The 72,089-nt window shown below is 34.2% G+C and overlaps 2 protein-coding genes and 1 non-coding gene across 4 annotated transcripts; 2 read left to right on the top strand and 1 right to left on the bottom strand.

Annotated features, from left to right (window-relative positions):
- The first annotated feature begins 29,657 nt into the window (after positions 1 to 29,657).
- Positions 29,658 to 53,815, top strand: LOC131154836 (sodium/calcium exchanger NCL). Its single transcript, XM_058107617.1, has 7 exons — positions 29,658 to 30,304; positions 32,066 to 32,251; positions 33,779 to 33,960; positions 48,040 to 48,185; positions 48,266 to 48,539; positions 48,616 to 48,918; positions 53,266 to 53,815. Exons 1-7 carry the CDS (start codon positions 29,893 to 29,895, stop codon positions 53,512 to 53,514), a joined length of 1,752 nt encoding a protein of 583 aa, XP_057963600.1. The 5' UTR covers positions 29,658 to 29,892; the 3' UTR covers positions 53,515 to 53,815.
- A 1,900-nt stretch (positions 53,816 to 55,715) lies between these two features.
- Positions 55,716 to 58,934, bottom strand: LOC131154825 (uncharacterized). 2 transcript variants are annotated; one of them, XM_058107595.1, is made up of 5 exons: positions 57,689 to 58,934; positions 57,454 to 57,570; positions 56,866 to 57,029; positions 56,579 to 56,774; positions 55,716 to 56,488 (listed from the first exon to the last, which is right to left on the bottom strand). In XM_058107595.1, the coding sequence occupies exons 1-5, from the start codon at positions 58,325 to 58,327 to the stop codon at positions 56,303 to 56,305; spliced, it is 1,302 nt and encodes a 433-aa protein (XP_057963578.1). In that variant the 5' UTR covers positions 58,328 to 58,934; the 3' UTR covers positions 55,716 to 56,302. The 2 variants fall into 2 exon arrangements, with proteins under 2 accessions (XP_057963578.1, XP_057963587.1); XM_058107604.1 differs by having other exon boundaries at positions 57,692 to 58,904.
- Positions 58,935 to 70,894: 11,960 nt separating this feature from the next.
- TRNAI-UAU (transfer RNA isoleucine (anticodon UAU)) lies at positions 70,895 to 70,968 on the top strand. The gene has a single exon. It is a non-coding gene; the product is annotated as a tRNA-Ile (tRNA).
- The last annotated feature ends 1,121 nt before the right edge of the window (positions 70,969 to 72,089 follow it).

Here is a 72,089-nt window from a genome sequence, read left to right as displayed (position 1 = left end):
ATATTAAATTAGATAATAAATTATCACATCTTTTGGAGGTTAAATATACTATCTCATTTGAACGATAAACATTTCACCTCTTCAGGGAGTCGATTTGAATATCTCTTCGAGAGGTTAAAAATATACCATCTTCGGGAGGTAAATATTTATCATCTTTTTTAGATATTAAATATATATAGTCTATTCAGGAGGTTTATCTCTTCGGGAGATTAAATATATAGACAAAAAATTTATAAATATTGTCTCTTCAGAAGGTCTATCTCTTCGATGTATATATATAAGCGGTATAAAAATAAAACCGTCCATTAAGGCAGTATAAATATATAGAAATATGTCAGTTGGTTAGAACCTCATAAATTAAATAAGAATTAAAGAAATATATTAGTTGGTTAGAGTCTCGTACTGCTAACGTGTTATAAAATATGCCAAAAAAAATTAAAATTAAATAAGATGAGATAGAGATTTTACGTGGTTTAGATATACCTACTCCACAAGTATATTGGATTAAAATTTCACTATTTCAAGAGAAATTACAATATGATATGGATATGTCATTTTACAAAAATATCTCTCCTTATTTTTTTTTTATATCCCTCACCTTTCTTTCTACTTACATATTTCTCTCTTCTTATTTTCTTACTCTTTCCTTAATTTTTTCATACTTTATTGGCTATATAGGAGGAGGTATTTATAATCTTCACAAGTTAGCTAATGCTAACTTTATTAGTGAAAACATATGTGGTAGATTCACATGAGAATATAATTAATGCAGACATATGAGACAGATTTATAAGGACATGAAAAAATACAGATATATGGGACATGTTCATAGGGACATGAATTAGTGCGGATATGTATATGGGACAGGTTCATAGTTGACATAATAGACATCCACCTATATTTCATAACAAGATGTATATTTATTAAAATATACATTAAACATACTTCTTATATATTGGGGTTCCAAAATTAACTTGACATTTTACAATTAACTGATATTAAATCTTCCAAGCAAAAATCATTCTTAAGTTACAGAATTAACAAATAACGTCCTAAATTTCATATCTCCTTCATTAAGAATTTAAAAAAATGTCCCGTAAATAATGTGATACCATCTAAATTCACGAGGCCTAATTTTAGTGGAGCTAAGGACACGTGGAAATGCTGACTTGGAAATATATGGTAGACGGTGGCACGTACTTCGCCTGTGCCATAAAAACGTAACAACAGTTGGTTGAAGCCCGTTGGTTCGTTGACTTCCACTATGACGGTTAGCCGACAACAAATTAGGATAAGCTGATAGATCTGACCCTACGCGTCTGGGGCATCGGGCCACATGCTGCCACCATTAAAAAATATTTTAAAATTTTTAAAATGAAGAGAGAGAATAGGTGGTAAAAGACTAAAAAAATAACCTTTTTAGTATTAAAATATTGAATTAGTTCAATTGTCTGCCAATTATAACCTAATTGTTGGATCTGCCTATGATTTAAAAATTGAATTTAAAATTTAAAATATAAAATATGTTCGTTATTTTATTTGTATAATGTTGAACTTGAAATGTTTAAATATAATGAGATCTACCATGACGATCAAATGTACAAGTCACGCATGCGCACGATGGTGAGAACAATAATTTGAGTAAGTTGCTATATTATTGAAACTTATGTTAAAGCATAACTTATGTGATTTCAAATCTATTGTGGAGGGATTACTATTCTTCCAAAATTACTATTATTTTACGCTATCAAAAGACAATTAAGGAATGGATTTCGACTCTTAAATCTGTATTTTAGCACAAATTGGATGGGGATATACAACAAAAAGGGGTGTGAATTATTTGACAATTAGTAAAGTTAATATGCTATAGGTGTGTTGGGTATGATATAATGATTAAAGTTATGTTTGGTTAAGGAAAATTACCTCCTTAGGATCTTATTTGATACCCCCCCCCCCCCGGGTTTTTTATTTTGGGGTCTTGGTTTACTTGTAATTCTATTTGGTTACTAATCAAGGAAGTGTATAAAAATGGAAGTAGTTAGAACTTTCATTTTTGCACTATTAGGAATTAGTGACTTCTTTGATCAAAGTTGTATGACATGCTAAACGATATTCTTTCTTCTTTGATCCATTTCTTTTATTGTCAATTATGCTCACCGATAGAAGGGATTGCAGATGATTGTTTCCTTATTATTAAATAGTGGAAGAGACTAGAGAGGGGGTGATGGGGATTAACATGCCCTGCCCATTCCCTTTGTAGATATGGTGACATGTGGACGAACTCCCTATGTCCACTTAAGTTCGTAACTATTCTGTTGGTACACACGGATTACATAAAGACTTTCGGTGCATGAAGACAGCAATTGATATGCCGAAGCAAGTTCGAATTGGAGACCCATGCGGGCTCCACACGGTCATATGGGCCCTACACGAATTGGGCCTCCCTTGACATATGTTTTATATTTAATTTGTAAAATGCAAGACAATTAAGCTTGCTTGCTGAGTTTAGTTAGTATTTATTATGTTAGGAGTTATTCAATGTATTTAATATGTTCGTCCCCCACCTTAATTTTTGGCCACTTTGTCTCCCACCTTAAAATTAGTCACTTTGTATCCCACCCTAAAATTAGTCACTTTGTATCCTACCTTATAATTAGCCACTTTGTATCCCACCCTTGAATTAGGCCACTAGCATGTTTTAAATATTTTATTTTAATATTTTTTTAATTAAAGGAGTCATATTCATGTAGGGCTATAAATAAGTCATCACTTGTGTTGTATTGAAGATCATTGCATTATCAATTGAAGGAAGTATTTATAATGACTCCAAAAATACATATACAATTAAAGTATAATAATAATAAAATAATAAAATGGTCATTAATTTAATATTAATACAGAAGCGCTTTTTTGTAGGATCCTTGATTCCATGTTGATACGAAAAAAAGACTCTATCTTAGCGAGTGTTCAGACACCATTGCGGCTCAGTCACTCCTTAGAGGTCGGCCTAGTCAAAATGGAATTTCATAGGATAAACAGAGTAGACACTGTTTGTACACATAGATAAGTATATATATATATAAAATAATGTTTTGACTGACATAATTTGTAGAAATATAATAATAATAATAATAATAATAATGATATAGGTATCCTATGCGGGACCCATAAGACCGTGTGGGGCTCATATAAGTCTTGACGTTGTGTGGGGGTCCACATGAGTCCTGAAACTATGTAAGACCCATAAAATCATGTGAGAACTATTGAAATTATATAGGACCCACTTAGGTCTATAAGTTGTGGGGCCCACAAGACCGTGTGGGGCCCACATGAGTTTCGAAATTCAAACTTAATTCTTTTTCATAAAAAAAAAAAACTAAAATATAGCTTAAAAATAATAACAATGATAATAATAATAATGATTTCAAAAATAATTAATTAATTAAGTAAATTAATTAAAATTAATTAAATGGGAGTGTTGGCAAACACTCCCATTTTTCCCAAATGTACCCCCATCCTCATCCCAAGCCCATCACATGCTCATCCCATGCCCATTCTTTGCACATTCCTTTATTTTAAAAAAATTATAATTTTACACCTCTCCTCACACTTTTACAAATTGAATTTTCTTCCTCAAAATTTTCTTTTAGAATAGGAAACTCTCAACCTTCATTTTTCACAAAAAATTTTCAAAGGAAAAGAAGAATTAGTGAGTGAAAGAATTAATGATGGAGGGAAAATTTTTGTTATAATTAAAATTCTCACTCACCACTCTTTCCAATCTCATTTTAAGAGATATTCATCGTAACCGTATCACAATGTTAAGTAAGAGGTAAGTAAATTTGATAATGTTATATTTTTATTTAAAATTTATACCCGAGTTAATTTGTAAGTAAATTTGATTATGCTATATTTTTATTTAAAATTTACACCCGAGTTTATTTGTAAGTAAATTTTGATTATGTTAGTTATTTTCATAACATTTTTTTGAATTTATTTTTACGCATATTTAATTATACAAGTTTTATCTTTAATATACTTGCATTTATTTTTTAGTTAAGAAATGTTCTAAACTCCTCAGGTATTTTACAACATTAATTTCTATTCAAAAAAATATTTTTAACAAGAAAATTGTGTGGCATGAGTTTATTTCTACGTTGCATATTTCATGAAAATATGAGTAAAGATGACATGAATTAATTTTTACGTTGTGTATTTCACGAAAGTATGATTAAAAATGAGATTTTCATGATATTATTTTAATTTTATAAATTATATAATAAGATGTTTTCAAAACCCCTTATGGCTTAAACGATATAAAAAATTACGAATGTTCGGTACCGCAGCTTAAAGTTTAAACAGATCATAATAGATCATAATGCACCCACACTATTTATAAAGTGATTTTATATGGTAGCGGATTTTTCCTGAATGCACACCTAAGTCGGACCAGAGTTTAATAGGGAAAATTTCACTTAATGATTATGTATGTTGATTTAGTTTAGTCGGCCAACCAATTAAGTCCAATCTTCAGACTGCACAACCCAATTATGAGGGTAAACATGACTTATGACTAACAGAAACATGACTAATGGCTAACAGAAACATGATTTATGGCTAATAGGCCTAAGGGTGGTTTTTACAGTATATATATATACATATTTAGTTGCGTGTATAAAGTTATTTATGATTTGAAGGAAAAGTATATGTTTATGTGAACATGACCATTTTTGTGCTTAAATGATTATCTAAAGGAAATGTATAAGGAAAAGTATATATATATATATATATATATATATATATATATATATATATATATAAAAATAAATATTATAGTTACAGTTTTAAAGTTAAAAGTATAGTTTAATAATTACAATATATGATTATAAACTTTTACTACTGTAGTTGATGGTCAAAGTTTTATGTCGAAAATTTTAAATTTACATTTATTTTAAAAGTAGTTATGAAATTATAGTATTAAATATTATTTTATGAAATTATAATATTATGAAAGTTTATTTTGGTCACACACTAATAATAATCTTATTTACTTATTGAGCATCATCTCACCCCAATCATTATTTTATATTTTAAATAATTTTGAAGAGTGTACTAGAAATCTGGCATAACAAGTGCATAGGTGGGAGTAGAAAGAGTATAATAGAATAAAAATTTAGCATATAACAATTTAAAATATGTTGGTATATTTTAGAATTTTTGAAATTTTAATTTTAATATTTGAGACGTATATTTGTAATAAAGCTATTTAGTGCTCTAGTAATAAAGATAATTGAAATTTATTGCATCCACTAAAAAATTTATATGTAGGAACCCACTCGAGTTCGGGTCCTTACAGTATTTGCTTGAGCTTGTGAATCTTGTTCCTCTTTTTATGAGTGAGTAGCGTGAGGCTATGTTCCGCCTCCCCGGAGATTGAGTGGTGAGAGACCACGACAACATTAGTAGCGTGAGACTATGACGTTCTCTCTAGAGATCAAGTGGTGAAAGACCACTAATCTATCCAACGACTCCATCTAACACTTTCACGGCCTCCATCAACACCACACGACCACCACCAACATACACTCGCATGGTCACTTCCCGATAGTACTCCATAGCTACGTTCGTCTTGGTATTTCAAAGCTTGTATGAAGGATTTAAAGTATGATCTAAATATGTGTGGAACAACGTCAAGTTATCCAAACAAATCTCTTGGTAAATTCAGTACTTGTTTGAATCCTTGTTTTATTTTGTGAACCATTGCTAGTAGTTTAAAATTTCATATTTGAATAACCCATTTGAATCCATAGATTACAATTTTGACACTTGCTAGCTAAAATAAATTGTGATAATATTAGCGCTTGTTAAACTTGGAACTTATAATCTTGATTTTGAAATTAATATCTTCCGCATAAAACTAGATTCCTTGATCAGTAAACACTTTGGACTTATTTTTTGGACAAACACACACCTTTTCAAAATTCTGACAACTTGTGAAAGATAGTATGATTTATGGTGTTTATGTTGGTTAATTAAATTCTTAAATCTAAGTGTTTTGAATGTATGTACTTGTGTGAGGGTTGAATCGTAGGACATAGGTCAACCAATCCCATCCAACATCATCTTGGTATCAGGGCCTAGATTGAATTAGGCAAACCTTATAAGCCCCAACATCTTCATTTTTTTTTTCTTTTTCCGAATTGATGTGCAATTTTCTCTATCAAACCCTTCCCATCTTCAAGATGTTTGAACAAAGAAGTTGTGGAAAATTTTCATAGCTTTATTTTAATACCAATATTTCCCTATTTGGAGTTTTCTAGAAAAAGTTATGTCGGAGTTTTCTAGAAAAAGTTATGTCCTAAATACCGAAGGATGTTTGCGGTAGCAGCTCGCAGGATTTCAGTACTGTCTGAAATAGTCGACGGTTTCGGGAAAACAATTGACGGTTTTACCCAAAACAGCCCACCTAATTCTGAATTTTGTATATTTGGATAGCTTAGTTAGGTTAGGTTTGCACTTAACCCTACTTTTTGTAGCCGAACACCATTCCAAGGGCTACCTTAGTGTGTCCAAATCCTTCCCCAACCCCTAGGATGTTTACTCAAGTCAAGAATCCTTATCTAGGTTGTAGGATTGATGTTGAAAGAAATACCTCAATAGATGAGTTGTCTAGTTAAATGAGAGTGCCAAGTTGAGTGTGATGAGACACATTATGACCATTCCCAAGGATCAGGAGGACTGGTGTCGCACTTCTATTTTCCATACTTACATCAAGTGTGAGAGTAAAATTTGCAAGATGATCATAGATAGTGGTAGTTGTGTGAATGTTATGTCTAAATTCGCAGCTGAAAAGTTAGGATTGAAACTTGAGCCACACCCACAACCATATAAGGTAGTTTGGGTTGAAGCCACTACCATGCCCGTGAGCTATAAATGTCTAGTCCCCATTAAGATTGGTGATTATGAAGATGAAATTTGGTGTGATGTCCTTCCTATGGACATTGCCCATACTCTTTAGGGAAGACCTTGGTTGTATGATTTGGATGTCTCACATAATGGGCATGCCAACACTTATTCCTTTAGGTGTAATGAAAAAAGAATTATTTTGAGTTCACTAGAGCTGAAAGGTGAGAAAAAGAAAAAGGAAAATACAAAAACTAGTGGAGAATCGTCAAATCTCATTGGCAAAGATCAATTTGAGCAAAAGAGCAAAGAGAAACAAGTTCTCGGTGTTGTGGTGACCCAAGAGAATGACTCCTCTATTCCTAAACATAAGATATAACCTGAGGTATCACTGATACTTTTTGAGTTTGACAATGTCATCTCTAAGCCACTTAGTGAGTTATCTCCCATGAGTGAGATTCAAAATGCCATTAACCTTGTTCTTAAATCATCTCTTCCTAAATTACCACGTCATAGAGTGAACTCGAGAGAACATGAAAAGTTAATGAAACAAGTAAATGAAATAAGGGGACACGACTTTATTCAGGATAGCGGAAGTCTATGTGTCTGCCCTACTTTCCTTACTCCTAAGAAAGATGACAATTAGGGCATATGCATCGATGGTGGAGTGGTAGGCTCGCCAAGGCTTGGGTCCTCAACTACTAAAAATAAAATTTATAAACCTAACTTCTCCCAAGTTCAGTAGAACAGCGAGTAAGTTGGGTATCGGTCCACAGGTACTAAAGTGCAGTTATTCACCACTTCCAATCTAATTTACTACAAATTTGTGTAGAAAGGAAAAAGATGGGATTTTAGGGGGGTTTTTTTTTCTAACAACCTACTGAAAGCATGTAAATTCTAAATTATCACTACTCCTACAAAGCAAATCTAAGATCATGAATCATGCCTAGACTGTCGTTTGACACAAGTTATGTTCGATCAACTATCCATCTTAGGCTAACAACTAAGTAAACCATTCAAGGGCATAAAGTAGCAAAGGTGCACTAATCGTCCGGAGCATGATCAAAAACCAGGGTATACTTTATCTCAACGATCACAAATCCACCCCATACCTGAACTGTAGCCTAATCTGTATAGATGACTGAATCCCTAACTAGGTTATCCTATCCCCTAGGGTATCATCATTCTCAAAGATGTAAATTTATATGGTATTTAAATGAAAGTGTAGCAACACTAACCCATAAAATAAAATAAATGGGAAATAAATAAAGGGAAGGAAAAATAAGAAAAATGAAGGAAAAGGGTTTGGCTAGGAACAAACCGTCGACGGTTTCATGTGACTCAGAAAAACTGTCGATGGTTCTTCTGTAGGGAAAACTACTGAGAGCGTTTAAATTCCAAACCGTCGATGGTTTCGTCAAGCACAGAAAAACTGTCAACGGTTTCCTGCGAGGCAACTCACTATAAACGGAAGTTCACTCATTTTTTTGGGGAAATCATTTTCTCTCTCTCAACTTCGAATTTCTCTTTCTCTCTCTCTCTCTCTCTCTCTCTCTCTCTCTCTCTCTCTCTCTCTCTCTCTCTCATCCCTCACGTGATTTTCTCTCACTTCTACACTCACCCGAAGCCACTCTCGTGCTCCGATCATCTTCTTCTCATCTCTCGAGTTGTCGGATCATTTTCGGTGACAGTTCCATAAAGTTAGGGTTTTCATCTCCCGTTCATTTTAGGAAGAACTTCGAGGAATAGGCAAGGGGAATAAATTATACCATCTTTTTATTAATTTTGAACTGGTTAAATTTGAGTATAAGAACCTATATATATATATGTGTGTGTGTGTGTGTGTGTGTGTGATTTTCTAAACGGGTTAAGCATTTGAAAATGATGGTTTTTTATTATAATTCATGTAACAACTTGCCTATTTTTCCATATTTTTTTCCTTTTTCCCACATAATAACATACATAATATCCAGTTAAACTGTCACAATCATGATCAACCTGAACCCATGGGTATTAGGGATATATTTATCATAAAACTCTGATACCTAAGTAAGCGGAAAACATAAAATCATATACATGCCATAAATACCAGAAACCATACCAAAGTTCAACTAAATCTGTCATATACATATACATACAATCATCCACCAAAAAGACTGAAAAGTACTTGTAGGGTCTCCACCCAAAAATCCATCTGACCCTATCTCATCCACTTACCCTATAGACAAGGTAGCTCAAACCACTTCTAATGCTGCGGGACTCTATCCGCCCTCCTACCTGAATTTCTTAAAATGTTTGTAATGCTGGGGTGAGACACTTCTCAGTAAGGTAGACAAATTAATATCAGTGTGTGGCAATATGAGTATTTTTCATGATATACATATAAACAGAACATAATTCATAACTGGTATAACAGTTGTATCATAAAAAAATAAAACATGATTTATCATAACATAGCGTATCATACTAAATTTCTGTACTAAGAAATCATCTTATATAATCATATCATACTTGAATTATTACCCAGGATACATAGTTAGTTAGTTGACGTCATGTCTTACTCCTCACATGACAGGGTTGTGCGGCCCGAAAGCGGGACCTAGCAATAGCTGACTGACCATGCTAAGTCAAACATAGGTTTATAAGTATGATGGGCCTGTTCCACTTATGTCGGACTATTAGGGGAACTACGACACTCCCATAAATCCACATCGACCGTCATCTCCCACACTCTACATAAGATGTATGGTAGCACTAACATATTCATAATCGTAAACATATAGCTACGGTACTGTACTTCATAAAACTGAACTAAGCTGTCTGGGTTCTGATAACATATAATACATTCCATATTAAAACATAAGTATTTTTTAATTTAGAGTAATATCTGACATAAACATGTTTCAAGATTTCTTACATATCATACGTAATCACGACATCAATGTTGGCATAATTCATAACGTAAAATCACAGCATCTATGCTAGCATAATTCATAACATTAAACTCACGGCATTTACGCCGGCATAATTCATAACGTAAAAATCACAACATTTACGCTGGCATAATTCATAACGTAAGGATTATGGCATCTATGCTGACAAAATTCATAACATAATAAACATATATTCTTGCATTATTTAATATAATCTTTAAAACATATTTCTTGTAGTGTTTTTAGGATTTTCCTCAAAACTGCCATATCTTGCTAATCTTGGAAAACTTATAATATTTCAATATAACATAAGTTTCATGGAAATATTATACTCATGCCACACAAATGTACATAACCTTATAAACTCATAATTTATTCTAAAGTCATATTTCTATATAACCTGTGTTAAAATCATTTCCCTGTTTAACAGCAGTATTCCCAAACATAATGTTATATCATACATATTTTCCTATAAATAAATACTATGTAATTCGTAATAAATTCATGAAAATACGACTTAATTTATCCCCTAACCTGACTTACTGAGAAGCCCACAAAATATTCCAAACTTACACCTGTGTATTCCCCAGCTCAACACCCTGAAATTGTATTTTTCACAACAATAATTCAGTATTATTCTACCTAAAGCATTCTCCTCAGTCCAGAAACACCAAATAAGTTATGAAGCCTAAAATAACCAACTTACCTGTAACGCCCCGAACCCTTAAACCCGGGTCTGGCGCGTTATACCTGATAAAATCTCTGATAATCCATAATCCATAATATACGCAGCGGAAAATATAACCATAGTCTCCACATAACATAATACCAGAGTTTACTAATTCTAACTACCAACCATAATAAATTAATCATTCACCAGTATTCAAATATATACATGTCTCCAAAACATTATCCATTAATACCAGTAAGTTTCACAACTATCCTTTCATAACTAAGTTAAAATATAAAGATATAAAACATAAAATATACATATCAGAATTAACATAAAAATATACCCTTTTTCTTATATCTTCCAAAAATGTTATAAAATCTCGAGCTCTAAAAACTCGATCCTGAGAAATCCTAAAAAAAATGAATTCATATTTGGGTGAGACACATCTCAGTAAGGGAAGAAACAATATATTAAACTCAGCGTGTGGCCATCATGAGATTATACATATCATTTTATAATATTTGCAAATCATTAACATAATTTCCTGAAACCATTTTCTGATCCTAATCAAACACATACAAATGTTTAACCCATGAGATTACCTAAGGATAGGGGTGATTACCCGCCCATACAAGTAGCACCCCTCTGCTCTGATACTTGGGTAACCCTAAGGTCACAATTAAAACATACCAGAGCACTCACCTTACTCAGTAAGCCCTCAAGTGTTAAATTGATCTCGTACTCACGCATTCAACAATAATTTAACGGCAAAGGCTCTAAGGATAGGGAATTCTACCCGCCCATACAAGTAGGTTCCCTCTGCCCTAAAGCGTTATGTAGCTACTGCCACATCTAAAGCTACTAGTGCTGTAACACCCCAACCCCGAGAGGTCTGGGATATTAACTTTTTACTGTTGATTTATAGCGGAAGCAAATAAACTCAATTTTTATTAAACTAGAGCACTAATTATCCATATTACAATCATTTATTTCAAAGAAGAAAAATTACACAAGTATAAATATCTGACATCATACTAATATTTCTAAATAAATCTTTATTTTTCTATCCCCACCCGCATGCTTGCTAAGCCTGATTTCCAACATGCTCTTCAGAGTTATCTGAAATAAAAATATGATTGGAGAGAGACGACGCTCAGTAAGTAAATAAGATTATTATTAGTGTGTGGTCAAAATGAGTTTTTTAAAAAATTTCGTAAAACAATATTTAATATTATAACTTCAAAACTGTCTCTAGAATAAATATAAATTTAAAAATTTTTGCATAAAACTTTTACCATCAACTATAACAGTAAAATTTTATAATCATATACTATAATTGTTAAATTAAACTTTTAACTTTAAAACTGTATAAATATTTAATGATAAATATACATATACTTTTCCTTATACGTTTTCTTTAGATCGTCATTTAAGCAATAGAATGATCATTTTCATATAAACTTACATTTTTCCTTCAAATCATCAGTAACTTTGTACACGTAATTAATTATGTATAAACATATATTATAAAAACCACCCTTAGACCTATTTGTCGTAAGTCATGTTTACCCCCATGACTGGGTTATGTGGTCCAAAGATTGGACTTAGCTGGCTGGCCAACCAAACTAAACCAACGTACGTAAACTTTAAGTGAGATTTTCCTTATTAAGTCCTGGTCCGGAACCAGGTGTGCACTCAAGAGAAATCCACTAACATAAATAACCACTCTGTAAACAGTGTGGGTGCACTCTAATCCGTATAAATTTTAAACTGCGGTACCGAGCATCTGTAACTTTGAACTTTCCTTGCCATAAGGGGTTTTAAAATCATCTTATTATAATTTATGCAATTTAAAATAATATCGTGAAAATCTCATCTTTACTCATATTTTCATAAAAAAAATGCAACGTAGAAATAAACTCAAGCCACACAATTTTTTTGTTAAGAATATATATAATTTTATTTTTGAATATAAAGAAATGCTGAAAATTTACCCGAAAGGATTAGAACATTTCTTAACCCAAAAATAGATGCAAGAATATTAAAGATAAAACTGGTATAATTAAATATGCGTAAAAATAAACTCATGGAAATTTTGTGGAACTAATTAGCATAATTGAAATTTACTTATAAAATAAACTCGGGTATGAATTTTAAATAAAAAAAAAAACTAACATAATCAAAATTTACTTACCTTCTTCTTTTACCATGTGCTACGAACACAATAACTATCTTTAAGAAATGAGATCAGAAAGAGTGGGTGATTGAGAACTTACTCAAAAATTCTCTCTCCACCACAATTTCTTTCACTCACTAATTCTTCTCTTCCTTGAAAAATTGTTGTAAGAAATGAAGGTTGAGAGCTCCCTATAAATAGGAAAATTTTAGGGAAGAAATAAAATTTATAAAAGTGTGGGGAGATGGGTGAAATTATAATTTTTTTAAAATTAAAGAATGGGCAAAGGATGGGCAAGGTATGGGTTGAATATGGGATGGGGATGGAGGTCATGTGGGAGTGCTTGCCACCATTCCTATTAAATAAATTTTTAATTAACTACTTACCTAATTAATTAATCAATTAGTTAATTAATTATTTTATTATTTAATTATTTTTCTTAATCATTATTATCATTATTATTATCATTGTTATTACTTTTAAACTATTTTTAGTATTTTTTTATTTTATTATTTATTTTTGAACAAGAATTAAATTTAAATTTTGAAAACTCATGTGCCCCACATGGTCTTGTGGGCCTCACACAACTTCGAGACCCGAATGGATCCTACGTAACTAGAATAACTCCTATACGATTTTATGCATCCTACATAGTTTTGAGACTCGTGTAATCCTCCATATGGCTTTAGGACTCATGTGGGCCCCACACAGTCTTGTGGGCCTCGCATAGGATACCTATATTATTATTATTTTATCATATATTTTCACAAATTATATCAGTCAAAACATTATTTTATGTACTTATTTACGTATATAAACAGTGTCTTGTGACTCCGGGACTCATGTGAACCCCACATAGTCTTGTGGGCCCCACATATGATACCTATATTATTATCATTTTATTATGTATTTCTACAAATTATGTTTGTTAAAAAGCTATTTTATGTATATATTATACTTATTTACGTGTACAAATAGTGTCTATCCTGTTTATCCTATGAAATTCCATTTTGACTAGGCCGACCTCCAAGGAGTGACTGAGCCGCAATGGTCTCTGAGCACTCGCTTAGACAAGGTCTTTCTTAGGCATCAAACATGAAATCAAGGATCTTACAGAAAAACACTTTTGTATTGATATTAACTCAATGACCATTTTTATTATTTTATTATTATTGTGCTTTAATCATGTATATATTTTTGGGTCATCACAAGTGCACTCGCCTTACTCAGTAAGCCCTCAGGCGAAGAGTGTGCCCTGCCCAAACGTAATATGTTCTACATACATAAATACTTCTAATATCATAATACACCATTCTTTCTGTCATTATACATTCATACACATTCATTCATGTTCATAACTTAACTTTGCATTTTGTTTCACTTTAAGTAGCTCTTTCCCATTTACATCATTTACCTTTGTCATTTCATTCATTGCCATTTCATCGTCATTTCATTTCATTACTTCGTACTACAGTTGGTCTTTAGCCATCATCAATTAGTCTACGTAGAAAAGTGCTAGATCTGCTAACACAGCTCCTTTTAGCTGTCATCAGTTTGTCTACACAGAAGTGTGCTAGATCTGCTAACATGGCTATCTTTCAGCCGTCTTACATTTACATGGTTGCATTTAACATACACAAACATCATTGTCCATATCACATTTTATTCGTAAGCTTTACTTACTTAACCTGCATCTCATATATTTAACATATATTTGTACAGATTCTCATGCCACACAATTTAACAGTAAAATTCATACATTGCCTATAAAATAAGCCAACCAACAATTAACGTTTATGTACTGGAAATACCTTTCATTTTTTACATGATTATCCTGAAAATATTTTTCTCACTTTCATCAGTTCATTTTCGCATATACATATCTAATAAACAACCCTAAACTCGAAAAAAAAATATAATTTAAGCAGTTGACATTTTACCCATATTGAAACATGCACACGTACATATAACACAATTTATTTTCCATTTAATTCCTAAAAATTCTAATTTAATATATATTTTTCCTCTTACCTGGTTTCTTGAATTACGCCAACAGGGACTCAGAAAAATACCTGTGACCCTCACCCGGACCCTAAATAAAAAATTCCTAACTCCAATAAATTATTCCTGAATAAAATATTATTTAAATATTTCCTAAGGCCATAATTCCTAAATAAATAAATATACCCTTAAATTTAGCCAAATTGCCAAACTTTTCAAATCCCACTCTCGCTTTGGAGTAGGGCTGAGAAAACCCCAATTGAAAAATTACTTACGTCAAAATGACAACAATGACGATTAGGACCCCGTGGTGGTACCTGATCGTCAATTCAACAACAGATTTAACCAGAAATTAAGAAACTGGGAAAAAATTACATTTCCCCAGTAGCAGTGCCTAAGTCGTTCCTATGAAAAATATGCTCCTATAGAAATATCAGTGGCGAAGCTAGGAACCCAACGGTACCTTTCGTTTCCCGATCGGTTGAGTATTCGTCAAGAAATGAGGGGAGAGAGAGAAGTGGAGATGGAGAGTGACGGAGACTGCTGAAGAAATATGCAAAGAGAGAAGGAGATGGCGGAGACTGGACTTCAGGTAAGCTTCTTTAATTTCTTTTATCCTTCTTTTTTTCATTTTTTTTTCTTTCTTTAACTTAACTTTTATATATATATATATACATTAAACTAACATATTATATATATATATATATATTATACTTTAACTTTTATATATATATATATATATATCTTTATTCCAATTTTTTTTATTCTTTTATTTATTTATTTAATTTAATAATATTTAATTAATTCATTAATTAATTAATAATTACTCATTTTTTTCATACTATTTATTTTAATTTATTTATTTAATACATTAATTTAATAATGCTTAACTAAGTAGTTGATTAATAATTTTAATTAATTAATTAATTAATTTTTTTCGGGTTATTACATTACCCATATTTTGGGATGGTTCTCAAGTTAGCCGGAAACTTAGAGAGAAAGAGGGGGAGACGTTTTAGAGAGAGAGAGAGAGAAAGAAAGGTTTCTTGAAAATTCTCACGCTGAAATCCCAAGTTTGGCATATTTATTCAGGTGGCTTCGTCGATGAGACACATCACCTCGTCGATGAGCCCATGAAGGGAGTTCATCGACAAACACTTATTCCTCGTCGGCTAGTTTCAAACCTTGAAATCAGCCCTCTCGGTAATGTCTCCTCGACGAGACACGCATCCCCATTGACGAGTACAAGAGGCCTGCTCGTCGATGAGTACTTTGCACTCGTCGACGAGACCCTGCTGAAACCACTTTTAAAATTCCTTTTCTCTCATTTCTTTTATTATTTAATTACTATAATTCTTCGGGTCTCTACATTCTCCCCTCCTTATAAAATTTCATCCTCAAAAATTACTATATGTATTGAACACCATCTTTTGTGGAAAATGAGCTATTTATTTTATTACTTACCCTCACTTGTGACAGAAGAATACCGTGGTTACATTCGAGGTTCTAGGAGATTACAAATACATAAAAGAAAAATTCCTTCAAAAGCAAAACACTACTTACTAATAGAAAATTATTACATGTACATAACTAACCTGCACAAAATAAACTTAACATATTTACCTACATCTTCCCTGATTACCGTTAGTCCTCACTAAATAAGTGTTGGTATTTCTGTCGTATTTCTTGCTTAAGATCCCATAATTCTTTTTCCACCATATGATTCCTCCACAGGACTTTCACTAATGGAATCCTCTTATTATGCAATTAATGTTCTTTCCTGTCTAAGATTTGCACTGGTATCTCCTCACAGATCAGTGATTCTCTGAATTCTATCCCTGCATAACTGACCATGTGGGAGGGATCTAGGATGTATTTCTTTAGAATAGAAACATGAAATATGTCATGTATTCTAGATAAAACTGGTGGTAAGGCTAGCCGGTAGGCAACTGATCTCACTCTCTCAAGTATCTTGAAAGGGTCAATAAACCTAGGGCTCAATTTACCCTTCCTCCCAAACCTCATAGTACCTTTCAGTGGCGCTATTTTCAAAAATACATGGTCTCCTACTTTGAATTCTAATTTTCAACAGCGATTATCTGTATAGCTTTTCTGCCAACTCTGAGCTGCACTGATTCTTTCTCTAATAAGTCGGACTTTATCATATGTTTGTTGTACAACTTCCAGTTCCAAAACTTGCCTTTCATGTACCTCATCCCAGTATAAAGGAGAACGACATCTCCTACCATATAGCGCCTCGTAAGGTGCCATGTCGATGTTGGTCTGATAGCTGTTATTGTATGCAAATTCTACAAGCGGTAAATACTGAGTCCAACTATCCCCAAAATCCAGCACACATGCTTGTAGTATATCCTCTAATATCTGAATCATCCTCTTTGACTGCCCATCCATCTGAGGATGAAATGTCGTGCTGAATGACAACTAAGACCCTAGAGCCTCCTGCAAGCTCCTCCAAAATCGTGACGTGAAATGTGGGTCTCGATCTGATACTATAGACATTAGCACACCATGTAATCATATTATCTCTTGAATGTATATTTCTGTCAGTCTGTCCATGGAGTAGTTGATTTTAATAGGAATAAAATGAGCGATCCTCGTCAGTCGATCTACGACCACCCAAATAGCATTCTGCCCCTGTCGTACCGGCGGTAAACCCGTTACAAAGTCTATAGAAATGTGATCCCATTTCCATTCCGGGATGTAAAGTGGTTGTAGCTGGTCCACCGGCCTCTGGTGCTCATCCTTTACCTACTGGCACGTCAAACACTGCTGCACAAATTCAGAAATCTCTTTCTTCATACCGCTCCACCAAAAATACTCTCGTAGATCCCAATACATTTTAGTGCTACCTAGATGTACCATGTATAGGGACCTGTGAGCCTTCTCAAGGATCATCCTTCTAATATCCTCATCTAAAAGCACGCATAATCTAGTACGGAACCTCAGAGCTCTGTCATCCGAAATACTAAACTCCTCTCCTTGTCTGTTCTGCACCTTCTTTATCAACGCCATCAACTCAACGTCATTCTTCTGAACTGTTTTAATATTTTCCTGTAAAGTAGGTTGCACTACTAGGTTGGCAATAAATATCTGGTGATCACTTTCTATTAACTCCACGCCAAGCCTCTCCAAGTGCATCTGGATTGGGCGCTGAATTTGTAACGTCTCGAACCCTTAATCCCGGGTCTAGCACGTTATACCAGATAAAATCCCTCCATAACAAATATATACGTAGTGAAAACATAAACATAATCTCCATATAACATAATATCAGAGTTTACTAATTCTAACTACCAACCATAATAAATTAATCATCCACTAATACTAGTATGTTACACAACTATCCTTTCATAATTGACTTAAAACATAAAGACATAAAACATAAAATATACATATCAGAATTAACATAAAAATATACCCTTTTTCTTATATCTTCCAAAAAATGTTATAAAATCTCAAGCTCTCAAAGCTCGATCCTAAGAAATCCTAAAAAAAAAATGAATTCATATTCGGGTGAGACATATCTCAGTAAGGGAAGAAACAATATATTAAACTCAGCGTGTGGCCATCATGAGATTATACATATCATTTTATAATATTTGCAAATCATTAACATAATTTCCTAAAACCATTTTTTGATCATAATTAAACACATACAAATGTTTAACCCACGAGATTACCTAAGGATAGAGGTGATTACCCGCCCATACAAGTAGCACCCCTCTGCTCTGATATTTAGGTAATCCTAAGGTCACAATTAAAACATACTAGAGCACTCACCTTACTCAGTAAACCCTCAAGTCTAAGATTAATCTTGTACTCACACAGTTCAACAATAGTTTACCTACAAAGGCCCTAAGGATAGGGAATTCTACCCACCCATACAAGTAGGTTCCCTCTACCCTAGCGCGTTATGTAGCTACTACCACATCTGAAGCTATTAGTGCACTCGCCTTACTCAACAAGCCCTTAAGTGAAGAGTATGTTTCGCCCAATCGTAACATGTTCTTCGTACATAGATACTTCTAACATCATAATACATCATACTTTCCATCTTTATTCAATCATTCACATTCTTTCATGTTCATAACTTAACATTTCCTTGTGTTTCACTTTAAGTGACTCTTTCCCATTTGTATCATTCACATTTCATATTTCATTTCATTACATTGTCATTCCTTGTCATTTCATTTCATAACATTTTCATTTCATTCATTTGTACTACAGCCGCTCTTTAGCCGTCATTTGTTATTCCACATAAAAATGCGTTAGAATTTAACACAACTCCTTTTAGTTGTCATCAGTTAGTCCACATAGAAATGAGCTAGATCTGCTAACCCGATTTTCAGCTATCGTACCTTTACATGGTTGCATTTAACATACACAAACAACATTGTTCATATCATATTTTATTCTCATTGTTTTACTTATTTAGCCTGCATCTCATACATTTAACATATAATTTGTAACGATTCTCATGCCACACAATTTAATAGTAAAATTCATACATATTTCTCATAAAATAAGCCAACTCACCTTTAACATTTATATGCTCAAAATACATTTCATTTCTTATTTAATTCATCAGAAAATTCTTTCCACTTTCATTTGTTCATTTTCACATATACATATCTAATAAACAACCCTAAACTCGAAAAAATATAATTTAAACAGTTGACATTTTACTCATACCAAAATATATACACGTATATATAACATAATTTATTTTTTCATTAATTCATAAAAATTCTAGTTTAATGTATTTTTTCTCCTCACCTGGTTTCTTGAACTACACCAACAGGAATCTCGAAAAATATCTGCGGCGCTCACCCGAACCCTAAATCAAAAATTTCTAACTCCAATAAATTATTCTTGAATAAAATATTATTTAAATATTTCCTAGGGTCATAATTCCTAAATAAATAGATATACCCCTAAATTTAGCCAAATTGCCAAATTTCTCAAATCCCACTCTCGCTTTGGAGTATGACTTAGAAAACTCCAATTGAAAATTTATCCACGTCAAAATGATGGCAACGATGACTAGGAGCCCGTGGTGGTGTCTGATCGTCTATTTAACAGAAGATTTAAAGCAAAATTGAGAAATTGAGAAAAAATTACCTTTCCCCAGGAGCAGTGCTTAAACCGTTCCCATGACAAATCTGCTCTAGTAGAAATGTCAGTGGCGGAGTTAGAAACCTAACGACACCTTCCGTTTCCCGATCGGTTGAGTATTCGTCGAGAAATGAGAGGAGAGAGAGAGAGGCGGAGACGGAGAGGCGTGCGGCGTGAAGAATTACAGAGAGGGACACCGAAGAAGAAGAAGAAGAAGAAGAAGAAGAAGAAGGTGATGGAAATTTTTTTAATTTTCTTTATCTTTTTTTTTTAACTTAGTTTTAGATAACTTTTATATATATAAATATATATATATATATATTATACTTTAACTTTTATATATACATATATTAAACTTATATATATGTATATATATCTTTATTCCAAATTTTTTTTAACTATTCTTTTATTTATTTAATTAATTTATTAATTAATTAATAATTACTCATTTTTTTCATACTATTTCTTTTTATTTGTTTATTTAACACATTAATTAATCGTGTTTAACTAATTAATTAATTAATTATTTTTTAAAATTTTTTTTCGGGTTATTACATTATTAATTAATTAATAATTACTCTTTTTTTCATACTATTGTTTTTATTTGTTTATTTAACACATTAATTAATAGTGTTTAACCAATTAATTAATTAATTTTTTTTTCGGGTTATTACAGAATTACTACTGCTAATTGTGTTGTCTTCCCTAATTTTCAGCTCAAGGCATCAGCCACCACATTAGCTTTATCTAGATGGTAACTAATGGTACAGTCATAATCCTTGAAAAACTCTAACCATCTTCTTTGCCGCATATTCAACTCCTTCTGTATGAAGAAGTACTTTAAACTTTTATCTGAAAATATTTCACATCTCTCTCCGTATAGATAATGCCTCCAAATCTTCAGTGCATGGACTACTGCAGTCAATTCTAGATCATGAGTGGGATAATTCTTTTCATATTCTATTGACCCCATAGGTCATACCCTATTTTGATTATGACAAATACTCCAGTATTTAACGTTTTCTAAGTTTATGTGCAGGATCGTATTAGGAAGATCATATTGATGGCACATGGCAACTTGAGGAAAATAAAGACCCAGAATGTTTTTTAATTGTTGTAATCTATATTTCATTTCACTGGGTCTGTATAATTATCATCCAAGGTCTGTAATGATCTGCATATCATGCATGTAGGACTATAAGCTCAAGATGTTAAGGAACAGGTCGACCGACGCTAGGTTTTTTGGCGTACTTAAAAAGGCCTTAGAAAAGACCTTAGGTCCCTAAACAAGTGCACAAACAGTCCCCAAATCACTTACATAATCAGGGGAATTAATTGAAGTAAAAATCGGACTTAATTGAAAATCTTGAGAGAGGTCAGGCGACCGAACCTGTGGCGTTCAAAACGCCTCGGGCGCCCAAACCGTGGATAAGTCAATATGTTGACTTGGATTCGGGTGACCGAACATATTTGACCGCATCATCCACGGGTGACTGAATCCCTGACCTGACACCTTTTCACCAACCCGGGTGCCCGAACATTACGTTCAAATATGCATTGGGCGACGAAATTGGCAAATTAAGTTTACCGAACCTAGCTTTGGGCCCCTGAACCGCGAACAGAAATATTCTATCTTTTTTTTAGTCAATCGATCCCAAACTCGGGCACCTGAACTTCGAAAAAGCACCTTTTTGGTTGAGTCTATTCAGGCGACCGAACCTTGAGTCGGGCACCTGAATCTCTCGGGTTAAATTAATTTTTACCGGAATTAAAATTAAGTAAACAGAGTTAATTTTCTTAATGATTCTTAAAATAAATTTAATAATACCCTTGGTGTCCCCAACGGTCATAATTTTGCCTATGCCTATATATATATATCTCTTCATTTACAAAATTAAGGTAAGATTAGCAAATAGGATTAAGCCAAAATTCTTTGAAAAATTTCAAATCTTATTTTCTCTTACTAAGTCCATAACACTTAAATACCTTCATTCCTTTGAGAAATCCTACTTTGTGAGTATTTTATTAATTGTTTTTAAATTTCTAAGAAACCCTCACTTGCTTTGCTTGTGATTTTCATATTGAGGGTTTAGTTTGATTTTTCTCCCAATTTTATTTCATAAATCTTTGTGTGGGAAAAATCTTATAGTTAAGTGGGACTTTGCATTGTCATTTCAAAACTCATTAGGGCTTATAATTTTTGTGTGCAAAAATATTTTACAAGCTTATATTTAAATATCTCATTGTGCATTGTTATTGAGAAAATTATTTTGGATATATTCTAGATTTCTATTAGTTTGAATCTTTGAAACCCTAAACTAAGATTGAGAGTTTACCATTGCCTAGTTTCAAATATTAGCTTGTATAAACACTTATGTGCTTGACTTGAGATAATCATTATACTAAGTGTTAATTGCACACGTAGAGCATCGAGCAAATAGTTCATACATCATTGAGGTGCATTGATTATATTGTGCGTATTGTGTTAATTGCACACGTAGAGCACCGAGCAAATAGTTCATACATCATTGAGGTGCATCGATTATATTGTGCGTATTGTAGTACATACCTACTTAGTTGAGAAGCACATTTTCATGTACAAAATTTCATATTATTTGTTGTATTCCAGGCGTGGGCCTGAAGAGGGAGACTAACTCTATTGAATAGTTCCGGACTAGCTTAGACCCGGTTAGGAAAGTTAGGTGCGCCATCCTAGTAAGGCGTGTTGGTTGAGATCTGTAAAGACCCGAAAATTTAAAAGGATTAAAATAATTTAGAAAAAAATATAAATAAAATAATAGATAAATAAATAAAAGAAATGGCGTGGGAAAATTAAAAAAAATAAAATTAAATAAATTCAATTAAATTAAGATAAATTAAATAATTAGTTATTAAATTAAATATTTTTACATTGGATTAAAAAAAAGAAATAATAATTAAAATAAGATATATATATATATATATATATATATATGTAAAGTTACTGAAAGAAGATAAGAAGAAGGAAGAAGAAGACTTACCGCCCCCCCCCACCTCCCCTCTATACTGAAATTTTTAAAATTCCTGCGCTAGCCACTTCGTCTCCGTCTCTCTCCTTCTCTCAATTATTCGGTGAGTTTGCGATGGATCGGGAAACGGAAGGTGCCGTTGGAATCCTGGTTCCGTTGCTGACATTTCTACTGGAGCAGATTTTTCATGGGAACGGCTTAAACACTGCTCCTGGGTAAAGGTAATTTTTTCCTATTTTCTCAATTTCGCTATTAATATGCGGTTAAATCGATGAACAGACACCACCACGAGGTCCTAGTCGTCGTTGTCATCATTTTGATGTAGGTAATTTTTCAATTAGGGTTTTCTAGACCCTACTCCAAAGCGAGAGTGGGAATTGGGAAATTTGGCAACTTGGGTAAATTTAAGGGTATTATTATTTATTTAGGAATTATGACCCTAAGAAATATTTAAATAATATTTTATTCAGAAATAATTTATTGAAATTAGGAATTTAATTTTAGGGTCCAGGTGAGCGCCGCAGGTATTTTTCGGAGTCCCTATTGGCGTAGTTCAAGAAACCAGGTAAGGGAAAATATATATATTAAATCAGAATTTTTATGAATTTAATGGAAAAATAAATTGTGTTATATGTACGTGTATATTTTTCGGTATGAGTAAAATGCCAACTGTTTAAATTATATTTCCTTCGAGTTTAGGGTTGTTTATTAGATATATATATGCGAAAATGAACTGATGAAAGTGGGAAATATTTTCAGGATAATTAAGTAAGAAATGAAAAGTATTTTTAGTATATAAACATTAAATGTTGGTTGGCTTATTTTACAAGCAGTGTATGAATTTTATTGCTAAATTGTGTGGCATGAGAATCTGTGCAAATATATGTTAAATGTATGAGATGCAGGCTAAGTAAGTAAAACAATGAGAATAAAATATGATATGAACAATTTTGCCTGTGTATGTTAAATGCAATCATGTAAATGTAAGACAGCTGAAAGACAGCCGTGTTAGCAGATCTAGCACACTTCTGTGTAGACTAACTGATGACAGTTAAAAGGAGCTGTGTTAGTAGATCTAGCACGTTTCTACGTAGACTAACTGATGATGGCTAAAGACCAGTTGTAGTACAAAGTAATGAAATGAAATGTTATGCAATGAAATGACGATGAAACGACAGTGAAATGAAATAAAAAAGGTAAATGATGTAAATGGGAAAGAGTCACTTAAAGTGAAACGATATGCAAAGTTAAGTTATGAACAGGAATGAACGTGCATGAATGTATAATGACAGAAAAGAATGATGTATTATGATATTAGAAGTATGTATGTACGTAGAACATGTTACGATTGGGTGAGGCGTACCTTTCTCCTGAGGGCTTGCTGAGTAAGGCGAGTGTACTGGTTGCTACGATGTGGCAGTAGCCGCATAACGTACTAGGGCAGAGGGAACCTACTTGTATGGGCGGGTAGATTTCCTTATCCTTAGGGCCTTTGCCGGTAAACTATTGTTGAACGTATAACTATGAGATCAATTTAACACTTAAGGGCTTATTGAGTAAGGTAAGTGCCCTGGTATGCTTAAATCGTGACCTTCGGGTTGCTAAATTTATCAGAGCAGAGGGATGATACTTGTGTGGGCGGGTAATCACCCATATCCTCGGGTAATCTCGTGGGTTAAACATTTGCATGTGTTTGATTAGGATCAGGGAATGATTTCGGAAATTATGTTAAGGATTTTCAAATATTAAATCTTATGTTATAAATAAACTCATGTTGGCCACACACTGTTTTAATATATGGTTTCTTCCCTTACTGAGATGTGTCTCACCCGAATATGAATTCATTTTTTTTTTCAGGATTTCCTCGAGATCGAGCTTTGAGAGCTCGAGGTTTTTATAGCATTATTGAAAAATAGAAAAAGAAAATGGTATATTTCTATGTTAATTTTGAGGAATGTAAATATTTATGTTTTATGCCTTTATGTTTTAAGGCTATTGAGTAAGGAATGATTATAAAAATACTGAATTGTTTTGGGAGTTTTATAGATTTATGGAAATGCAGGTGATGGATGATTTAATATGGATTATAGTTAGAATTAGTAAACTATAGTATTATATTATATAGAGATTATGATTATGTTTTCCGCTGCGTATGTTAGGTTTTATTATGATTTATCAGGAATATGATCAGGTATAACGCACCAGGCCCGGGTTTAAGGGTTCAAGGCGTTTCAAGATCAGTCCTGTTAATTGACCTAGTTATAACCGGTGCCGCTCCACCCATTAAGTGAGCATTAGTGGAATCCTCAGACTTGCGAGCTAGAGGCGGGGACGTAGACACAGTTGGTTGAACCCTGATAACATTTCTTGTGCGTGCTTTTAATTTATACATTTTAAATTCCAACACATGAATGCTTATATTTTACTGTTGTGAATGATTGGATTTATAATTGCATAGACAGACCCTAGGTTGAGTAATATAGTTGTTAAACCGATTGATTGAGGTGATAATATTTAAATACCCAATTCATCCCCCTTTTGGGAATACACCAAAGCCAGGTTCGCTGCATTCACTAGATGTATTAGTGGAGGTTTTCAATGCTGTCACCTTTTTTGCCCTATTATGTTCATTGAGTCTCTCATTTATGGCTAATTCATAGGTGATCAGGGAGCCTATCAATTCATCTAGAGTCATGGCCTTAAGGTCTCTACCCTGAGAAATGGTCGTAACCTTAGCTTCCTAAATAGGAGGCAAGCCTCTAAGGATCTTCCTAATCATCTCATATGTAGGATAGGCCTTACCTAATGCATGCAGTGAGTTTATAATGTGTATGAATCTAGTGTACATGCTCTGAATGGACTCACCTACATTCATCCTATAGGCCTCATATTCACTGGTCAGCATATCTATCCTACTATCTTTCACATCCCTAATACCTTCATATGTGACTTCTAACTTATCTCGGATTTCTTTGGCAGTAGTATATGCCATTACTCTATTAAACTCACTCACATCAAGACCACAATACAGAATATTCATAGCAGTGACATTCAAACTAACAGTTTTCATATCATCATCATTATATTCTTCCTCAGTTTTAGGAACTCTAATTGTACCCTCTGTTTTCATAGGAATATAATTTCCCTTAGAGACGATCCCCTACACCTTCCAATCTGTATTTTGAAGGTAGATGTGCATCCTTTATTTACAGAAGGTGTAATAAACACTATTGAAAATCGGAAGTCATGTGGAAGATAGTCCCTCAAGGAAAGGGGTCACAGAGCTATATAAGCCATCTAAGATCTTCTTCAAAATAACTATTAGTCTATGCTACGTGGCTCTGATACCAATTGTTAGTTTTACTGTGATCCCAAGAGGGGGTGAATTGGTATTTTAAAATTGATGCCCTAGGTCAATATCCTAATAGTAGTATTTTCACGATCCTAAAGTCAATCTAGTGCATGTAAATTAAATCAATTGCAATATGTAGTAAACATTAAATATCATAATTTAATCAACCAAGCATGCACTAGAAAGTAGTAAAAGTAAGTGACACCCAGAAGTGTTATCGAGATTTGGCAAATTGCCTACGTCCTCACCTTGGTTAACAAGCACAAGGATTACCACTATAATACTCACTTAAACGGGTGGAGCGATACCTAAACAACTAGGTCAATTAGCAGAGAGTTGACCTCAACCTTTACACACAATCCTTACCGGGTTGGATTACTACCCCCTTAGGCCACGCCTGGAATACAATAGTATTTTTCTCAATCAAATTGGTACAATGATTATACTTTCATGTAAAGTAGATATGTACCCAATACGCGTAATCACATACACATCAACAATATGGATATAGTGTAAGCTCAGTGATGCAAATAATTGTGCTAACAACACTCAATATGGTATTATCAATGTAATGCTCAAGAGTGTTTAATACAAGTAATATATTGGAATTTAAGCAAAGCACATTTCAATATCAAATCAAGATTCCAAAGATATCAATCAGATATTCAAACTAGTTCAAGAATATTTTCTTCAATGAAATAAGCACACTACTAGTTTGAAAAATATTTTTGCTCGTTGAAAATATTTTTTCACAACAAAAATCATAACTATGGAAGTCTTGCAACAATTATGCAAAGACCCCAAAGCTTGCTAGTCTATCCCAACAATGATTTATAATATGAAATCAGTGGGATAAAATTAAGCCAAACTCCCCAAAAAGAATATCAATAATCACACAAGCAAATGGGAGTTTTAGCAAAATCTAGCAAACACAAGCACACTATATATGCTCTCACAATCTCAAAATATATCAAGGGAATGAAAATTTGAGAGTATTTGGACAAAAATAGTATTTGGAAAAGACAAAATTTTTGGCTAATGAATTTACTAATTAATTACTAATCCTCACAAATGAGCCTATATTAATAGGCAAGGTAAAAATTATAACCGTTTGGGACTTGTTGGATATTCTTAGAAAAGTTCCAAAATGTTTAAACACCATTAACCCAAATTAACCCGTATTTACCATAGTTAAAATATTTTTAACCCAACGAGGTTCGGGTGGTTGAACCGTGGTTCGGTCGCCCAAACAGACACAATCATAAAAGCCTTTTAAATCAGTTCAGCAGCCAGAGTTCCAATTCGGTGGCCCGAACAAAAGTTAGAAACATTTCTTTAGATTTTCGGGTGCCCGATCATAGGTTTGGTAGCCTAAACTCATGTGTTCGGTCGCCCGGGGCTTAATTTGAACTAAATCCCTCGGTAGCCCAAGTTGGTGAGAGGTCCTTTTGAAGTGATTCAGGCGTCCGTGGAAGATATACACAAAATGGTTTGGTCGTCTACGAGCCTAAGTCAAATGTTGACTTCTCAATAGTTCGGGTGTCCGAGAAGTTTTGAACTCGTGGGGTTCGGTCACCCGAGTTCTCTCAAATTCCCTAATTATATTTAATTTAGTGCATTTTTAACACTTCTGTATTTTGTATGATATATGTGCATGAGTGTTGGGACCTAGATGGTTTTTAGATTCATCACTAATAGTATGCTATTAGTGAAAGATTCAAATTCGTCACTAATAATAAAGTATTAGTGAATGATTCCAATTCGTCACTAATAGTAGAGTATTAGTGACGATTTTTAGATTCGTCACTAATAGTACGTTATTAGTGAATAATTCAAATCCTTCATTAATACTGTACTACTAGTGACGAATCACAAATTCGTCACTAATAGTGGAGTATTAGTGACGGTTTTTAGATTCGTTACTAATAGTAGACTATTAGTGAAGAATTCAAATTCGTCACTAATAGTAGACTATTAGTGAAGAATTCAAATTCGTCACTAATAGTAGACTATTAGTGAAGAATTTGAGCAGAGTCAATGTACAATTTATAGTGATGATATTAGAGTTTTAGTGACGGTTGTAATTCGTCACTATAGTAGTAGTAACTGCAGACATAGTAACTAATTTAAAACCGTCACTAATATTTATAAATTCGTCATTAATAGTATTAGTGACAGATTTGATCCATCACTAATACCCTGATTTTTTGTACTGGTTGCCGATATTTAAGAATTGTTGATTATATATATATGGTATGAAAATCGGGGCGTCACAATTTCAATGATTAAAATTTGTCATTCCACATCTTAGGTTTGAATCCTTAAAAAAGCAAAAAAGAGTATGGGAAAGGAGATAAGTATAAGTGTCCCAAAAATCAAATGTGAGGAGAGATGTGTGAGATTTTTGAAATTTAAGGAGAGGTTTGGGGAATTTTGAAACCGTAATGGAGGTCTTTATATTTTTGTCAAACTTCAAGAGAGGTTAGTGTCTTTTATTTTAAAATTTTCTAATTACGTAATTGTTTTAGATAAAATTTTGACATACCTCTTTTGATATTTAATTTTTGGGACACTTATGCCTCTCAAAAATATTTGTCTTCGGGAAGTTCGTAACTTTTTGGTAAAGTTTAAGGAAGACTTCTGAAAATTTTAAAATTTCAAAGGATATCTTTAAAATTTTTGAAATCTTAGGAAGTATCCTTAATTTTTTTACCAAATCTCAAGGAAGGTTAATATTTTTTGATCCTTTTTAAAAATTATTATTTTATTTAAAAATATTGTATGTAAATTAGAAAGGAAAGCTATTTAAAAGTCTAACTATATAATTTTAATGTGATTTAAATAATCAGCATTCGTATTAATGTTACCCATTCAATGAATGATTATTGTTAGCATCAATTTTTTGTATTTAAATTCTTTTTTTCTTTTAAAATGTGGTTGATTCTTTCTAGAAAATTTTAAAATTTTATTGATGAGATGGTTGTATCATATTCATAAAAAAGGATTTTTATAAAATTTTAAAAATTTAATTTTTTTTTCTTTACCTTGATAGCAAGATTTGGTAGCGGAGAATATTGATCCGTAAGTTTGGTACCGCACCAAGAAGCCTGAAGAGCTCGTTGATGGTTGAAATTCTCATGTAATAAAAAAATAAAAATAAAAAGAAGGATTTCTGTAAAATATAAGCATTGGGTTTTTGTTGCTCATTCATAACCATTTAATATTTTCATTAGCATCTTATTTTTTAGAAATCATCCCTACCATTTTTCTGTGTTAAACATAAATGTTCTTTGTATTGTGTTATTATGTATTATTAAAATAATTTGTATTACTAATAATGATATATTTTTCGCTATTATATTCGTAAAATATACGATGAATTATAGCAAGAAGATTTTAAACAACATTATATGATTTTAAAAAGAAAAAAGAAAAAAGAAAAAAGAAAAAAGAAAAAAATGTCATTAATGCAAATGCCTCTGAAACCACGCGGCGCACCGAGAAGGACTTCCCAATCGCTGCCGTCATTAACGCGAATAAAATCAAATTTCTCATCAGTTCCGATGGTCCGATTCAGGTGCAGTGTCCCACCGTCCCTCCCACGCGGCTGTAACACGGCAGCAACACTCTCTAATTAATTCTCTTTTTCAAATATACCATGTACATATGTATATGAATCGCAGACGCTGATTTTGGCTTGCAGTGCAGAAATGGCTACCTTCAAGCCACCAACCAACAGCTCACTACTCCTCCTCTGCCTCCTCGTGGCCGCCAGCTTCCGTTCTACGGGCGTCTCCGGCCGCCCGTATGTGACTGATGACCTAATCTCCGACGGCGTCGATCTGGGTATCCTGCCCTCGCCTTTCATCGTCTTTCCCACCCCGCCGCCGCCGGCGATGACGTCGTCGGAGACCTGTGAGCTGACGTATGGTTTCATGCCCTGCACCACCACCGTGCTGGGTAACATCTTCCTCATCGTCGTCTACGGGTACCTCATGTACCTCGCGGCTACTTTCCTCTCCAGTGGCAGCGAGCTCTTGTTGGTGATTCTCGGCCCCGGTATTATTGGCGGCCTCTTCCTCCCTGTGCTCGGAGCCCTTCCTGATGCCCTGCTTATCCTCGGTACCAGTTTCCTTTTCCTTGCTTTTTTTTTTTTTTTTTTTTGAGAATTTTTAAAATTAAGTAGGCTGTTTGTTTCCCAAGATAAATCAGACTTTCCCTCCCAATATTGTAGAGTTTTACGTGGGAAGCGTCGAATTGGCGGAGAAAAAAATGGATTGTGCTTGGTAGCATGGATTTCAAGTTTTGATTTGAATGTGTGCGGATTTGAAAAAGTTCAATATGATTTCGTATTGCATTTTATTCATATCTGCACAAATTCATATTCAAATCTCAGGTGTAATTCTGAGCTCTCAAAGATGGATAGAGTTTATTTATTTATTTTTCGGGGTGGACGAGGAACACTAGGTGATCTTCGTATAGATATTTAAGGCATCCGTGAACTCGAGAAAGTTCTTCTTGTTCTTGATGAAACAAAATGAGTTTTAAATTTAAATCGGTTAGGAAAGACAAGGTTCCTTTGGATTCTGGGAAATTTTTGACGAGAAATGAAAACTGGGATCTGTGATGGAGTTGGCAGTAAAGTAGCTGTTGAAAGATTCTGGAGGTATTCTATCTGGCGTACGTATTCACTTAGAACCGTTGAAAATGGAACAAAAGGAAAATTTTGGAGTATTGTGCTCTGTTGGTGGATCTGATTTGTGTTTTAGAAATGTATTGATTTGGCGCGAATGGCTTAGTTGATCTCTGGCATCAAGTAGAGAGAACATCCGAGATTCAAAACTTTTTTCTTTCAGAGTTTTTCAGAACAATCAGAGTATTATTTTTGGGTTTTTAAACTAAAGAGTTAATTCAGCTTAGCCTTAGTATAATATCATGTGAGGTAAAAGTTTTCTTTCCTTAAGCCTGTTTGAAACTTGGAAAATCTTGAGGAAAATATGAAGGAATCCAAGAAGAAAAGTAAAAATAAAAAATAAAAAATAAAAAATAAAAAATATCAAATCAATGAATAAAAATATAATATTACGAATCATTTAGATTTAATTTTTCTCAATTTGTAATCATTTTAAAACAAATTTTTATTTTTTGTAACATTTGGTATAGAGGGAAAATATTGTAGAAAATGAGTTTCCTTCTTATTTTCTTTCCCTTTCCTTTCTTTTCCTTTCATTTTCCCAACCAAAATAGGCCTTTAAAATTGGAAATAAGAAATTAGAGACTTGTATTCTTTTCATCCCTTGAAAAGAAAAAATTATAAAATCCCACTTTTATGCTTTGTGTTTTTTTTTTTCCTCTGATTTGTTTGTGAGCAGTTCTTGGAGCAGTGGCTTCTGATTGACCCTTTCATTCCCCATACTCCTAGAGAATTGAGCTGAACTGCTGAAGAGAGACATACTCATAAATTTGTTTTCATTTGTTTATTTATCCATTCAGTTATTTGCATTTTGGCATTAAGTGTGATTTTCTTTGTTTTTAATGTTCTTCGTTTTGGAGGTTGTGTTTACTGGTTTAGTATCTTTGTTAGTAAATTAACTATTAACCATCGGTTTTGTGAAAAAAGTTTAAATAAAATAACAGCAAGTAAATTTGATGTTAGTCATTATGTTGTTTCTGATTTGAAAAATATCAAGCTGGTCAGTTATAAGTCGAATAATTGCTGTAGACTTAGTTGAGTGAAGTTTCTTATGTTATAGAGTTTTGGATATAAAATCTGTAAATTTGTATTTCTATGTAGCTTTCCTGGTTTCAGATTTTGATGATTGCTTTTGGAATTCTGAGTTGTTTCTGCTAACCATTTATTTTGTATTTTGACTTTTTCTGTAGTGTCTGGACTTTCTGGCAGTAAAGAAACCGCTCAAAGTCAGGTTTCTGTTGGAATGGGCTTGCTAGCTGGATCAACTGTTATGCTGCTTACTATAATATGGGGATCTTGTGTTATTGTTGGCAAGTGCGACATTCGGGATTCAGTTGCAGTAGATTCACAAGATACAAAAAGGTTTAGCTTAACCGGTATTTTTCTCTTCTTGAGCATCCCGATCATAATGGTATCAACGAACTTGCTATTTGTGGTTGTTCATATAATTGGTAGCCATTTATCTCAAAAACCTTAGGTTACCCAGATTTGGTCTCAAAATATCAAGCTCCACAACACAGCCACTCTTGCGCAACTCTGTTCCATCCAGGGGAAGACACAAATATGAACAAAACAAAGTGCATCAGACCAATGACACACCTCCAATTATGCTATTGCAAAACCTTGAGCAATTAGGAATTGGTCCAAAAATGTGTATATCAAGATATACCATATTAATTAAAAGAATTGTTCTAATATGTTCTTATGTGCAATATGCAGGCAGTAATAAGGTGTCAACAATAAAGTTCCCCTCCTCTCTCTTTCTCCGATGCACAGATTCACCTGCAAGGACACGTGAAAGGAAATAGTCACACCTGCATGCATTGGAGAATGAATAATCTTAGATCATGCATTTGGTTAAAGAACTAAAAAGTTGGGGATCATGGGAGAAAACTGGAGATATCCAACTATATATGAATCCATTACGGTTCCTCTCCTAATAAGCCAACATGCCTCTCATGTCCAAGCTTGAATGATGCCATGCAGACATGTGAGACCATACCACTGCATTGATATCATGTAAAACTTTTTTGTTGGCTCATAGGCTAGAAAGCACAGGCAATCTTGACATGTGTTTATTACAGACATTTCTTACATGCCAGGATATGCATTTTAAATTCATCAGAAAATAGTTAATTTATTTTTTAAAAACTCAGCCTGGAGCCCTGGACCCTGTTGAACACTTTTGAACATAGGTGACAGAGATTAAAACAGCACGTGTCAGGTCAGTCTTGTTAGGCTCTCACATCACCTATTGAGACATGTCCACTCTTTCTAATTTTTCTTGTTTTTTTGTTGCTGGAACACAATGCTTTTCATGATTGCTGCTGTTTGATTCATTTGATGGTACTCTTTTGAATGTGTAATCTGAACTTATGAAATGTGAATGCAGTCAATGCACATGGATAGATTTATTTGTGGAATGTGTATAGTCACTGTGAAGAAGAAAATCCTATATAATTGGTGGAAATTGGGAAAAAATCGCCCCTTATGATTAAGCTATATTCTGATTGGGGTCGAAACTAAGTAAAATCTTAAGCCATTAGTTAAGATACCAACTAGTTTATAAAATTGGTTACAATTTCCATTGCCGATCGATGTTGGATTTCCCAATGATTTTTGTGGTGAAGTTCTGTTAAATGGTAAATTTCACAGTTCCTGTTGAGCTTGATATTTTTATGGTAATTACATGAAGACAATTCAAACCCTCCAGCTGATCTTGGTATGCCCACAGCAAAACTTTTACAAGTAGATGCACATGATCTTATTTTTTTTCACTATGTTTTGCAAGTTGTTTTTGTTTCCTTTCATGATTATTTAGAAATTAGAATCCCTATATCAAAGGCTTTGTCATTGCTTGGCTATGATGTCCTATATAATTCAATAATTCTCCATCTTTGTAGGTTCTGGTATTACTACTGATATTTGGACTAGTTATGCTGCAAGGATCATGGCTGTATCTGTAATTCCATTTATCATTGTTCAAGTACCACAAGTTTTCCATTCAACTTCTGGAAGGCACTTAGCAGTCTTGATTGCACTTATTGTCTCTATCGTGCTATTAATTTCTTATTGCCTTTATCAGGTAACTATAAAGGGTTGTTTGATTTTATCTTTTAATATTCGTTGTTTGTGTACATTGTTACAATTTGTATCTCTCGTTAAAGTAATAAATAAAATATGAATATTAAAAGGGTGAAGTCTCATGTTGATGGAAGGAATCATTGTCCCACATCTGTAGTTGAAACCGAGGTCTAAGGGAGCTTAGATTAGAGGGCTGAAGATTTATATTGGCCAATTCTCAACCATTTTTTAAAAAAAATAAGTGATGTTGGAGAGAAGAACCAACAACTCACCTTGGTACATTGAACAAAGGTCCCACATCGGGAGCTAAAACCGAAGTCGTTCCATGGGGATTAAATCTCCGGAAAAGAAAAAAATGAGGGGGCTAGGGGAATGAGCCAAGAACCCATCTCGGTAAAATGAACTGGGATAAGAACTTGAGGATCAAGATTGAGATCTTCCTTAGTGTGTGTTGTCAGTCAGATACGGTGCCATAATTAGTCTCTCTAATTATCGCATGATTTTATATTATTTCTGTAGATATTTTGTGATTAGTAGGCTGATTGTAGTTGATATTCTGTAATTAATAGGTAGATTGTGATTGCTTTATTTAGTCTCCTAGATGGCTATAATTGCTGATTTTTAGCGTTGTAACTGACGTTTCTATTTGCTATATAATATGAGAACCCTCATAGAGAGAGGTATTCAATCCAATTGACATGGTATCAGAGCTTTATCTCAATTAGGGTTGTTCTACTTTTTTTCCGGTTCTTTTTTGTGGGTAGCGGCAATTTTTGGGTCTTTGGCAGTTTTTGACTGTCGGCAGTTTTTTTTTGGGTTTCTGGTGGGTGTTAAACTGCTATTCGACAGTTTCTGTTGGGTTGATTCTGTTTGCTTCAGAATCTTTGGTGGCTGTCAGTGTTCTGTTTCGTCACAAATATTTGGTGGTGTTGATCTGTGGTGCGTTTTTGGTGCGATTGGCATTCTCTAGTTCGGTGATTCTGTTTTGTGCTGGTACGGTGAGTGTGGAGGAGAGTTTCTGGTGCATATCTTTGCCGATTCAAGTTTCTAGAGGTCCCATTGAAGGCTGTTGACATGTGAATCAGGTTTTATTTTTTGTGATCCAATTTTTTGTTGGGTTTCATCATGTCTTCTAGTGATTCCTTTGGAGTGCGTTTTACTGGGAAAAATTACTCTGCCTGGGAATTCTAGTTTCGTTTATTTGTTATGGGGAAAGAATTGTGGGGCCAAATTGATGGTAGTGATCCAGCTCCTACGGAGCCCAAGGAGTTGACCAAGTGGAAGGTCAGAGATGCACGTGTGATGTCCTGGATTTTAGGGTCGATTGATCCTCTTATTGTGCTCAATTTAAGGGCCTATAAGACTGTGAAGACTATATGGGAGTACTTGCTGAAGGTTTTTCACCAGGATAATATTGCACGTAGATTTTAGTTGGAATATGAGATAGCTAGTTACAGTCAAGGCAATCTCTCCATTCAGGAGTATTTTTCTGGTTTTTAGAATTTGTGGGGAGATTTTTCTAATGGGGCTTATGTGAAGGTACCTGCTGCATCTGTCTCTATTGTTCAAGCTATTCATGAGCAGAGCAACAGAGATCAATTTCTGATGAAATTGCGCCCTGAATTTGAGGCTACTCGCTCAAATTTAATGAATCGAGACCCTTCACCATCTTTGGATGCTTGTTTTGGAGAATTACTTCGCGAGGAGTAGTGCCTTCTCACAAAGGTTGAGTTGCAGTGGGATGCTAACTTGAATCCCGTTGCCTATGCAGCCTATGGGAGAGGGAAGGGTAAGGATATGCGCAAGGTTCAGTGTTTTGGCTGCAAGGAGTATGGTCATATTGCCGCGAACTGTGCAAAGAAAGTGTGCAATTATTGTAAGAAACAAGGCCACTTTATCACAGAATGTCCCACTCGACCTCCAAATTGTCAGGCCACTGCTTATCAGGCTACAGTGAACACTTCTTTTGCTCCAAAGATGTCCTTAGCTTCATCATCTACCACTGGATCCTCTAGTCTTACCCCTGAAATGGTCCAACAAATGATTATGTCAGCTTTTTCCACCTTGGGGCTTAAGGTAATACTTCGCATAAGTCTTGACTTATTGATTCTGCTGCATCCAATCATATGACCAAATCATCTGATGCGTTGTGCAATGTTCGTCCATATCATGGTTCGTCGCAAATTCAGGTAGCTAATGGGAGTCATTTAGCTATTAATGAAATAGGAGATATCAATCCTTCATTCAAAGACGTTTATGTATCTCCTGGACAGTCTAATAATCTTATTTCGGCTGGCCAGTTAGTTAAGAAAAACTGTGATGTCCATTTTTCTCGTGATGGTTGTCTTGTGCAAGATCTAGTGTCGGGGAAGATACTCGCAAAGGGCCTAAAGTTGGCAGACTCTTTCCACTGCAGTTCTCTATTCCTAGCAGTTTATCTTTGGCTTGTATGACAATTAATACTCCGAGTGAAGTATGGCATAAACGTTTGGGCCATCCAAACTTTGTTGTGTTGTCTTGTATGTTAAATTTTGGTTTGTTAGGGAATAAAGAACATGTTTCTAAATACTTGTCATTTGATTGTTCTGTATGCAAACTTGGTAAGAGTAAAACTGTGTCGTTTCCTTCTTATGGTAGTCGTGCGGCAAAATGCTTTGATATTGTGCATAGTGATGTGTGGGGCATTTCGCCTATAATTTCTCATGCTTGATATAAATATTTTGTGACATTCATAGATGATTTCAGTTGGTATACTTGGATCTATTTTCTTCGAGACAAATCTGAGGTCCTATCTATTTTTCAGAACTTTGTCGCATATATTGAGAACCAATTTTCTACATGTATTAAGATGTTGAGGTTTGATTCTGGTGGAGGGTACATGTCCCATGAGTTTCATGATTTCTTACATCACAAAGGAATTGTCTCTCAACATTCTTGTCTTTATACTCCTCAGCAAAATGGGGTGGCGAAACGAAAGAACCGACACCTCTTGGATGTTGTTCGCACCCTATTGATTGAATCATCTGTCCCATCTAAATTCTGGGTTGAGGCATTATCTATTGTAGTATACTTAATTAACAAACTACCCTCTCAGGTCTTGAATTTTGATTCTCTTTATTACCGTTTGTACCATCAGCATCCTAGTTATCTTAATCTACATAATTTTGGATGTGTTTGCTTTGTTCATTTACCTCATCATGAACGTCACAAACTCTCCGCTCAGTCTGTTAAATGTGCCTTATGGATTATAGTATTTCCAAAAAAGGTAATGTTTGCTATGATTCTTGTGCTAACAAATTTCATATATCTCGTAATATTGTTTTCTTTGAGAAACAATGTTTCTTTCCTACACATGTTGAGTCGTTGCCTGAGATTAGTATTCTAGCTTGTTTTGATGAATTGCCATCTCTTCTTGACCGGTTCAAACTTGGACTTGTGTATACTCGACGTCGACCAACTCTGCCTCTTCCTGAGACTGACCCTTCATCTGAAACTATTCCGACGACTTCTCCTAAGATTGACATGACATCTGAGATAGGCCCGATCAATTCTCCCATGCCTCCTGAGCTTGGTCCTCGACGATATACCTGGGTATAATGTCCTCCTGATCGGTATGATGATTACCACACTTCTTTTAACACTACTTTGTTGTCTATTTCCATTCCTACATGCTTTTCAGAGGCTATTAAACATGAATGTTGGCGAAAAGCGATGGATGAGGAACTTTAGGCTCTTCGGGACAATCATACCTGGGATATTGTTCCTTGCCTCTTTATTGTTAAAGCCATTGGTTGTAAATGGGTTTTCTCGGTTAAGCTCCGCTCTGATGGGACTCTAGACAGGTACAAGGCACGCTTAGTTGCACTTGGAAATAGGCAAGAATATGGGGTAGACTATGAGGAGACATTTACTCCTATGGCAAAGATGACTATAGTGCGTACGATTCTTTCGATTGCCGCCTTCCAAGGCTAGCCACTTCACCAGATGGATGTAAAAAATGCTTTTCTTCATGGTGATCTCAAAAAGGATATTTACATGAATCCTCCTCCGGGTTTGTTTTCTTCTCCGTCTTCTGCAATATGTAAGTTAAAGCGATCTATCTATGGCTTAAAACAAGCTCCCCGAGCGTGGTTTGAAAAATTCAGGTCTACTTTGCTTCGTCTCTCCTTTGTTTAAAGCCAATATGACTATTCTTTGTTTCTGTGCAAGACTCCGACTGGTTTCGTTCTCTTACTTGTATATGTGGATGATATTGTCATTACTGGCACCGACTCCAACTTGATTGATCATTTAAAGCAAAATCTTTAGGCTTCTTTTCATATGAAAGATCTTGGTCCTCTTACGTATTTTTTGGGTTTGGAAGTGCACACGGATTCTTCAGGTATATTCTTGAATCAACGCAAATATACCCAGGATTTGATTGGGCTAGCCGATCTTCAAGATTCGCCTTCGGTGGATACTCCTATGGAGGTCAATGTGAAATATTGAAGTGAGGAGGGTGATCTTCTTTTTGATCTCACTATGTTCCAACAGTTGGTAGGGAGCTTGAACTATTTGACTATTACTCGGCTTGATATTTCCTTCGCTGTCTAGTAGGTTAGTCAGTTTATGCAAACTCCCTACTACCTTCATTTAGCTGCTATTGGCCGTATTATTCGATATCTTTGGGGGTCACCTAGCCGAGGGTTGTTCTTTCCAACTGGCTCTCCACTTCGCCTTGTCGCTTATAGTGATGCGGATTGGGCCAGATGTCCTGATACTTGGCAGTCTGTCACGGGTTGGTGCATATTTCTTGGTGATTCTTTGATCTCTTGGAAAAGTAAGAAACAAGCTTGTGTTACTAAATCCTCTACTAAATCTAAATATCGGGCAATGTTTGCTGCATGTTATGAGATTGTCTGGTTTTGTGGGCTTCTGGCTGAGCTTCGTTTTTCTCAATCTGATTTTACTCCTCTTCATGTTGATAATACTAGTGCCATTCAAATAGCTGCTAATCCTATTTATCATGAGCATACAAAGCACATTGAAGTAGTCTGTCATTCTATTCGAGAAGCCTTGGACACTTAAATTATATCTCTACCTCATGTTTCTACTCACTTCCAAATAGCTGACGTCTTCACGAAGGCTATTGACACGATAGCGCCATCAGTTCCTTGTGGGCAAATTGATGCTTCTTGATCGGCCAGCATCAATTTGAGGGGGGATGTCAGTCAAATACGGTGTCATAATTAGTCTCTCTAATTATTGCATGATTTTATACTATTGTTGTAGATATTCTGCAATTAGTAGGCTGATTGTAGTTGATAATCTGTAATTAATAGGCTGATTGTAATTGTCTTATTTAGTCTCCTAAATGGCTGTAATTGCTGCTTTTTAGCCTTGTAACTGACGTTTCTATTTGCTATATAATACGAGAACCCTCACAGAGAGAGGTATTCAATCCAATTGACATGTGTTAGTATATATAAATATAAAGGAAAGAAGGGGCACATCTTATGGAATCAAGGACGGAACAACCTTTCTTTTTCATACTCCCAAGCTTGAAAATACCTTTTAGAGCTAGTATGTGGGGTGTATTTGATAAGGATATAAAATGCACCCTTGTTGGGAAGACTAAGAGCTAGAATGAAACTTAAAGGTACCTAAGACTCTTTATTAAAAGTAACCATGAGAGGGAAATGAAGAAGCTTGAAGCAATTATAACGGATGTAACCTACTGCTAAATTAATGATAGTCCTTAATTATAAGGCCTTCCATCTGCCTATAAAAGGAGGGAAGAGGTAGCTTGGCTAGGTACACTGACATTCTTTCATTGCTTGGTTGTTGCTAATTTGAGATCTTTTCTCTCCTCTAACTTAGGCATTAGATGCTCGCATAGCTTTACTTTAATGAGGTTGAGCCTTTAGATCTCAGGTTTGGGGTGATCTAGGACCCCGCACCTTTTACTTTACAAGGTTGAGCCCTTACTTCTTCAGTTCGAGTTGATATAGTCTCCCCCACCCAACTTTTATTTATCGTGGTGGTACTCAGTTCTTAGGTCCAAGTTGATCTCCAACCTCCCAAGTTATTGGTATTTCCTATTGATTAAATGGGTAAAATGGAAGACATTATCACATTGATACGTCTCCCCCTTTTTTTATATTAAATGTCGAACAACATACCAATGACCATAATACTGTCATATGCTCCCAGCTTGTTACAGATGAATTTAACACGAGCACCCCCCAAAGGCTTTAGTAGATAAATCAACAAGCTGCAAATCAGACTTCACATAAGCGGTGGTAATGAGCTTCTACACAAGTTTCTCTTGAACAAAGTGGCAATTAACTTCAGCGTGTCTTGACCGCTAATGGAAATCGAGTTGGGGGCAATATGAATAAAAGCTTGATTATCATACATTAGCTTCATAGATTGAGAATGTGGAAACAACTTCTTCCAACTTGTGCTTCAACCAAACAAGTGCAGATGTAGTGTGAGCCATGACCCTATACTTTGACTCAACACTTGATCTGGCCACCATAATTTGTTTCGTACTCCTCTAGGAAACCAATTTCCACCAACAAATATATAGTACCTGGTTGTGGTTCTTCTATCAAAATGTGACTCGACCCAATTTGCATAAGCATATCCCTAAATATGAGCGTGACCTCGATCTTGATATAAGAAACCTCTCTCTGGTGCACCTTTGAGATATATCAAGATGCAAATGACTGTATCCTAGTGACTTGTTCTCAGAGAATCAAGAAACTAACTTACAACACTTAGTGTGAAAGATCTATCTAATTGAGTGACCATGAGATTACCTAGCTTTCCAATGAGTCTCTGATATCATCCAAAGTTGGGTTACAAATCACCCATATTTGGCACTAGCTTACTACTAGGATTAATAGGTATATAAACCGGTTTGGATCCACTCAGTGACTCTAGTCTCATCTAAAAAATCAAGAACATACTTCCTCTGTGGCAAGACGGTTCCCATATGAGATCTCAATACTTATACATACCCAAGAAGTACTTCAATAGTCCCAAATCCTTCGTCTGAAACTTAGTCTGCAAAAAATGCTTTAGGCTTTGGATACCTTGATCATCATCACCAGTAATCATAATATCATCCATATGCACAATAAGCAGAATCCTTTTGAATAAAGTATGATGATAAAGTATAGAATGATCTAATGTGCGCTATCGAAGGCCAAACTTAAGTACTATAACACTAAATCGACCAAACCATGTCTTGGGAGACTGTTTTAAACCATATAATGGCTTCTTGAACCAACACACTTAGCTTGACTCCCCCCCCCCCCCCCACCCCCCACCCTCCCACAAAGCGAAAAACCCAAGTGGTTGTTCCATATAGGCCTCCTTTTGATCGCCATGTGGGAAGACATTCTTTACGTCTAAATGGTGTAGAGCATGGTTTTAAATCGCGGTAGTGGGTAGCGTAACGTAACTGTTATTAGTGTAACGGGAAGCGGGAGTAGCGGATGTTACATAATGGGAAGCGGGTGTAACGGCCGTGAATGTTTTTGAAGCACGAACAACCTTGTGCATATTAGCGTACTTGCATGTTTTAAGCTATTAGCCCTTCTTATAAAGAGTTCTAGTGTATTTTGGATCCTTTAGTTCGTGTAACTAAGTTATTTGGCAAGGGCAACAAGTTTACATTTGTTTTAAACCACCATTGATAGAAAAATTACGTGTGTGCGTCTTTATACTTCTCATTGTTCTTATTTGTGAAAAGTTCTTATGTGTGCTAAATTAATTAATAAAATAAAATATATTATACACTCCATTAATCTATTAGACACAAGACATACGAATAATAAAAATATAAAATAGCTAGAAAAGAAGGAAGGTTGAAGTTGAAAAATATAGAACATAAATATCACATTACTAATATTATCAAAATAAAATATTTTCTTAACAAGTTAGCATTTTCAAATTGTTAATTAATGCATCTATTGTTAGTATTTAAAGAAATATTAAATTTTGTATCATTGTCATCCTCATTATAATCTTTTCCCTCTTTTGCCACTAGGTATATTGAGAATGATATATGAAAGAGAGGGAAAAAGTGAAAAGAAAAAGTAAAAAATAATTTTTTGGTGTAATAGTCCTGTAACGGTTACGTAACAATCGTAGTGGCCTTTACGTAACGATCGCGGTCCATAATGGCCGCTACGATTGTGATTTTTCTTCCCACCGATTTTGCAGTGTGTAACGGTATCAGTAACCCAAAAAACTGTTACGTAATGCCGTTACGTAATGGTCGCGGCCTTTATTTAAAACCATGCTAGGACCCCAAACATCAAATGGACTAACATAAAAGGGCTAACAACTCTTTTATTGACTCAGGAGGTAAAGGGAACACGATGATGCTTTCCTAATTGACAAGACTCACAATCAAAGGTTAGGCACAAAACTCAAAGTAGGAACTAGCTATTTTAAGTTGTCCAATGATGGATGACCTAGGTGACAATGGATTTGATGTGGTGTGGCAGCAGCACTACAAGCAATATGAGAAGAGAGCAACTCGAAGTCGTAAATTCCACCAGCCTCATGACCAATGCTAATCGTTTCCCTCGTCTTTAGATCCTAAATAAGAAAAGGATCAAGAAAGAAGGTTACAGAGCAATTTAGGGATTTTGTAATTTTACTAACAGACATGCGATTAAAGGGAGATTTAGGAATGTACAAAACAGAAAAAGAGAAATGGAGGGATTAGGATTCACAATTCTTACTCCCTTTACGATAGTAGTGGACCCATCAACAGGGGTAAGTTGAGGTAGATTTCATAATATTGGAGAGCAAATGAGAAGTTGGTGACACCTGTCATATGGTCAGCAGCAGCAGAGTTGATAACCTAGGAACTAATGGGTGAGATACTGGATGACATATAGACAGTATGGTTACTTTCTGACAAAAGATGCAATGTGTTGAGATGCTTGTTGGGATGTTTGATACTGCAAGAACCTTGAATAGTCCTCCTCTAAGACGGCTATAATATGTTGTTCAATGGAACGAGTAAATGATGAGAGAGACACACTTTTGAGATTTGGGAACTCTATCATAACACACATACCACCTCGATAGAACAGCAGATAAAAAACACAGCGAACAACATGTTTTTTGAATTCAAGAACTCCATCCCAACACACACAACCTTCTACAATCGATGCAAACCACAGGCACACAATGTACGAATCAAAAAAGATGGCAAATACCACTGCCCAATAAACTCAATAAACATGGACAAGCAGCTTTGAGAAGCATCAAACAATCATTCCTTAGTGTCACACAAAAGAAACTAAAAAAGGTGAGATCTTTGGACAAAAAATGTATAGAAAATTTCAATAATATGTTCATAGAGGGATTCCAGCACTGCTGGAAGAATTCATGCCAAAAACATGCCTGAAATTGGCTTCATGCGCTGGCGTGTGGGGTTGGCCCTGGCAACCTTCAACCGAAGCGTGAGGGCATGTGGGGGACTTTTTGGAGATGGGATTTCAGTGGCGGGCAGATCCTCAGTGTCTGTGGGTGACTATGGTTTTGTTTTTGCAAAATCTATAGTGTATTTTGTGTTCTTGAACTGGCAGTGTCATCACCCGGGAAATTTCCATTGACGGCTATGGCTTCCAGCAGCTGGTGGCTGTTTTTTTCAGTGCTATAGTGTTGCTGGGAACTCTTCTATGATGGTGGACATGCAGTTTTCATGGTGGCTGTGACAATTAGGGTTTAGGTCTCAGAATCATGCCCTGATACCATGTTGAATAATTGAGTAAAATGATAGACCTAATCACAATGATAGATCTCTCCCTCTATTATAATATATGTCAGAGGTGCATTCCAATAACCATAATACCCGTACTAACTCTCATTTATTAACATAATAGTAACACACTGATAATGTTGAATGACTAAGATAACCATCAAAATTTTCAAAGGTTACCAACTAGATCAAGGTGGCCTTTTCTTTTGACGGTATTTCCCTAGGTTATCACCACCTATCTTAATGACGAAAGTGACCTACTCATGAAGGCCCTCGGCCAAGATTACCTCTAGGCACTCTGTCCCGAGCAACTTTATTCTTCTTGTGTATTTCTCATTGTTATCACATTGGGATATGGCTTGCTCTTTAACTCTATTTGCCAAGGTTAATTCTGGCCTTTGTTACTTGGACCATTTTACAAACTTTGTTCATGTTAGATTACCACTTTACCTAAAAGCTTAAGCTATTAGGTTGTGGGCCGACAATGTATACCAAGCTTTAACACTCCCCTGAATGTGCAGCTTGACAACATTAGATAATAGACGTGGGCAACAAGACTAGAACCTAGGATCTCTTGATAATCGGCTCCGATACCATATTGGATTACCATTTTACCTAAAAGCTTAAGCTATTAGGTTGTGGGCCAACAACATATATCAAGCTTTAACACTTCGGTAGGGCTATTTGACCTTTTTGTACTTTGGCAAGTGGGCCTATTTGGCCTTTTTTGTACTTGGCTTTTATGTCAAGTGAGCTTATTTGGCCTTTTGTTTTTGGCCATTCTGCCAGTTTTTCTTCAGGTGAGCCTATTTAATTTTTGTAGTGTTGTACATTGTAACCAAGGTCTTAATTTCGATTTCAACTCAAATTTCGAAGCTCCAAAAGTACAGAAATTTCGATTTCGATTTCGATTTGAAAAAATAACGCAAACTAGTAGTAAAGCATGGAATTCTTTGTGAAACTTTAGAAATGGTTAACAAACATAAAAATATAAGTTTTAAGACTAATATATTACAAATTAAATACATCTATGTTTTGTATGAGGTGGAAAAGTTGTAAAATAGTATGTGTATCAAACTTGTTTGTAAGATAATGTACATTAAAAATATTCAGTTAATGCAAATGAAATTCGTAAATCATTTAAATATTATTTATTATACAAATATTGATAATTTAGACATGAATGGTTAAATAAAATATTATTATGAGTTTATTTTTTCATATAATTTCAAAAGCACTTGTGATAACCTTTTGTTTCAATAAAATAAATTAAAAGAGAAATTTCACTTCACTCTCGAGGTTTCGATAAATTTCTCTAAAGTTTCGAGGTTTTGATAAATTTCAGATGATTCGTTGAGATTTTGACAAAAATTATGCAAGAAGGAAATCGACTGCCATTTCGATTTCGAAGGTGACGGAAATCGGAAATTTCGACAGTTTCGTGGAAATTTAAGACCATGATTGTAACCTCATAGTGTGACCCTTTAGGCCTTAATTTTCGCAACCTTATTTGGTGGCCCCTGTAAGGCTAAGTCTCCTCCTTGGTATTTTCCAGCACATGAATTGCTAAAAAAGAGGAAAACCTATTCTCACGATAAAGGCAGTAATGACAATGACAATAGCTGCAAATGCATTAGATGAAAATGATGTTTTTGACCATTTTCTTAGAAGCATAGATTCAGAAATAGGACTGTTTTATCTTTGGTCATGCATCTTTTGGAAAAGATTCATTTTTCTTCCACTAGATTTAACGTCCTCTCTGTGATCCTCGCCTTTCATTAGTGAGCTCGAATGCTCAACTTGTCCTTAGGCCGAAGGTTGATGAGATTTAATTCAAATCTCTTGAACTTTTCTCCTTGGTCCAAAATCGATGTATTGTAACCCTCAAAACCAATTATCTAGCGATGTGTTTTTAATTTTTAGGGTATGTGTGATAGCATTCGTAGGATGGTAACATGTTGTAAGATCAATGCCAGTGCTTTTTGCATAAAATATTCATGTCATATCTAGTCTTACTCTAGTCCTCGAATTCCAAAAGGGTCTCCAAAATCTGTATTGGAAGAAGTTTGGCTGTTATTCATGCCCTGCCTCCACTTTTTGCCTTGATAATCAAGACTCTGCAATACCATCTCCAAAGCATAAAAGTCATGATGGCTATGTTTGGGTTACTGTGGGTGCAAACATGGTCCCAATTAAAAATCTCTTCTCTGCCCCAAGGTGGATCCCTACTGTTGCTGTCAAAAAAATGAAGGACCATTGAATTCCTGGAAAGAAAAACTAGGGAATTCTTGGAGGACCTGGGATGTAGTTCAGGAAGCACTCTGATGCCTAGGAGATGAGCAATCTCAAATTGGCAATAGTCAAAAGTAATGAAAATGTGTATGCATACCTAGCCAAGCTAACCCTCCCCCCTCCCTTCTATAGGCAAGGCCTCTTGGAGATAAAAAGCCCTAACAATTAATGTCCCTCATTAATAAGGGGTAGGTTAGATCACTTACTGCCATCTCTAGCCTTTACATCTTTCCCTGGAATGAGGGTTTGACTTTTAATTATCTTTTATATATATATATATTACCCTGTCTTGGGAGCATGCATTTTGGGCTTTGGATTTGGATGTGTGTATTTGAAGAAAATACAATATAAAATTGTATCGAGTCTTAACCAAATCCACACAAATCCAAATCCAATGTCCAAAATCCATACTCCCAAATACTACCTTAATGTTCATTACTTGTGTAAAATGCTAAAATGAATGGTAAGAAATGCTGCATTATATACTAGGAGGCCTGCTAGGCCTAGGAAGGGTAATTGATTCTCCATCCCAAACTAGTGGGTCCAAGGCCTCCAACATGGATGCTTGTGCTTAAACCAGTGAGTATCCCTAAGGGGTGACAACTGTTTCTGTTTAATCAGTCCTGTTTGCATCTAAATTTGTCTTCAATGTGCCTCATCTGCACTTTGCTTTCTTGCATGTACAAGGAATCCGAAAGGCTTTTCTTTTCTTAAAAGAGCAGTTTTCAATAGAAAATAAATATTTGAAATAAATTTTAAAACTAGAACATTATGTTTAGATTTTTCCGCTTATTCTCAAGATAAATAAAAAAAAGGGTAATCTCCTGAAAGATGTAGGTTGTCCTGGTGAAACTCTTGCATAGAGCTTTCTTGCTAATGCATATTTGTGATGGTCAGGCTGAGGCATCCTTTCCAGGAGTTTAAGCTCTCAGTTTTGAAGGTCAGGACAAACTTTTATGTGCCCATGAACTGAGCTCTTTTTGCTGGTTTCTTGTTGTCTAAAAGAATTCTACTATTGTTTTCTATTATTGTCCTTTTAGAGTTGCTCTTGAGTACTAGTGCTGGTTGAGCTTTTAGGCGATACCAAAATACCTGCCTGATAGTCATTCATAAAGCTAATTGAGCATCTGGCTAGAAGATGTAATTGAAACTGGAATTTTATACCCTCACCCTGAAAAGCCAAAAAAGAGTTTTGAATGGACAAATGCATATATATATTTAGAATTGATAAACATACTAAGTATTCCGACTTTGTAGTCCAATCGAAAATATGTATATATGAAATATATATATATATAATGGCCATCGAACTCGTAAACACCTGCATCATTCTGAATGAAGGTGAAAAACCTCTTTAGAATGAGTGGGCGGAGAGAGACTGGCGGGTGGGGTCTCACAGGTGGGGCTAGTGAGGCTACTCTCCAAACTGACCTGTTAATTTTTGTGGTCACCACAACCATGGATGGCTGAGATGGAATAGTTGCCTTAGGTTTGACTAATTCTAGTCTTGCCATTCCTGATGAATAGCAGAGCCCTATATATTTATGCAGCATACTTGCATTTGGTTGCTTATTGTGTTAGCTTGCCAATTACAAATTGGCAAGTGGCAGCAGATTGGGGACTTAAGTGACCAACAAGTACTGCAACATTACAGCACGGCTAAAATATTTTTGGCCAATGATTCGGACATTCCTGTCTTTTTGGTCCTAGAGAACCCCCAAGACGACCCTTCATTGCATAATTTCCTGAATGGCATACAATGGGGGTAAATTTGACCTTTTAGTGTCCAAGAGACGGTGTTTACTTCAAGATGAATGGGGCCACTGTAATTAGCAAATCTGTTTTGTAGTCAGCTATGCTAGGATTTGGGAATTCAAATCAACAGTAGTAAATGGCGAGTTTTGTTTGTTAATGAATGGTTAGCTAGTAAAATCATATGTATTATATTAAGATTTGAATCTTGGAACTATTTGCTCCTCTTCTTATGATTAATGCTTGATTTTTGAAATTGTTTTGTAGCTTGTTCAGCCTTGGATTCAGAGGGGGCGAATTGCTTTTGCTTTGCATAAGCATTTCATATCAGGAATGCTGGGACAATTAAAAAAGCAGGCTCTAGGAAGGCTTCTAAGGGATGATGGCAGACCTAATGAGGAAGTTATAGAAAAGTTAGTTTTGTTTACTATTCTGTTTGTGCCTCTGAATGACTTGAGCTTTATACTGACCTTTTTAATGGATATGACAACAGGCTCTTTGGTAGAATTGACCAGGATTCAGATGGGAAACTCTCAGAATCTGAATTAAGAGCATTTGTCTTTGGAATCCAGTTTGAAGAGATGGACTTGAATAAAGACGATGCTGTGTTAAAAGTGATTAAAGAATTTGATGCTGATGCAGATGGTCGTGTTGATAAGAATGAGTTCATCAAAGGAATTGCAAAATGGCTTAATGTGGCAAAGGGCTCTAGGGCTTATGGTGATGCAGATCCTCACACACAGAAGTTCATTGATGATTTTCGCGAGGTAACTTGTCCTGTGACAAAGTTTCTAAGTGATTACTAATGTTAGGATTGTCACATTTAGTGAGTGTTTTTTGCAGCAAACAAGAAGAGAGCACGATCGCTTTGTGGGTTATAGCGAGGAGACCACAGGGAGTGTTGAAAATCCCAAGTTGACTTCATTTAAAGCAGTGATGTTGCTGTTGCTGGGAACTGCTATTGCTGCTGTATTTGCTGATCCCCTAGTTGATGCTGTTGATAACTTCTCTGATGCAACAAGCATTCCTGCTTTCTTCATTTCATTCATCGCACTTCCTTTGGCTACTAATGCCAGTGAGTCAGTGTCTGCAATTATCTTTGCATGCCGTAAGACTGGGAAAAATGCCTCTTTGACTTTTTCTGAGGTTTGTTTCGCCTTACTCTATTGTGTTTTCTTTTTACAGTGTAAGCATAATGCCTACAGCAATGGCAACTAGCTTCCTGGCCATTATTATTGTTTTGCTATGTTAGCTGCGTCGGCGCCTAGGTACAATGTCAAATATGCGAGGGTTCCTGTATCATTTTGGACGTGGGCAGGTAAAGATGCTAATTCAAGAAACTAGGATTAGATTAGCAACTTGGAATATAGGGATACTTATGGATAAAAGCATGGAAATTGTGGATACAATGATTATAAGAAGAATTAATATAATTTGGCTTCAAGAAATTGAGTGGGTGGGAGAGAAAGCTAGAGAGATCGATAAATCAAGATTTAAACTTTGGTACACTGGAAAAGAAAAACATAAGAATGGAGTAAGCATTATTATAGAAAAAAATTTAAAAGATAGCGTTGTGGATGTAACTAGAGTAAGAGATAAAATTATAAAAATTAAGATGGTATTAGGACAAGAGATAATAAATATCATTAGTGTTTATGCTCCTCAAGTTGGCTTAGTAGAAAATCTTTAGAGACAATTTTGGGAAGATATGGATAGTATTATATAAGGCATACCAGGGACTGAGAAAATATTTGTAGGAGGAGATCTGAATGGACACGTTGGAAGAGATAATAAAAATTATGAGAGGATACATAGAGGATATGGATATGGAGACAAAAATGAGTCTGGGGAGATGATCTTAGACTTTGCTATGTCATATGATTTTAGTATAATGAATACTTGTTTTAAGAAGAGAGAAGAATACTTAATAACCTTTAAAAGTTGACAAAATAGAAGTCAAATAGATTTATTTTTTAACTTGGAGGGTAGATCGTTTATAATGCAAGGATCGTAAAGTTATTCCAGGTGAAAGTCTAACCACATAACATAGAGTCTTAGTGTGAGATATATGTATTAAAAAATGGAAGAAAAATGATAAAATAAACTAGTGTAGGAGAACTAGATGATGGAACCTAAAAGGAGAAAATATAATAAAATTTAAAGATAAAATGATCAAAGATGGGGATTGTACCTTAGAGGATGGGATAGATACAAATACTCTTTGGAATAGATTAGTTAGCGTTATTAAAAAATAGCAAAAGAGATTTTAGGTGAATCAAGAAGAAGATTCTCGAATAGCAAAGAGAGTTAGTGGTGGAATAAAGATGTATAAAAAATCATAAAGACAAAAAGAATTTGGTATAAAACGTGGCAAAAATGTAGAACAAAGATAGCTTTGAAAAATATAAGGAGATAAGAAAAGATGCAAAAAGGGCCGTTAGTGAAGCTAAATATAGATCATTTAATAGTTTGTAAGATAGATTAGGTACAAAAGAAGGGGAAAGAGATATATTTAAACTTACTAAAGATATAGAAAGGAAGAGCAAAGACTTAGGAAATGTAAAATGTATAAAAAGTGAGGATGATATTGTCTTGGTTAAGGACGAAGATATTAAAGAAAGATGGCGAAGTTACTTTAGTAAGTTCTTTAACGAAAACCAAATAGAAGGCTTAAACTTAGAATTGTCAAATGAGAAAAAGACTAAAAATATAAGATTTATTTTGCAGAATTAGAGTTAACGAAGTTAAGTTTGCACTAAAAAAATGAAAAATGGGAAAGCTATGGGACCAGATAACATCCCAATTGAAGTTTGGAAGTGCTTGGGTGATAACGGAATTATATGGTTAACTAATTTATTTAATACAATTGTAAAAACTAAGAAAATACTAGATGAATGGAGAAAAAACACTTAAATACCTAGATACAAAAATAAAGGAGATAATCAAAATTGTAATAACTATCGTGGAATTAAATTTATGAGTCATACGATGAAACTATGGGAAAGGGTAGTTGAACAAAAATTAAAATTAGAAACGAAGATCTCAAAAAACCAATTTGGTTTTATTGCCAGGGAGATCTACCACAAAAGTTATTTATCTTTTAAGAAAATTAATGGAAAAATTTAGGGAAAAGAAGAGGGACTTGCATATGATATTTATTGACCTTGAGAAAGCATATGATAGGATACTTAGGGAAGTTCTATGGTGGGTTTTAGAGTAAAAGGGTGTATATTGTAGGTATACTGAAGTCATTAAGGATATGTACGATGGAGTAATTACTAGTGTAAGGACTATAAATGGAGAAACTAGAGAATTTTCAATTACTATAGGTGTACATCAAGGATCTGCTTTGAGTCCTTATCGTTTTGCTTTAGTGATGAACCAATTGACTAAAAGTATTCAAAAGGAGGTTCCATGATGTATGTTGTTTGCAAATGATATTGTATTAATTGACGAAACTAGGGACAGAGTAGAGGCTGAGTTAGAATTATGGAGAGAAACTTTGGAATCTAGAGGATTTATGATCAGTAGAAATAAAACAGAATGTATGAAATGTAATTTTAGTAATGATAGGAGGAATATTGGAGACAAAGTTAAACTTGATGATGAAGAAATAAATAGCATTTGTAGATTTCGATACCTTGGATCTATTATGCAAGCTGAAGGAGAAATTAAAGATGATGTAATGCATAGAATTAAAGCAGGTTGGGTAAAATGGAGAAGTGCTTCAAGTGTGCTATGTGATCGTAGAGTACCCTTAAAATTGAAATGGAAGTTTTATAAGACAGCTAGAAAGACCAGTTATGCTATATGGACCGGAATGTTGGGCAACGAAGAAACATAATATCCAAAAGGTAAACGTTGCCAAGATGAGAATGCTTAGATGGATGAGTGATATAACATTGAAAGATAAATTAAGGAATGAACATATTCATGATAAGTTAGGTGTAATTCCTATAGAAGATAAGATAAGGGAGGGATGACTCAGATGGTATGGATACTTGCGACATAAGCCTCATAGTGGACTTGTAAGGAAGAGTGACTTAGTTACTATGGGGGGCAGTAGCAGGGGTAGGGGTAGACTTAAAATAACTTGGGAGGAGATAGTGAGTAAGAATTTAATATTCTTAAATCTATCAAAAGAAATGGTCCATGATCGCATAAATTGGCGGAAAAGGATTCATATAACCGACCCCACTTAGTGGGACTAGGGCTTGGTTTTGTTGTTGTTGTTATGTTAGCTGTGTGCTCATTCTTTTTAATTTGTTCGTGTCAGGGTGACAAGTTCCAAAATTCAACTTCTGAATTAACTGGATACTGCACCCTTCTAAGTGTTTCATTCAATCAAATGAACTTCCTTTCTACTGGTTGATTTCAGAATGGAAAACGTCCAACTTTCCTTGCTCCAGATGTTAACCTAATTTCAAAATCTATTCAATGGAGAACATTATTATTATTATTATATTGTTTTGAGAAGCCTGAGGATGGTGAACTGTTTTTGGACGTGAGCAGCGATTAGGGGGTTCTAGGTAGTTATTTTCATATCAAATAGAGTTGGATTCCACCCCACTCCCAAGCCACCACCTTCATTGATCACACTGAAGTCTCACTGCTTCCAGCTGCACTTGTAGAGTTGTAGCATAACCAATTTCTGAGAGGTTTAACTGGAGTGCTGCATGATCTGAAGTGCTAAAGAAAGCAAATACTATCTCTGCCATCATTCTGTCTAATCAAATCTTTGCTTTGGTGAATGAGCTAAGCACTGCAGAGTGCCAATGATAACCTCCAAGGTCTCTTAAATTTCGATTTCGACTCAAATTTTGAAACTCCAAATATACGGAAATTTCAATTGCGATGTCAATTTCAATTTAAATTTGAAAAAATAACGAATATTACTATGGAATTCTTTGTGAAACTTTAGAAATTATTAACATACATAATAATATAAGTTTTATGACTAATATATTACAAATTAAATACATCTATGTTTTGTATGAGGTGGAAAAGTTGTAAAGTAGTATGTGTATCAAATATATTTGTAAGATAATGTACATTAAACATATTCAGTCAATACAATTGAATTTCATAAATCATTTAAATATTATTTATTATACAAATAATGATAATTTAGACATAAATGGTTAAATAAAATGTTAGTGTAAGTTTATTATTTTAATATAATTTCAAAAGCACTTGTATAATCTTCTGTTTCGACAAAATAAATAAAATAAATTAAGATAGAAATTTCACTTAACTCCTAAATTTCTTATTTGAATTCCGACGAAATTTCCTCGTATACTTAAAATTTTGACCAGTTTTGCTAAAATTTCGAGATTTCGATAAATTTCTGATGATTCGTTGGGATTTCGACGGAAATCGAATGCCATTTCGATTTCGAAGATGACAGAAATTGGAAATTTCGATGGAAATTTTGACAATTTCGTGGAAATTTAAGACCATGATAACCTCTTATACCTGAATTCTTTGGTGCAGATATATGGAGCAGTAACCATGAACAATGTCCTTTGCTTAGCCGTATTCTTAGCCCTTGTTTACATCAGAGGATTAACATGGGACTTCTCAGCTGAAGTGCTGGTCATACTCATTGTTTGCATTGTCATGGGTGCTTTTGCAAGCCTTCGCACTACCTTCCCTCTTTGGACATCTTTGGTGGCTTTCTTTCTTTACCCGTTCTCCTTGGTGCTGGTTTATTTGCTTGATAATGTCTTTGGTTGGTCGTAGATGCACGATTGGCAGTCACGAAAATATACTTCGAGGCTCTGTGCAGACAAGGCAACAATTTTACAGATTGTGTTTTTTTCGCCGCATTGTAATAGGCTGAAGTGCTGCTTTCTGGAGTGATGGGATGACAGATCTTTTAGATATTTAGAAATAAAATGTTTGTGCTTTGGTTGTTCTATGGATTTTCAAATGCAGAATTTTGGTTGTTGATAAAATTACTAGTTTTCTGGGTCTGGGTTAACTGCTTGTATCTGGCACTACTTGATAAAATTATTCTTTTCAAACTCATTTGAGCCTAAAATTATTATTGCCCTCCTTAGTTTTAGTTAAAGATTGAGTGTCTTAAGAATCTATGTTCACAGGGATACTATAGGAATGTTTGGATGCCCTAATTTAGTGAGATGTTATCCAATTTGGAGATATTTTAATGACTGTTTGATTCTTAATAATGGCAGATTTACTCTCTTAATTAGCCTAGCCTGAGGATTTTAATGAAGGAATCATGTGATAGTTACTGCCCTAAAGAGTTCTTAAGATGAGAGAAATTTTGCATTCTTGAATGAAATATGGGAAAATGTGTTACTTTAATATTGAAATAAGTTAGTTTGAATGTCAGAAGTAAGACTCATTATAGTAATGTTTGTGATGATTTATGATTAACTTGTTCATGAGAGGTGTGTGATGAGATGGAGATATTTTTTCATGTATTACTATATTTTAAAACCTAATTTGACCATATAATCTGAAACCTTATTTTTCATGAATTTAGGTTTTATTTGAATAGATTATTATCGTTAATAATTAATTATTAAACTAATAACATTTAGAATAAGAACATTGATCATCGTGGGCTTAGATTGCATATTGCGAGTCTTGCAACAATTATATATATATATATTTTTTTTGTGAAGCTACTATAAGCTACTTAGGATAAATATTTTTTTGAAAGAGTGCTAGCGAGAGAGATGATTGTCGTTGATTTTTTTTTTTACTTTTTTTGAATGAAATCTGAATTTATCTCATATTCTCCTATATAGAATACCATGTAAATGGATTCTTCAAAAAAAAAAAAAAAAAGTGTTTTAATTGAAAAAAAAAAAAATTTGTGTAACCCCACCCAAGAAAGTTTTCACACCCCATATAACAGTGTGGGAAGTGGAAAGGGGAAAGGCATGATATGTTCAGCCTTTCATATTTGTACTTGTTTTTGTTGAACTGGTCATATTCCTATTCTAAATTGGGTACAACTTGAATATCATTGCTCACCGTTTTCCTAATAGAGATAAGCTAGAAAGAAAAGAAAAGAAAATCTTTACTAGTGAAAGGTTATATTATATTTCAAAATTTTTCATCAGTGTCTTTGATTCAGTTGTTGGGTTAGGTTAAGACTCATCCAAAAATTCTAGACTATGTTGTAGAACACACACACACACACACATATATATATATATATATATATATATATGTATACTAATCCAAGGGGGATTTTAGTCCTTTCATGTGGAATGGACAAGGATGCCTTCATTTTCAAAGTATAAACGATTCAAATGAGAGCACAAAGGGGTAAAGACTTTGGAATTAATACAATAAATGAGACCCCATTGTGAAAAGAGGAGAAAGAACATTTGCCTCCAACCTCATAATGAAAATTTATTTTAATATAATTAAAAATTAAAAAAAATATATTAATGATGTGTAGAATCACATTTTTGTAGTGGGAGTTTTCGTTTTTCTTTCCTCATTTTGAATAATAACTAAACATTAAAAGGTGAATTTTTGTTTGTATGTTTTCTTGTCTTTTCTTACCCTATGTTTAGAGAAGCCTTAAATTTGGATTTGTATTGAATTTTGAGAAAAATATAATATCAAATTGTATTAAAATTTGTCCAGATTCACTTAAACTCAAGTCGAAGATTCAAAATTTCTGCTACCAAATGCAGTGTTAGAATTTTTCAGATATAAACAAGATACTAATTTCTTTCTTATTTTCTTTTCCATTTTTTTTATCCCTCTTAAAGTTTAATTAAAGTAAAAAAAATCACTCCATTTCACTATTAATGCTACTTAAATTGCACTATAAATGCTTAGCATATATTTAATGTCAATTAAATCAGTCTTCCTTCTGCAAGTGTGTTACTTTTTAAATACCTGCACACAACTCAAAAGCAAGGTGAGAAACTGTTGGCTCGAGGCAATGGAAATTTCCTAAAACAGCACACCACAAGTACCATTTAGAGCAATCCTTGTTAAAACCCCTCAAAAGTCTTTTACCTGCAACATCTTTTCTCCCATCCACAAGACTCTACTCATTCACTGCTCCCTTAAATTACAACCATCTCTCTCTCTCTCACACACACACACACACACACACACATACACAACTGAAAGTCTGAAACCCATAATGGAGGTCAGATCCTTGGACCCCACGTAAACAAGAAGAAACAGAGCATAATCAGATCCACACGCGATAGTTTGTTACCAATGGAGTGCCTGATTCATCAACCAGCTTACAAAAGAACAAAAGGCACAACCACCACACTTTTCTCACAAACAAATCTGCACCCCTCATCCCCACCCTCTCTCAGATTCACATGCCCATGGTTTCTTTCTGCCTCTTTCATTCTCACATATTACTCAGATTCAGATTGCATCTGCCTGCTCTCAGCAACAAGAAACGGAATTTCTGTATCCATCCTGTTTGAAGAGATGGGGGCAAAACTATGTTGCATCCTCTCTCAATTAACAGCAGACCAGCCAAGACACTCCAACAAATGGGCTATAACCATTTTTATAACTTCAGATTGAGGTCAACACTTTCTCCTCCTCCTCCTCCTCCTCCTCCTCTCTCACAGTTGTTCGTGTGGGACGCTGCTTGGCTAATCTGCGACTTAGCCGGTGGGAGGAAGTTGTAGAAGAGAGGCTGTTGGATTGACCCGCCTGTATTTGGTCGGAGAATTGAATCTTCTCTGCTTCCCTGGAAATTCCCCAGAAACAAACACTTCAATGAAAAGCATTAACATGAAATCATTGATATAGAAATTGGGCTTTTGGCTTTTAATCTCACTTGAAAATGCAGTAATTCAAATTCAGAGAATTCAGTGTAGGGTGTAGAAGCATGGGGAGGCTTAGAGTTGGAACTCGGAAATGGCGATGTCGTAGGAGGGGCTAGTGTGAGGAAATCTCCATCAAGAATCCCATTTTCTTCGGTGCCCTTTTTGGAATCCATCTCTGATGTGGATGCTGAACATGAAGGGCCTTCTCTGAAAAGTGCAGAATCAACATGTGAAAGGAGAATGATTACAATAAGATATGTAAAAAGCCAACACAACACAACACAACAAAACAGCTAACCTAATAGGGTTGCCTGGTTCAAAATTGAAAGTGCCTCCATTGCCACATGAACCTGGTTCATCTGATCTACTGATGGAATGAATGCTGGTAGGAAATTTACAGTGGGAAGGGGAGCCTGGTGGATTGTCTAGACAGAAGGGATATGATCTCTTCCAGCCAACCATCTACATAATGCATTTAACATAATTCAACACAAATAAACAATCAGTCATCTTTCATGCCACAGCTTAAAACAATAAAACCTTTTATTCAAGGAGAAATAATAAGAATTCTAAATAAAGATATCCAAACACATCATAGAAATTAGGTACCTACCTTTTAATATGTCCCTGTTTGAACTTGCAAAACAAATGCCAATGAAGAAAAATTGTAAAGCAAAATATATATACAGAAGTTCACCATTGCAGCAGATTCATATTTCTCCACCATAACTAATTAAAAAAGTCAATATTCTTCATTCAAGAGAAAAAAAAAATGTACTGGAATCCATACAAAAGAAATGAGAACAAATCTACTGCATCCCAGTCGTGAATAATTTATCAAACTGACAAACGAAAAAATTTTAGAAAAAAATTTGTGGAAGCATACCTTCTCCCCCTCTTGACAAATGGGAGTGTTATAGTTTTCACAGTAGCTTTGGTTTGAAGGGGGCTCTGAATGAAAATTCAGTGCGGGAGATACTGAAGTCGCTGAAGAAACTTTTCCCTGCAAATTCCACAACAGATTTCTTTTTCCATTAAAATCAAAACAGAGGGAAACAAAGTCTCAAAACAACAAAAACTCATTTAAAATTTTCTAAAAAAACAATATTGCAAGTTAATACCACGGGTGAAGGTTGCTGGCAGGGGGGCTGTGGTCTGGGCATCACAAAGGGGAGGGACCAATTAGAACTTGTTTCATACGGCAAATTCCCACGAAATGCTAACCCAGGATCCAATCTGCGATTCTCACCACCTTCGAGACTGTACTCATAGTTCCACGACTTTGAAACATTGCCGTGATTCGGGGCCGGAACGGGCGACCACCCATTGGCCAGGCTCGGTAATTGAACGGAATTCAAATTGGGAATCTCAATGTCGATGTTTGGGATCAAAGGAGCGAGTTTTAATTGGGAATTCGGGTCAGGAAGAAGACTCGTCGGCGACGGAGGGGGAAAAGGGATCGAAGAAGACGAATGGGACTGGCTGTAATTGGGAAGCGGCAAAGGCAGAAACGAAGAACAAGTCGGCGGCGAAATTGATATGGAGGAGGGTGATGAAAATCTAACGGCTGCGTCTTTTTTCTGCTCCTCTAATCTGATCTTCTCGAGCTGTGCGACGCCGAGTCCTCTCTGTGGGATTTTCTTCTGCTTCTGTTTTTTGGAAGATTTGTGACTCTGAGCACCACCGCTGCTACCGCTGACGACACCAGTAGCAGAGTTAGTGCTATTGATAAGCCTCTGGGGATGGTCTTCTTGAGCCATTCCTGTTCATTGCCATCTAATGGGTGCATACAGAGAATGAGTTTAGCAACTTTGTAGAGAACCCAATTGGGAGGATTCATAGGGGACACGAATGGCCATTGTTTGGGAAACAAAGAAAGCGGAAACAGAATCTGAGAGCTCGGAGGAACACCCAGAAGCACAATCTAAAACGAATTCAAGAGATACCCAAATCCCCATCTAGATTACCAAAAATCTCGCTCGGCATGGAGCCAAAATAGGCAAATGATGGGAAAGGAAGGAACCCACAAACCTAGCCAAAGTTTCAGCAAGGGTTGAAGAGAGAGAGGAAGAGAAGAAGAGAGAGAAACTGAGCTACGGATTTTTCTGAAACCCAGTTGCTTTGTCTGTCCGAGAGACATGAACAGATCAAGTATTTATAAGAGCGTTTTTCAAAATTCAAACCAATGGAAATCCAGCAACTGCGAATGATTTGCCCTTCTCTTTTCTCGCCCAAATCCTCTCACTCCTCCTAGACCGACTCTCTCTCTCTCTCTCTCTAAATCATAGTCATACTATGGCATGCAGTTCCAAATTCCAAAACCAGCGAAGTGACAGGGCTGCATCGGCAAGTTAACCTTGCCTTTTTTCGTTCCATTATGGGGCATAGAGCAGCCTTTTGGCCCCAACTGTGGGGCCCACGTATGTCCTTCACACGTGCATGTGATTCACCCCCCCTGGCCCCCACCCTGTCCTGGGCCCCACCATTCCCATCCTTGATTCTGCCCCTCCAAATCATAATCTTTTTACATAATAATAATAATAATAATAAGCATTATAAAATGAACATCTCCTTCAAAGCCATCCCCTTTCATTGCCTACTTTTTGTGCTTATTTTGCACTGCCTTACAATTTTGTATGCCCATAAAAAAAATTTTGGTAAATCAAAATTTATTATGTTCTTGAGTGTGTTTTATTGAAAATTTTCCTTTTAATATAAATGTTAATTATGAACACAGATAAACTTTTAATTATATTTGTTTTACACTTCATAGTAATTTTGGTAGTTCAATGAAATAATTAATTTTTCCTTGTTTTATTATTTGTAAAATGGTTCATGTTCATTTATAATAAATGGTGGTATATGAATAAGATATGATAATGATCTATTTTAAAATGGAAATATATTGACAGAGGCGGGAGGTTCAAAATCTTTCAAAAGACATGATAGTTGTCAGATAACATTTACTAAGCATGAAACGAGTGATTCAAGTTGAAACTTATATGTCATAAATGTGTATATTTGTCTGTACATGCATACACACCGGCACAGGTGTAATGAGTTTGTCTTCTCAAAAAAAAAAAAAAAAAATTCTCGTAATGTTTTTTAATATTTTAAGGATGTATTTTGCACTAAAAATCTTATTTGTTGCATTATTTTTTTCTCCATTTTTACTAATATACAAAAAATAAATTGATTGAATGATAAAAATAAGTGTTTAAGAGGCCTCGTTACTCTTACTTTCATGGAGAGGTTGTTTGTAACGACCTATCACTTATATATATATATATACAGTAAACATTCCTACGCAGTGGAAACAAAAGTATATCACTATTACAACATAACTGTACAATACTAGAATCCAATATATACAAGTCATATCCATACAAAGTAAACTCCTTTATCCTCATCTTTCCCAAAAATACAACTCGTCAAAAACTCACCCAAAACCAGGGTGACCAAACACTCTCTCTATCCGTGAGTCTGATCTGCTCGCCTATCTGTCTCACCTGAAAAATGTTAGAATAAAGGGTGAGTCGACGGTCAGTAAGTGGAAATATGCTATCACTAGTGTGTGGTGACTAAGTTAAGTATGCTTTTAAAGTAATAATTGTTTTGTAATGCAATAAATAATTTGTAAATCATATCTTTCAAACATATCTTTCCTTCTCAATTAAAGTACACTGTATCATCTGTATTTTTCTACTTTTCATACTGATAATATCATATTATACTGTAAAACTGTAAATATATAAACATCTGTACTTTATCTTTGGGATTCTGTACGTCATGATTTGACCCCTCATGATAGGGTTGTGCGGTCCGTAGGCGGGACTCTATCTGGTCGGCCCTCCAGATAGGTCATCATACTCTACACTACCTCAGCCCGGCCAAATTGCATCATCTCCTAAACTCGGGATTGACTACTACCTCGTCAAACCAGCCCCCTCAACCTAGTGTACTGGGGAGTTGCATACTCTCCGAGTACGACTGACGGTACCCACATACTATCTGAGTTATGTGGTTGCACTCTATCTGTATCTAGCAACGGTACCGTGCTCTATAATCTGTATCTGTTTGTGTAACTTTCCTCAGGGATCTGAAACTATATACATATATACTCTTTTACTATTTTCCGTTATGTTTCCAAAATTACCTTAACTCTATGTTTCTGTACTGTAAATACTGTATCTATAGCATCTTGATGCTACTTCTGTATATTTATCTGTGTATTCTATATATATACTCTATCTGTGTGTTCTGTATGTTATGGTAACAGGAAAAACATAGAATGTTATAATACTGTATATATATATATATATATATACTGTTCTGTAATAAACTGTAATGTAAAATACTGATAATGAAACTACTTGTATAAAAACTGTATATGTAAGTAAATTTCTCTGTACATGTATATCCTTATCTGTATAATCTATTTAATCTCTCACTGAGATTGAGGCGTTACGTACCGCCGTCCCTCAATTCAGTATAATATGATATATTATAATAACTGTATGAATTTCTTCATCTCATAAAAATCTACTTAGGCCACACAAACATTTAAACTCATATTTTGAAAATTCTGTATAGCAAAATAGTGTAGTTATGCATTTATAAAATCTCTATTATCATTACAAAAATTCCTAACATAGCATATTTCTCTTACCGTAACTTTGAAAAACCCCTATAAAAATATGGCTATATACCCGTAGGATTCCTAACCCGACATACTGAAAACGCAATCTCTCAGAACAAAATATCAGTATTTCCTAGTCTACATCATTTTTTATAACTGTCAGGAAGTCAAAAATTCAATAAAAGACCTTACCCAAAATTTGGGATGAAATCCAACTTTGTTTTCTCGACGATCTGTTCCGACAAACTTGTGGGGAATTCCACCACGAGCGTCGTGGTAGCCTTGGATTGTCGATCTGGCAATTGATGGGGCCGGAAATGAAGAGAGAAGGGAGAGAGAGTCGTAGAGAGAGAGAGGAGAAAGAGAGAGCTCAGTGAAAAGTGAAAAATATCTCAGATTTCTACTATTTATAAACCAAGGGATTTTGTCGACGAAATTCAGGCTGCCTCAGAACCCCTCTCAGCATTTTCTCATTGACGAATCCCTATGTTCGTCGACGAAATTTCTTAACCACTCGTTGATGAAGTTTACGGCCTCCTTCTATTTCTATATCTATTTTCCTCTCTTTTTAATATTTGAATATCAATATTTTCTGGGTCGTTACATTGTTTATCTCTCATTTGATTTAAGCTTTGTATTTTATTATTATTTTATTGTGTAGTAAAAAGATCAACTTAAATATTTTAAATATTTATTTTCTCAATAAATCTATACAATAATTAGAGAGATTGAGAGAAGAGAGAGTAATAAAGAAGAAACATTGATTGATATTTCAGTTAGGAAATTTTTGTAATTGTTTAATTACAAATGGAAAGGATTCTCACTACCTTGTAATAGAATTTCAAAACTCAATCCAATGTTTATAAGATTTTTTCATTCTATTTTGTGTAAAATTAACACCTGCAAAGAGAATAAAACATGAAAAAAGAGAGAGGCAAATAACCTAAAATATAGGTTACTTGAAATTGAAAGTCATAAACCATTTAAAATTTGAAAAAGAGGTCTCAAATTTTTCGATCCAATTAACAACCATTAGTGTCTTTTTCCTTTTTGTGCATATTAAGATATTGGACCCGTAATGATACAAAGCAAGACGATGAGGTGGTTTAAATATTTTCTTTTTAGGGCCGAATGATTCTTACAAGAAATATGACTAAAGATTAACTTTTAAAGATAATATTATGCATACCTTAAATAGTATCAATATTGTTATGCGACCATAAATAGCACTTGTAGTTTGCAATAATATACAAATTATTAATTAGGCAACACAAGAGTGATCCAAAGATTCTTAACAAAAAGGAGTTGAAGGCTAGTTAATAAAAGATAATATCATGCATATCAATATTGTTATATTAATAAAAATTACCGATTACAGACAACATGGACTCTTAATCACATTTGAGTAAGCCTTCTTTTCACCTACATCCACACTTACTTTGCCCTTTGTAATAATTTTACGAGCTCATTAAATTAAATTAATTTTCTTCATTTCATTAATTGAAAAATTGTTCCTTTTCTTTAGTAGTAAATAATAGTATATAAACAATAAATTGATGATGATATATTTTAATAATAATATGAAAATGTTAGGTGCCTTTATCTTTTTTTAGAAGTGCAATTTTTAAAAAAATTTCAAACAATAATGAAAGTTGTCAGACAAGATTTACTTAATTTGAAATGAGAGATTCGACCTGCAACATGTCGTATTCGTACTAGTTTGTCTAGACACGCATACACACCGACACAAATGTAATGAATTAGTCTCCTAAAAAAATTTTTAAAATAAAGAATTTATCAAATTTTTTTACACAAGGATGTATTTTATACTAAGAATATTATTTATTGCATTAATTTTTCTCCATTTATATTAATATGCAACATATAAATCGAACGAAAGTATAAAATAAATGTTTAAGAGATTTTTTTTTAAAAGAACTGAGTTTTCAGTCCTTAACTATACTTAAATGATTTTCCTCGCGCACACAAAATAGAGGCAATTTGAAGGTTATATTAATATGAATTACTAATTACAAACAAAATGGACTCTTAATCACATTAATGTTAGCCCTCTTGGCCTGCATTCACACTTATTTATTTTGCACTTTGTGATAATTTGACGAGCTTGTTAAATTAAATTAAATTTATTTTCTTTGTTTCATTAATAGCAAAATTGTTCCTTTTCTTTGGCGATAAATAGTAGTATATAAAACAATAAGTGGATGACGATATATTTCAATAATAATACGAAAAATGTCAGGAGCCCTTATTTTGTTTTAAAAGGCGCAAAGTTTAAAATTTTTCGAACAATAATGACAGTTGTCAAATAAGATTACTTAACTTGAAATGAGCGATTCTATGAACAACATGTTGTATTTATATAAATTTGTGTGGCCACATACATATACACAATGATACGAGTGTAATGAACTTGCCTCGTAAAATTTTTTAAAAACAAAGAATTTTGTATCTTATACTAAAAACCATATTTATTGCATTATTTTTTCTCTATTTATATTTATATAAAATAAATATAATCTCTCTCTCTCTCTCTCACACACACACACATACACACACACACAATAAAGGCAATCTAAAACAAGTTGAAAGGTCCATAGCCAAGAGATCTCATGTGCTTCTCATGGTATGGGAAAGAGGAATGGTGGGCATGCCTTTCTCAAGAGGGCCCACCTTAGCCACAGCAAACTATCTCTAACTTATTGGAAAGAGAACAAAAATAATTGGTTGAAGAGGTCCAGCCCACCCACCCATCCCAAGTAGGACAATTAATGGAGCTACCATCACACCAACTCCCACCCTCTTAATTCTCATCCATACAGCATCCCAAATACTTTGTTAGATACACTCAACATAAGGACCCCTTTGTTAGATATAAGGACCCCTCCTTCAAATACTTTGTGGATCTACCCATAAGATCCTCTCTACCATCTCCCCCTTTTCTTTCTTTCCTTTCTTTAAAATATATGTATTTTTAAGATAAAAGGTACTAATAATCCTTAAAATTTTAAAAATGTTCACATACGTCTTCTGAAATTTCATATATCTCCATTGACATTTAATTTTTGAAATACTTATTCCTCTCAAGAAAAGTTTAAAGGGAGGTTAGTACATTTTTAAGCAAATTAAGAACAGTTTTGAGATTTTCTCGAAACTTTATGGTTTTTTCTTGTTTTTTTGTCAAATTTCGAGAGAGGTCGGTATTTTTATATTTTATATTTTAGTGGCTGATTGTTAAGATGTTTATTCATGGTATCTTATATAAAATTTTGTGCAATTACATGGTTGAAAATTAATAATTTCTTGGAAAATAATTAGGAAATTAAACAAAAATTCCCTCCCTCTCGAAATATAACAATTTCTATGAATTAATGACTTGAAGATAAAAATAAAATAAAATTACTTTTATCTTTTGGGGTAACACCCATCGAACATTCACTCACTTTGAGATGATTGTTGTGAAATGGGATTTTACTTCAAGCAATTTAATATGCTTTTGATGAAATGCAAAAGCCAACATTTGGCATTGGTGTCACGGCTTGATCTAGGCTGTCAAATTAAAAATACAAGAAAAAGACACGCGATAACGTAATTTTTAGAAAAATATAAATATCACGAGATAGTGTATTCTTTCTACTAAAATATTCGTATTTCTTAAATTTGTGTAAAGACATGTTGCCATACGACATATTTAGAGGAAGGAATATAATACTTCAACGGCATGCAAGTTGATCTTTCTCTTAAAATTAAAAGTCTATGACACTGCATGCATAAACAAGTTAGAATAATCCAAATTCAAATATATTAACTCTAAATCTCACAACTCAAACTCACTCATTATTTTTAAAGAGAGGACTCTCACTTTGAGCATGAGCATTGATGATTTATGATTAAGATAACCACTACATTAGCATGTGGTATCCACAAATTACTTTGTTGAGAAAAGAACTCAGGATTGCACAACGGAATATAAACACAGCAAATAATGAAAACCAAAATATAATTCACACATGCAGTATATCTGAAAGCAATAAGAATCCACATAAAGATTTACGTGGTTCAGCAAACCCTACATTCACAGGAGCAATTGATAAAGATTTCATTATGAAAATCTCAAAGTACACAATACAATGACTTATAATGATTTTCTTTTATCACAATATACCCAGAATGACATATTTAACAATACCACGGAGACTTCTCTCCAAATACCCAACCATTCTAATGTTTATTTTCAAAATTTGAAATCATCCTTGCAGCCCCGAGCCAATTCGTTGATGAATACGAACAATTCGTCAACGTTTTGGATCAATTTGTCGACGAATTACGCCTATTCGTCGATGACTTCTGGAAGTATGAATTTATCTTGTCACGACTCGAACTTACTACCATTTTTTTTCCAACCTCTGATACTGTACCTGTATAACTCAAAAATACATATATGCAACGGAATCATAAACACCAAGCTGGAATACAATACCAGAGTTCTAGTACCATCACATATACATAATTCACTTTCCAAAATATTACTACAGACACAGGTGTACAGAACATCTCTACGTACAAAAATAATTCTCACCATACTTACTTTCAATACACTCTTTACACCCTGCCTTGGAGCACTAGGCTTGATCCTCCTGAGATCCTGAAATATTGAAATGAATATCGGGGTGAGACACCTTTCAGTAAGACGTGATAAGTTATTATCAGTGTATGGCAACATGAGTTTTAATATAATAAAACACATTTATTTAATCATTAATTCAACTGAGTAAATGTATAAAACTGTACTCACGCATATACATGTATTTTGATAAAACAATCTTTTCTCAAAACATGTTTAAGTTTAGTAAAATGTCTCTATGTAAATAAAACAGCATATACTCCATCAGGAACCTCCCCCGTAGGGTTTCACTGGCTAAGGTCATGCTTCCCCCTATGACAGGGTTGTGCGGCCCGAAGAGTGGACTTAACCGAAGCTAGCCACTAGTAGGTTAAGTCAACTTCAATATATGTACGTAGTACGATTGACCTGTCATAATTGGTCCGAACCCAGGGTGGTCAACATTTCTACGCAGACCCAATCAACTATCAATCACCTACACTACCATCCCAGGTCAGTGTGATTGCACTCACTTCTTTAATACTGTAGCTACGGTACCGTGCTCTTCACATCAATCATCCACCAAGGTTCTTAATTCATATATATTGTCATTTACCCAGTGTTATATAGTATCAATATGACGAACTCCTCATATCAATATAACCAAATCATAAGTTCGGTATTTATGAGTTTTCAAAGTCAAAACAAGAGCTTTTTAAAAATATCTTTTACTCAAATGTATTTTTATATGGGACAAGTTTTAAATCATATTAGTGTTATAATTTTTTTTAAAATTTGGTCTTGGTTGGGTTTAAAACCTTAGTTATGCACCTCTCAAATTTCCTGAACACTTTTTAGTATTTGGAGCATAACTTTTGCTAGAAAACTCCAAAAAGGGCAACCTTAGTGTCTACGAAAAGTTAAGAAAAAATCCTACAACTTTTGTGTTGAATACTTTCACTGATTTGGGTAATCAGTCGACGGTTTGGGATAATCAGACGACAATTTCAGGAAGAATGTGGCCCAGATAAAACAGTCAACTAATTAGGGTAAACAGTCGATTAATTAGGTTAAACAATCGACGGTTTATGTTGGGATTCAAGCCCCAATGGCTATAAACAACTAGTTTTCAAAGTAAACAATTACTTTGTAAGTCCAACGACCATAAACCGGCTAGTAACTCATTTGGTCTATAAATACAAGGTCAAAGACTTGTTTTACAATAGATTTTAGTAATCATACATTACATACAAGTACACTTCAATTAGTTCATCATCTTTATGCTAAACTTCTCTCTTAGTCTTCAATCTTGTGGTGAATCATTATTTTGAGAGAGTTGTGTGAGGATTTTCATTGTATCAAATATTAGCTCATTTAAGGAGCATTATTGTTGTATTTCATATTCAACTTGTAAGGGTTCTTTGTGAACCAAGTGGTAAGGGATTGGTTCCCTTGGAAAGGCTGTTGGTGAGCGTAAAGGGATTTCTTCTCATGTGAAGGCTCTTGGTAAGCGTAACGACCTACTTAATTTCCACATTTTTTTCCTTTTCTTTTAAAATAATACAAAATCTGCATAATAAATCTAGCAGATCATAATCAACTTGAACCCGTGGGTACCAGGGATATAACAGAAATACAAACGGAAGCCTAAGCAGTAGGAAACACAAAAATCATAATAACTCATAACACCATACACGATACCATCCATCATAATACCAGAGTTACTATATCCATTATATTTATATACACATCTCGAAAAGAAAGTCCTAGGGACATTTCCCACCAAATCCAACCGTCCCCACCAAAACTTACCCTTCAGAGAGGGCAGATTAACAATACTATCTCAGTAGAGCTTTATCCGCTCTCCTATCAGGGGCTCCTGAAATGTTTATGAAATTCAGGCTGAGACACATCTCAGTAAGGAAAATAAACTAATACTAGTGTGTGACAACATGAGCATTTCTGTGATATATATAATCATTTACATAAACATAACCAGTAAAACTGTATATCTCATTTATGGGAAAAACATGTATAATCAAAGCATAGCAGAACATACAGGATTCTTATAGCATAATTCATCTCATATAAATATAATACGAAAACAACTGTGGTAGGTTAGCTGGCTGTTGTCATGTACCCCCACATAACTGGGTTGTGTGGCCCGAAGGTGGGACCTGACAATGGTTGGCTGACCACTGCCAAGTTAATAGTACAGTTTGTAAGTCCGATGGGTCTGCCAGACCTAGTCCGTACACCAGGGGCGCTCACACTTCTTAAAACCCCATCGACCATCCAACCTCACGCTACCTCATACAGCAGTGTTAACACAAATATCATGATGAATCATGAACATATAGCAGTGGTACCGTGTAAGTGCTAACCTAGACCAAGCTAATCAGGTTCTGATACCATATAGCATATAATCAAACTGTGATACATGAATATTCCATACTAATATTTGCTAAGTTAAAGACATCACATCATTTTGCATATTTATATACATTATGAAAATCATCGGCTTGTACGCCGACATTTCGTATTTTACCATAACTCGACCCGACGCTGGCACATCATATCTATAGCTTGGTTTGTACGCCAGCACATCATATCCATAGCTTGACCTGTACGCCAGCAAATCATATCCATAACACGGCCCATACGTCGGCAAATCATATACATAACACGGCATGTGCACCGGCAAATCATATCCATAACACGACCCGTACACCGGCAAATCATATCCATAGCATGGCCCGTACGCCAGCAATACATGTAAAAATTCTCAACCCGTACGCCGATTTTTGATTATAAAAATACATATTTTATCATATTCTCAGAAAACAGTATTTCATTATAAATTCTGCTAATGCCACATGAGATAGTTTTTTTGTATATTTAACATACCATCACTTTCAACAGTATTTCCCAAATATAAAACATATATATATATATATATATATATATATATATATTCCTGAAATCAGATGCTATAATAACATACATACATTTTCATAAAATAACTAACTTAGTTTATCATTTTACCTGATTCCTGAAAAAAACCCCTAAAATAAGCAATCCTGTACCTACAGGGTTTCCTGTTCAACACCCTGAAAATGACATTCCCTAGAACTAAACTTCAGTATTTCTACGTGTACTATGCTTTCTATAACTGTTAAGAAGTCAAATATTGAGTAGAAAGTCTTACCCTAGATTTGGGATGAATTTCGAACTAGCCCCACCAACGATCCACTCCAGTAGATATGCAGAGAATTTCCTCAGGAGTGTCGTGGTGGCTTCGGATCGTTGATCCGGCGAAGAACGGACCCAAAAAGTTAGAGAGAAGTGAGGGGAACCGAAGAGAGTGTGAGAGAGAGAGATTCTGCGACCAAATTAAGCTGAAAAATCGTGTTAATCACTATTTATACCCTGGCCTTCGTCGATGAGTCATGTCACCTCGTCGACGAGGTCATGAAGACAACTCGTTGACGAACTCTTCCCTCATTGACAAAATTCAAAATCACCCAAAACCCCTCTCGGTATTTTCTCGTCGACGAGCCCAATACGTCGTGTAGTGGACGAACGCTTTGCATTCGTCGACAAAGACCTATTTACCCACTTTTTAATTTCCTTTTCTCCCTTCCTTTTATTATCAAAATATTACAATTCCTTTGGGTCACTACAGTTAAGGGATTTGTTCCCTTGTGGTGTAAAGGCTTCCCTGCCAGTGAAGGAGGTTGTGATAGTGGATTTAGAATCCTTGAGTGTTTCTCAAGCCGTAGACGTAGATAAGGGGCTGAAACATGTTAAAATTGGTGTTAAGCTTTTCTTCCCTTCTCCTTCATTTATGTTCTGTGCATGATTTATATTTTATATATTGTGATATAATCATTTGTATCTTGTTAAAATTTTTCATTTTGTAGAGAAAAACACAAATACTCAAAAGAGTCTATTCACCCCACTCTAGACATGACTCCTGGGTTAACATAGTCGACCCTACTTAGTGGGACTTAAGACTTGATTATGTTGTTGTATTTTACTTAATTGTTTTATTTTCAAAATTTACTTTATAATAAAAATTTTATTGGACATGATAATTGAAAAATAGTAAAAGTAATTTGTAATTGACTTTATTATTATTTTTTAAAATTTATATATATCTTTTTAATTACATTTAAATTCAAATGATCATTTAATTTTAATTTTAATTTTAAAGTGTATAAAATAAATAATTTAATCCAAAAAAAGTATTTATTGATATTAAAATTTTTAACAATAGGTTGATAAAACAACTAAAAATCATAAAGTTTAGGTTTCAGTTTTTTGACAAATAGTTGAAAACAAGTAACAGAAATAAAAAACTCACAACATAAACAAATGCGTTTTTATGATTTGTTTCTTTACTATGAAGAAACAGAAATAAAAAATAGAAAACAGTAACCAGATGAAATAGACCCCTAACTTACGTTTAAAAGGTAAAGAATTTTTTGTGTGCAAAATGATATACACATTATGATATTTTTGAACATATATCAATTTACAAAATTCATATTTTAATGTATAATGGGAAATTTAGTTATATTAGGCATTTTTTTTTTGTCTTAGTTTCAAAAGATAAGAATATTTTTTTTTTGTCCATAAATAATTTACATTATTGGTACTTTTATATATAACATAGATTATAGTATAAATATTGATGTAAAATGTTGGTTTATTTAATTTTTTAATCATTTTTTAAAAATTCAAACATTAACTTTTAGACATTATAAATATAATTTTATCTAAACTTATTTGAATTTACTTTGTTTGTTGAATATATATTTATTTCTTTTAAGAATATTTGGTCTTTAAAAAGATAAGAATTTTTTTTCCAATGTATAAAATAATTGGCTAAAGCATTGCCATTCAAAATGCTTATTCATTTGCTTAAATTTTTATTATTACATAATCAAGAGAAGAAAAACGTGGTTTGTTGCTAATTGGGAATTTGTTTATTTATTATTTATAAATCATTTTATTCCAGGTGCATAGTTTATATAGAAGCTGTCTCAGCAAAGGGTTTCATCTGGTCCCGTAGCTCAGTTGGTTAGAGCGTTGGTCTTATGAGCCGAAGGTCGCGGGTTCGAGCCCCGCCGGGACCAATTTTTCTTCTCATCTGTTTTTAATCTTAAACATAATGTTGTCTACAACAGTAGTGCAATTTTGGAGTACGAATTTCAAAAGTTATATTTAGGTTGAAATAAAATTTAACACAAAATTATCTTGATTTTCTTCAAATCTAAATTCAAAAAATGTAGGTTTAAAGTATTTGAGAGTTTGAGTTATAAGGCTTGAAATTAAATTTATGTGAATTAGAAAAAATTAACATACTTTTGTATTTTTTTATCTAAATTTAATGTTTGAATTTGATGTGTCTAAATTCAGAGTTATGTTATGTTTCGAAATTTGAAATATATTTGAAATACTGTATCGGATTCGTCTAAATCCATACAAATTCAAATTCAATCTAATATTTATTTTTATTATTATTTTTTAAAATCTTAAACAGATTATTGTCTAAACCACTTGTGCTACTTTTGGAGTATGAACTTCAAAATTTATATTTAGACCGAGATAAAATTTAACGCAAAATTATCTTGATTTTCTCCAAATCTAGATTTGAAAAATGTAGGTTAATAATGTTTGAGAGTTTGAGTTATAAGATTTGAATTTAAATTTATGCGAGTTAAAAAAATTAATGTTCTTTTGTATTATATTTTATCTAAATTTATAGTTTGAATTTAATTTTTCTAACTACAGAGTTAAGTTATGTTTCAAAATTTAGAATTTATTTTAAATATTGTATCGGATTTGTGCAGATTCGGAGGAAATTCAATATAATTATATATTGTAGTACGTCTAAATACACACAAATTCAAATTCAATCCAAAGTCTCAACTCTCAAACATGGAGCCGTTATATATTTTTTAATCCATTAGACATGTTTTATCCAAACTTATTAGACTAGAGTGTGTATATTGGAACAAATATGCTTTCACCATATGTATGTATTTCAATTAATTAGATAATTATAATTTTTTATACATGTTGTGAAATCATATTGGGTTCAGTGTATATACCTAGTTTATCTAATGATTTCTCGACAAATAAGTCTCAATTCATTATTTTTTTTTTCTTCTAATTTTGAAGAAAAAGTTTTGAAATGAAGAGAAAAAGTTGCTCTTCCCGTTATCAAAATTTCCATCCCTATTGTAGATACTCC

Source organism: Malania oleifera, chromosome 1 (assembly GCF_029873635.1).
Source record: "Malania oleifera isolate guangnan ecotype guangnan chromosome 1, ASM2987363v1, whole genome shotgun sequence".
In the NCBI taxonomy this organism is placed as follows: domain Eukaryota; kingdom Viridiplantae; phylum Streptophyta; class Magnoliopsida; order Santalales; family Ximeniaceae; genus Malania; species Malania oleifera.
Note: the sequence above shows the minus strand (reverse complement) of the source record. Positions and strands in the feature narration are given on the sequence as shown.

Coding starts and splice junctions, on each gene's coding strand:
- LOC131154836 (XM_058107617.1), top strand. CDS start 29,893: ATGGCTACCTTCAAGCCACCAACCAACAGCTCACTACTCCTCCTCTGC. Junction 32,252..33,778: donor AAAAAGGTTTAGCTTAACCG/GTATTTTTCTCT, acceptor CCATCTTTGTAG/GTTCTGGTATTACTACTGAT. Junction 48,919..53,265: donor CCTCTTTGACTTTTTCTGAG/GTTTGTTTCGCC, acceptor TCTTTGGTGCAG/ATATATGGAGCAGTAACCAT.
- LOC131154825 (XM_058107595.1), bottom strand. CDS start 58,327: ATGGCTCAAGAAGACCATCCCCAGAGGCTTATCAATAGCACTAACTCT. Junction 57,030..57,453: donor TTTGTCAAGAGGGGGAGAAG/GTATGCTTCCAC, acceptor TGCATTATGTAG/ATGGTTGGCTGGAAGAGATC. Junction 56,489..56,578: donor TTGAATTACTGCATTTTCAA/GTGAGATTAAAA, acceptor GGGAATTTCCAG/GGAAGCAGAGAAGATTCAAT.